This window comes from Candoia aspera, chromosome 3, assembly GCF_035149785.1.
Source record: "Candoia aspera isolate rCanAsp1 chromosome 3, rCanAsp1.hap2, whole genome shotgun sequence".
Classification (NCBI taxonomy): domain Eukaryota; kingdom Metazoa; phylum Chordata; class Lepidosauria; order Squamata; family Boidae; genus Candoia; species Candoia aspera.
The window spans coordinates 198630547-198702635 of NC_086155.1; positions in this window are offsets into that span (position 1 = coordinate 198630547).

Sequence of the window (72089 nt, forward strand, 5' to 3'; positions counted from 1 at the left end):
ACCTAGACAGCGTTCATTGGGAGGTAGATTTACCAGTTTCCATGTTTTATTTTCTTTCAAGGATGCTAACTCCTGTTGCATGGCAGAATGCCAATTTTGTGCAATCTCAGGTGGTAAAGCATTCACTTGTTCTAAAGACTCAGGTTCTGTGAATATGTGAAAAGCCTTTACTGTTTCAGCCTGAAAACGTGATGGAGGATCACCTTTATTACTTCTCTGAGATCTGCGAGGTAATACAGGGCTTAAATTTTGACTCCTATCACTTTCCTGAGAAGCATCTGTCTCATCAGACAGATCTTCAGTTTGCTTTTCTGGTTTAATGTCCTCATCAGGCAAAAGATCACCATCAGCAAGTCCTTGCTGTTCTCTTGTGATGGTCAGATCAACTGGAGAGCTAGAATTTAATCTCCCCCAGTTTTGTTCAGCAAAAGAAGCACTTTTGCTAATTATTAATTTCTCTCCCATTATGAACCTGTAGCTCCTTTGGCTTTGTTCATAGCCAACAAAGATGGCTTTCTTTGTTGTGGGGCCTCCTTTCCTTCTCTGTTGTTTTGGTATATGAACCCATGCAGCACTACCAAACACTTTAAAATCATTTACCTTTGGCTTCACACCATAAAACAAATGGAATGGAGTGTCCTGAATCACAGAGTTATACAATGTTTTGTACATAAACATTGTAGTAGTTATTGCTTCTCCCCAATACTTAAAAGATAAATGTGGATCTTTAAGCATGCATTCCATTGCATTTTTCAAGGTTCTGCCCTTCTTTCAGCAACACCATTTTGCTGAGGAGTGTAAGGGTTAGAAAGAATTTGTTCTATCCCTTTTTCCACTAGGAACCTTCTGAATTTGTGAGAAAGGTATTCTCCTCCTCTATCACATTGGAGTGCAGATACAGGCCTAGGGAATTTTCTATTTCCCCATGTTCCAAAACCTTTAAATTTCTCAAATGCCTCATCTTTGTTTTAAGATGTAGATAAATGTGTATCTTGAGAAATCATCAATTATGGTCATTGCATACCTTGCTTGTCCAAGACTTGGAGCAAAAGGACCAATAATGTCAGAGTGTACAATTTCCAAAGGTCTAGTTGTAACTCTGTCACTGTGCTTACTCACAGGAGCTTTTAGTGTTTTGCATTCTTTGCAAACTACACAATCTAAGTATTTGTCACAGGGTTTTATCTTTAGGTCAGCACACAGCTGTGGCATTTGTGCTATATACTTGAAATTAGCATGACCAAATCTCCTGTGCATCAGGTGTACACATTGGTCATGATATGGCGTGTTGCCAACTGCAGCCTTGCAGCTTGGCTTCCTTGCATTTTGCACAATGTACAAGGAGTCTTTTAACATACCAGTAGCACACAATTTTCCATGTTTACATATCTCACAACCATTTTTCTTAAATGTTATGACATACCCTGTTGCAGCCAATTGTGCCACAGATAAAAGGTTTGATTGTAAATTTGGCACATACAACACACCTTTTACAGTTTCTCCTAAGCAGGATAAATACAAGTTACCTTGTCCCATAATTTGGGTCACAGACCCATCAGCCAAAGATACACTTTGTCTTTCAGTTTTAGACAGTGACACAAAAGAGCTTTTACAATTACATAAATGACAATTGGCCCCAGAATCTAATACCCATACATCAGAATTACCCTTCTCAGCAACCTGTGCAATTTGGGTTGTTTGAAGAGCCTTCTTCTGTGTTGCCCTTGTGTTCTTCTTCTCTGTCTTTCTACTCTTGGGTCTCAAGGCACAGTCCTTCTGCAAATGTCCAGCTGAACCACAAGTGAAGCATCGCTGGCTGGCTAGTGCTGTGGCCTCAGCTTCTTTTCCCTTCTTTTCCCTTGTTTTCTGGTACTGCAGCTTTCCAGAAGAGATGGGGAGGGGGAATCTTTCCTCTCTCTTCTCCCATTCAGCGAGTAAGCGCTGTATAACATACGATGGGGTGAGGTCTGCTTCAGGCATAGCCTCCAGGGTACAAATCAGCGTGTCCCATGTTTCATTCAGTGAGGACAGGAGGATATAGGATTTTGTGAGAGGTGTAAATTCCATTCCTCTCTCCTGCAACTCAACAAACAGCTGCTGAATATAATGCAGGTGCTCAGGAAGGCTATCTCCTTCTGCAAGGTAGGCTCTGTACAGCTTTTTTGTCAGGGTAACTTTACTCCCTGCTGTTGCCTTTACATATAAGTCTCTCAAAGTGTCCCAAAGTTGCTTTGCAGACTGCATACCTCGCACGTGGACTAGCTGATTGTCCTCAACTCCCAGGATAATGGTGGCTCTACCCCGCTCATCCTGTCTCAGCCATTCAGCACTGGGATTTTGGGGGGTTTGCTCACCAATTGGCAGCCAAAGATTCTCTCTGCGAAGATACATCTCCATCTTCAGGGCCCAATTCAAATAGTTGGTCTCTGATAGGCGCTCCAGAGGCATTGCTGAGGGCTGGGAGGTAGCCATGGCTTCTTCCTTCTTTTGCAAGTCACCTCAGCTGGCTTCTTTGTCCTGTAGACCAGCAGTTGCTGGAAAATCTCCAGGTGGCTCCAAAGAAAATCTTCACAGGTCTTTGCTACCTGCCTTTAAATTGTGCATGAGGTGTGGAGCTGATCTCTCTATTCTCTCTGGGGTTTTACTGGGCTGCTTACTGGGCCCATAACCTGTTGGCAGATTGCTAGGAAAGCCTTTGACCCAGGAGAGATCAGAAAAGTCACATACCAGGCATTTCTATAAAAATAATTTTATTTACAGAAAGCAAACATATTTCCAGGCTCTCAGTGAGAGCTGCTTAACTCTCTACATGCCTACACAGAAGGGAAACTGAAACTAAAACAAGCCCAGGGAAGTTCTTCTCCCCAGGTGCAAAAATTAACATCCAAAAAGAAGACAATTAAATTCAACCTCTTCACCGGGCCAAAATGATTATTTACCATAGTAACCTTAATCTGTAGTAGAAAACATATTAACAGATGTATCACTTGGGGGGAGAGAGTGTCCATTAAATCTGAATGTCCATTAAATCCAAATTTACATATTTTGAGTCAATTTGCAACATTTGTGTCACTACATAATTGACATCAATGGTGTCATTTGCTCTAGAACCTTGATTTAATGGGCAAACTCTCTATTTAATGGACAACTCCTGATTTAACAGACATTACTTCATTAAACGGGGACGGTATCCAAATGTAAAATACGTTTGTTATAATTGAAGTCCCTTAAACTTGGGTCTGATAAACTGCACATTTACTGTATATAAATTGCAAATTGGGAAAAATAAGAACTCATTCTTCCTCTGAAAATATATTTTATTTCTTCACGTCTAGGTCCATCACAACCTTTCTTTCTAGGTTCTCCCCCCTGCCCACCCCCAATCTATCACTTTAGCAGCTCTGCAAAAAATCTACTGGAATTAATTTAGTGGCATAACATTTACCAGGCATACGTACTCTCAAGAATAGCTCGAAATCCTCCACGAAGCTCAAAACCTTCAGTCTAACCCTCACCAGATACATCTGCCAACTACAAGAATAAATGATTAGCACACAATCTGTATTTCCCAGAGCACATTGTCTTTACGAAGTCTGGGCAAATTATTTAATTCACTAAGTAGGAATTCATATCTGAATATAAACCTGTTGTTGTCCGTTAATCCTGAAATTCCTTCTTTTTAAATCAAGAATGGTATATTCCACCATTCAAATGAGAGATATGAAAGTCCCTGAGGCAATTTCCACATAAAATGCTACACAACATGCTACATTGAGGAAATAAAAAGAGTAGATAAGGGAAGCAGAAAGGTAATTCAGAGCTTAAAAAAATGTATTGCTAGAGGTGAGAGGAATTGGAGTTCAACCAGAGGTTCTGAATGGTAAGTGTTCCATAGCAGCCTGGAAGATCAGAAGGTGAGCAAGGGACCAGGAGTCATGGGGAAAAGCCAGCAAACATGATCAAACAACAGGGCAAGCCAGGAAACAGAGCAGAAAAGAAGCCATAAGTCAAGCCCAAAGAGGTTGTACCCAAGACCAGAATGATCTTTTTTTGCTCAAACAAGGCTCATTGGAAGAAGATGTCTTGTATATTTCTTCCAGTTCAGTTCAGCTCACTGGTGCTCTTCTGGGGTGAATAAAATCAATTCAGGTTGAGGACATTCCATAGGCAGGATGCTGTTTGTATTTGGGTCATTGACTACATGGGACAACCATCCACAAATTTCAACAGCTCCTAACAATCAAGTACCACCCCTGAGGCTTTTTCCTTCGCTGTCCTCTGTTTCACCTTCACAGGAATCCAGAGAAGGACATCTTACAATGGACAAGACAACTACAACAATCCCTAGAGGAGGCTGTACTCAGAAATTTCAGCTATGCAGAATTTGGTTACTTGGGTTATATCAGTATGGATGCTTCTGTACTAGTTGTCAGGAAAAACAGACAGCACTTTCAGAAAAAGAAATAAATAACATACATTCTCCATCAGCTATACTAGTGGCCAGTATGTTCCTATGCTAGTTTTGACTTTGAATACCTTAAATCCGCCTTTCTCAACCTTTTGACCCTGGAGGAACCCTTGAAATATTTTTCAGGCCTCGGGGAAGCCCTGCACATTCAGGCTCAAAGAGAGGCCAGAAGTCACAAAATTATTATATTTGTTTCATGGGTAGGCCTGTATGTATGCATTAACAGTGTTCTTAAACTAAAAATAAAGAACAAAACTTACTTACCTGAATTTGAATTTTTGTTTTAAATAAATCGGGATCTATTTAACCAGGGAACCCCTAGTGACCTCTCATGGAACCCTAGGGCTCCATGGAACCCTGGTTGAGAAACCCTATCTTAAATGGTTGGAGCATTTGAAGGACATCCTAAGTCAGCCTTTCTCAACCTTTATACTCTGGAGGAACCCTTGAAATAATTTCCAGCTCTCAGGGAACCCCAGCATAAAAATGGCAAAACAATACAAAAAGGTCACAGTACAATTCACTTCTAACCTACACCATCCACATTTTACAACATTTGCAACAACAGCAGAATGGCAGCCTGGCAGCTGAGTCGTGGTGTGTAAAAATTCCCACCACTATATGCACTAGCGTTGTTTGGTGTGCAAATTTCAAAAAATGATTAATCAATCACAATGTCTTGTGGAACCCCTAGTGACCTCTCATGTTCCTAGTTGAGAAAGCCTTGCCTGAGCCCTTCTAGAGCCACCTTTCATCTTTGCCTAGGCATCTACTACTAGAGATAATGTGGCCCTGGTGGTAGACTCTGCCATATGGAATTCCCACCAAAAGAATTGCAGCTGGCTCCATCTGCTTTACTAAGATCTATTATTCCTTTCAAACTATTCAATTTCTTTGACTTTTAACTGTAAGGTTGTTGGTTTTATCACATGTGCTGCACTTACGGCTTAAATTTTTGATTAGGCTTAAATTTGCTTAACATTAGTTTATGATTTATGCAGTCATCATATTGATATTGACTATATGTTTTATATTGTGAGCTGACTTGGGAGACTGCAGTCTTGAACGGAGACAACGAAATGCATTATAATTAATAAAACGGTCTTGCTGAACACTCAAAAGCAATTCTTTCAGTACTGTACTTCCAGGCCTATAATGTATTTTAGGACTGTGCAGTGCTTTGGATTTGGTTTGGAGGAGATGGTTCTGGATACTAAGGTGCGTGAACAAAGCACCTGTCTGTGACTCATTAAAGCAGCTGTGTCTTCAGGCTGCTTCTGAATCAAATCCAAAGCATTGCACAACCCTATCAGAAAGGAAGATGGTTAGAGTTTTTCTCCCAAATAATTTACTTTGAAAATTGGAGGTGCAAAGAGCCATTCTACTGGGTTTGGGTTTTTTTTCTTTTTTCTTTAGTTGGGAGAAGTAGGTGAAAGGATTTTTTTTTTGCACCTCATTCTCAACCTTTTTAAGTCAGCAGAAGTGAAGCTCATCACAGATGACCTTGAAATGGCTTCTGAGTGTTTGGAGACCCACAACAGCAGCATCAGAGTGGTTTGGATTGACTGAGAACATAGTAATAAAAGCAAATGGTAATAAAAGGATTTTTTGTCCCCTGACTAATCTTTATTTTGATAGGAGGGATTGTATTAGATTTAGGGTCATTTTTCTTTTGGGTAAATATTGGTGTATGATGCTTCAGAGATCTTTTCACACTCTTGCAAGATATTCAAGTATTCAATGTCAGTTCCGCCAGGAAGAAAGGGAAATCTCTTGAAATCTCTTCCTATCATTTCCCCAACACTTTGCCAACTCAGCAATCACTTCTTATAATGGACATGGTGTGTGCATGCCTTCAAGTCAGTGTTGACTCCTAGCAACTGCCTGGACTAGTGCCTGCAGTTTGCTTGGGAAGATTTTTGGAAGTGGCTTGCCTCACCTTCTTCCTAGGGTTGAGAAAGAATGAATGGCCCAAGATCACCCAGCTGGCTTCATGCCTAAGGTGGGACTAGAATTCATGGTCTCCTGGTGTTGTGCTCATCTCCAAACCATTTTTGATTGGCTCCAGTTTCCAGAAGTCCTTTAGTGGAATGTCCCCTTGGGTGTATCTCCTTCAATATCAGTCATCTCTGGGGGACCAACGAGAGTAGTGGGGATGACAGTAGGGAGGTTCTGATTCAGTGGGGAGCAAATGCTCCTGTTGCCACAATTAAAAATAGTCCAAACTCCTTTCCTATCTCCTGCAAATCACTCTGGAATCCAGCCATAAATCAGGATTTATCCCCTGCCCAGCCCTGACCTAGTTCATGTCCTCCAACGTTTGCTTCTTTCATTTGGTGCTTCTACTCACAGCTTCATTTCACCTCTTCACCTGCTAAATGTGGCTTCACTGTGGCTGAAAAAAATGGCTGTTGCTTCTTGCCCCTTAGGCTGTATCATTTCTCCTTCTGTGCTGGGAGAATAACATTAACCTGGTTAGAGTAATATCAGATCAGAGGATACACCTGCAGGTCAAAAGAAAGACTGAGAGAAAGAGTTAATTGAAATTGAACTGGAATTCCTCCAGTCCTGCAATGCAATCCTGTACGTGTTTACTTAGAAGTAAGCATTCAACTAAATTTACTTACTTGTTCCTCACTGGATTTTCAAACACAGTTGGGCAAGTGTGGGGGCTGATGATTGCAAGTCCTTGCAGAAGGCCCACTTCCTTGCCAAAGTCCATTCTTCCTCTTAATAGCCCCCTTTGTCCATTAACAACCCAGCTATTTTCTAACTTCCTGTCATCCTGTCATCTGGCCTTTCTTTCCTGATAGGGACAAAATGCGGATATCCACACACTGCTTGGACATTGACAGGATTTATGGCATGATAAAACAGGGTGGATTTACGGTGCACAATGTTGTCTACAATTTGTGTCCCTGGCAAGAACTAGATGCTATTGCCTCTTATTTATTCTCAGAGATGGGGAGGGGCATGGGGAACTGGTGATTGGTGATTGTTTCCTTTTGATCCCTGACATTTGTACATTAAGGTCATTTCCCTGTTTCTTTGCACTGCAGCCCCCCACCCACAAGAAAAAATTAGCCTGTTTTTAGAACACAGTGTTAAGGCACTATCTGGCCAAGAAACCAGAGCAGAGCTGATGTGGAGGTATCCAAACCAAATAGCAGCTTTATTCAGGGTGCATAATTTGATATAAAACCATAGAGTTGAAAGGTGTCACAGGGGTCATCTAAGTCCAATGCCCTGCTTAGTGCAGGATTTCAACTGTCTTCTATGGAACCCTAGGGCCCAACAAGAACTCCATGGGGTTCCATGAGAGACCAAGGACATGGAAAAAAGTTCACTTCAACATAGTCAGGGATGTCCAAGGCAATTTTTCTACCATACAGTAAAAAGTGTGGGATGTGGGGGGCTTGCCAGCTGATATTCAGAAGCCCCATCATGATGCTCATGATGACTCATTGCTTTGTATCTTGATCAGAAGGTCTGGGAATTTTTTTTAGGTTCTGCAGCCTCAGAACATTTGAAAACCCCTGCACTGGAGCATCCCTGAGCGATGATCATCCAGCCTCAGTATGAATGCTTCCTTCAGAGGAGGACTTGCCACATCATGTGGCAGTCTGGTCCCCTGGCTGACAGCTTGTACAGTCAGACATTTCTTCCTGATGTCTAACCTGAGCCTCTTTCTTTGTGGTTTTAAGCCACTGGTCCCAGTCTTGCCTTTTAGGGGGGAAAGTAAGTCCACCTCTTATGTGTGAGGGTTTTGTGTGTGACTGTGTGTGTGTGTCTTCAAGTCAGCATTGTCTGCCTGGATTTAGTAAGATTTTCAGAACTGGTTTGCCCTTGCCTGCTTCCTAGGGCTGAGAAAGAGGGACTGGCCCAAAGTCACCCATCTGGCTTTGTGCCTAAGTGGGGACTAGAACTCACAGTCTCCTGGTTTCTAGCCTGCAGAAAACTGGCTCTCTCTCTTTGAATACCCTGGAGATTTTTGAAGATTGCTAAATTAAAGCTGGGATTACAGGAGGATTCTTTAGAAATCTCATAGGACTGGAAATTCCCTCAAATATCGTTCAGTTTGTGAGCTCGCAATGTTTGCTATGGCTGGGAGCTGTATTTGATACAGGGTGGTGCTGTAATGGTTAAGGCAATGTTGCTGCTTGTTTTTGGCAACTGCACTGCCAGATTTTGGCAGTGAGGTCATCGACTCTTCCAAAAGTTCCAAAAAGGGGTGTCTGAACCCACTTAGAACTTTGGACCTGCAGGTTATGTGGATCCAGTTCAATCCTCTGCAGATATTCTCTGCCACATCTCTTCTAGGTGGCTGTCCATCCTCTGTCTCAGACAACAACGTCAGTTAAGATATACGCTACTCTCTTCCATAGGAGAAAGGAAAATCCATCAATTTCCAAGGGAGTCTATTCTACCATCAAAGACCTTATATTTTGGAAACTTCTCCCTAAGGCTAAGTCAGATCCTTTTTAATGGCTTTGAATTGGCTGGTTCCAGCTTTGCAACTCCTGTACAGAGAACAAATCTTGTGGATCTCTGTGATAGCCCTGTGACCATGTATGATCTCTGTGATAGCCCTGTGACCATGTATGCTCACATATAAGCCCATCCACAGATAACCCAACCCTCACATTTTTAACTAAGATACCATGAAAAATGCACCACCTGCAGTTAAGCCAACCCGTATTTTTCATGGTATTTTGGTTAAAAATTCAAGGGTCTGCTTATCTATGGATGGGCTTTTATGTGAGTATATACTGGAAATATGGGTTCTTTAAAAAAGTATTACCATATATACTTGTGGATAAGCCCATCCTCAAATAATCCGAACCTGATTTTTTGGGTGTATTTTGGCAGCTGAAATTCTTGGCTTATCCACAAGTATATTGGGTATTCATTCATTCATTCATTCATTCATTCAATTTGGATAGCCATCCATCTCACATACATGACTCTGGGTGGCTTGCAGAGTTAAAAAGACGCATACAAAAATAATCAAAATCATAACAAAGGACTATTAAAACCATAAAAATTATTAAAACCACAAAAAACATAACCTGCAGGAGGGCACCATTCATTTTCTGTTAGTAGGCTGTCCACCAATGTCATGGGATCTCAGGCCAGATGGCAAAGCTATGTCTTCAGACTCTTCTGGAAAGCCAATAAGGTTGGGTCCAATCTGACCTCAAGGGGGATGATGTTCCAGAGGGTGGAAAGGGGCAGCAGAAAAGGGTCTTCTCCTGGGTCCTATCAGATGACATTTCTTAGTGGACAGGACCCACAACATGCCCTTCCTGCCAGACCTGATAGGACAGATAGATGCAACTGTGGAGAGACAGTCCCACAAATAACTCACCCCCATGCCACTGAATTCCTTCAGTGTATCACTTTGATGCTTTCATCTGCACCCAAAATCAGCAAGATGGCAAGAGTCCGTGGTAGAATCCATTCATCAGATTAGCAGAAGTTAAGGCTTGAAAAAGTTATTTCCACCATGAAGATGTGATCCTAAAATACTCTCACCCTAGGCTGCTTTCCTTGTACCTACCTTCCTTAGTTTTAGGCCCCAGGCAACATGTTTTATGTTTGCACAGGTTAATCAACAAGTAATTGATTTATTTTCAATGTGGCAGTCATGGGTGAACATGCATTTGCTTTTTTGAAAATGAATCAGTTTTTTTTTTCTTTTGCAAGCTTCCCCCTTCAGTAGTTACAGAAAAATTGAGGGCTTTGATGGATATTTTATAGGCTTTCTCATCACCCTTGATTTCTTAATTTGTTAGCAAAGGGCAGGAAGTTAATAATAGCAAAAATGCATGACATAGCCAGATTGGCTTCCATCCTACCTGTCCAAGTGCTGTGTGGAAATTCCTTTCAGAATACTCAGAAGTATAATTTCTCATAAGCACCTTGTGATCTTCAATTTTAAAGAGAAACTTTAACGCTGATGGGATGAAGCTTGAATTTGAACATGGCTCAGATTCATCTGAAGGAGTTACAAGTGTACTGGGACTGGGGTGTGGGTGTATTGGGGTGGGGGATTTGTCTTTTTGAATAGTCAACCACCCAATTTGATTTTTTAAAAATTACTTTACTGCTACACCATTATCTCTGGAGATAGTTTAGTGGTTGCTTTGCTATTGATTTTTTGTTGCTTTACTGATGATGGTGATGATGATGATAATGATGATGATGATGCCATCTTTTAAAGTTACCAAACAATGTTACATTTGTTGGGGGGAAAAAATTAAAATAGGTTTCAATATCTTACCCTGCTTGATCTTTTAGCTCTTATATCCTAATATAAAAAGCTATTCTTTGTACTAGCTTTCCATCTGATCAAGGCTTGTTTATTCTTGTCTACCATAATCTTCTCCAGCCTTGTTCCTTCTAGATGTGTTGAACTTCAGCCTTCATAATCTCACAACTAGCAATACCAAAGGCTATGTGCCTAGGGAATTATGGAAAATAAAGATCAATCTACTAGGAGGCACCGAGATGGAGAAGTCTTTCCTAATTCTTACTGCTACCATCATTTTAACTGGATGTTCTGTAGCATCTCTCTTTTCCCTCTAACCTGACCATGCTGATGTTTAAAGGGCTGTATCTGTCTATCATAGTTGCTCAAGTGCTCCCAGGATATCTACGCAGCGCCTAATATCTCCATTCCTTGAGACAATCTATCTGTCCTGCCCTGTCCTGTCCTGTCCTATCCTGTCATCATCTCTCCTTCCCTCTCTTGATTTGTTCCAAGCATACGTGAACTGTCTCCTTCTTCATTTTATTTTGTACATCAAAGAGATCATGCAAGTGTTCCATTTAGGACACACCAGCAATCTTGATAGTGAAAGGAGAATGCTGCTGCTTCAAGAATTAAGAAGGCGGAAAACCCTGTTGTGAGGTCCTGAGCACCAACCTCAGAAAGCAGGCCAGAAAAATCACAATGACCTTTCCTGACTTAATTTTGCTGACAAGCACCCAGTGATAGCTGGTGGTGCCTTGCTAATTAGGCCCTGAACAATTTGGAGATGCTTTGTGCTTAGAAAACAACAATTTTCTCTGCGGGTTTATGAGTTGCTTTGGAGATTGGCATGAAAGATGACAAGGAGTCTTTTGGTACCTTAAAGACTAATACATTTATTATGGCAAAAGCTTTTGCAGACTGTGGTCCATAGAAGATGCATGGAAGTGTTATCTTCAGGGAGGAATGTATATACACTCATGTTTGCAAGGAAGAGATGAACCAAGTGATATCAAAGATAAATGAAATGCAGAAATTATAGGCAGTGACAGTCACTGCACATGCCAATCCATTCATCAGTTCTGGGATGTCTGTGTTAAAACTTCACAATTATTTTGTAAATGGTTGCTGTCAAGGAAGTACAATTGGAATGTTTTGTCTTTGTTTAACCCATGGGGTAGAGACCCAAAAGTCTTAATCACCTCTACATCAGCTGTTTTGCAAGGGCTGTGTGCCATTCCTTTGCTCAAAGACAGCCTCAGAAGTTAGTTTCATGGCTCAAGGATTGATCAGTCATCATCTGTTAGCCATGTGCAGAAGAAAAATACCTCTGATCATCAAAAGCTGGAGATTTCCAACAAGATAAGGAGCTCCTCATTACATTTAGTTGTGGAAGCTGAGTGGCATTTGGCTAGCTAGTCTTCTTCAAGATGACTTCAACCCTTGATGATTGCAGCAATATGACCATATAGGGGTTATAAAAACCCTACACACAAAGAAATATAATGTGCAAACCCTATGAGGAGCACATTATAAGTAAATATATGTTTGCTTGTAAAGATCTGTACTCTGTAAACTGCCTAGATTTTCAGTCATGATTGAGGTGGCTCTGTAAGCTGATTAAACAAACAAACAAATAAAACAAAAACAAAACTGAAAATTCGACCATTTTATTTAAGGTAGCAGAAGACCACAAATGGAGGGCCAAAGACAACCTACGCCCCATGCTTTCACCCTTTCACAAATATCTCCTGGTTCCAACAGGCTTAAGAGCTGGGAACCAGAAATCCTTGCAAATCAACACATCCAGATTTAGCTTCTGCCTCTTTTAGGCTCTGCTGTATAATTTACCGTTCTTCTATTCTATGGATGTGAAGGTTTACAATCAGCATGGGATCTATAGAAGGGGAGTCACATGCCTTATGGGAACAGCTACTAATACAAGCAAGTGCTGTTGGTTACATCAGATATCAGTCTCTTCTTGATGACATTAACTCCCAGTCTAATCTTGTAAACTTCTTTTGAGGATAAGGGAAATCCCTATAATAAACAAGTGAATTAGAGCTGGGGCAGACACAAAACATGCATTAAAGTAGATGCCAAATAGACCATGGAATAATTTCAAAATGCATAAGGAGACACCTGGAATTTCCAGCTTAGTTAACTAGCTCTTTTAGTGATCTGGAGCATGTTATTCATGAAGACCAACTTCCAGAAATGTTTATGAACCCAGCAAGAGGCAGTTAGCTCAAGCTCTGACTCACAAATGGGACACCATCATCAGATAACATCATCACTTTTGTCATATATACCTAATAATTCTACAGCGTTAGGGTTGGGATGGGGAAGCAGAATCGCACACCTAGTCCATGCTGTTGACTGCTATGTGTTCAGTTTCCTGTCTGCATAGGGTCTGTATGCACTGCATGCATCTCTGTTGTGTGCAGGATTATTACATGATTGATGATGATCACACTATCAGTGCTGAAATCCAATACACCTGGAAGGACGCTAGGCTGAAAGCCTGGGCTAGATAGGAAGATGCCTTTTCCTAGGTCAAACTGTATGTCTATCTAGCAATTCTACATTTCCTTGTATTGGCCCCCCTGTAGGGCAGAAGAAATGTTAAGCCAACTTTGGCACACCATTAGTTGTAAAGGGAAAGCACTGCTAGCTCCCGCAGGCTATAATTTAATTCCTTCATTTATCGTTCTAGCAGCAAATTGATGTTCTCTAATTGGCTTTCCCACAAATGGTCCCAGGTCCGATTTTGGCCTTTTCTGAGCAACTGAATCATTTGGTATTATCCATCTGTCTTACTAAACTCTGGCATCTTCCTATCTGCCACTGCAAATATTACTCCTACAGTTATTTTCTCCCAGCATTTCATTCCTTCAAGAAAACGTTTTGGATTAGCCTCTGCTGAGTGAATTATTTTGTTTGGAGAACAAAGACTTTATGTTTCCAGCCAATCTATCTGGAGTTCCCTGGCATTACCATCTTTTGATGCCTGCAGATTCTCAATTTGGTCACAGCTTGTGATCTGGATATCAATTAGATTGCCAGCATTACACACAAAGTGGGCTGTAGACATTAATATGACTGAACTGCATGAATTCAGACCAGAACAGAATTCAGCAGCAGATGCCTGTTCCTTGTCAATGAGGTCAGTAGAGTCAGAATTAAACATGCTGATTTGATATCTTAAACTAAGGTATGGAAAATCAGATTGGGTATGTCTCTGCCCAGTTCTTAGATCAATTAAGTCTGCTGAATCTCTAATAATTCAATATCTAACTGGATATAGTGAATACATTTATGTAGAGGAGTCATTCAAAGTAGATACAGTAGTTGGAAATATCCCAGATCTGGGAAGGTCTGTAGCTCAGTGTGTAAGGATGAAGCACCCAGAAGCAATAGCTAATTGCGACTGGGTGCTCCACCCTTACACATCAGTGGGAATGATGGACAGAGGAGAAACAGAGGAGGGGCAAGGGATGAGAAGAGAACAGCTAGCAACGAGCCCACTCACAACTGAGGGCCTGAGAAGCCACCATCACGCAAACTGTCAGTGCAGAAGAAGGTCATCAAGAGCACCAAAAGGAATGGGTGAGACAAGGAAAAGGCGGGATGCTTAAAGAGGGAGGTGGGAGGAAGTAGAACCCAGTCGTGGCTTTAAGGGAGTGAGATACAGGTCTAATAAAGTACTTCGCATATCCATCGTGGCTTGTGCTGTGAGTTCCTGGGAGGATCTTGATCTTAAGATCAAGATCAATTCAATTTTATTAGATCTGTATCTCACTCCCTTAAAGCCACGACTGGGTTCTACTTCCTCCCACCTCCCTCTTTAAGCATCCCGCCTTTTCCTTGTCTCACCCCTTCTTCTCAATGCTCTTGATGACCTTCTTCTGCGCTGACAGTTTGCGTGATGGTGGCTTCTCAGGCCCTCAGTTGTGAGTGGGCTCATTGCTAGCTGTTCTCCTCTCATCCCTTGCCCCTCCTCTGTTTCTCCTCTGTCCTTCATTCCCACTGACGTGTAAGGGTGGAGCACCCAGTCGCAATTAGCTATTGCTTCTGGGTTCTTCATCCTTACACAGTGATGCGGCATCTGCTTTATGTACAGAAGATCCTCAATTCATTTCTCAGCACCTCCAGATGATCCTTGGAAGGTTTTTGGGTTGAAACTATGGGATTCTTGTTTAAAATGATAGAATGTGTTTGAAAACATGGGACAGCTACTTCCAGCCAGTGTAGCCTCAACAATGAGAAATCCATGGCATACAGGAAGTTCTGTATGCAGAAGTATCCAGAACTTGCTGCCACAAATTTGAAGCAGTTGTAACTCCAAGCAAAGCATGTGATCCAGAGATGATACCTGCTATCTCTGTCTATGGCAGTATTGAGCAAACCAGCCAAAGTGGATTAAAAGCACCCCTGGTTATGATATTTTCTATGTCTCCAATGAAAAATCAAATGTAGGAGCACTTCCAAACACTGTAGCTGCCCTTTTAGAGAGGATGCAATACAATCAAGATCAAATGAATACTACCAAACGGATTAGTAGATTTCCTAATCCCAAGTTGCTACAGTACGTGTCCATGGATGTTTATCTTCATCCATTCAAAACATCATGGATCTCTTCAACTCCTTTGGAATTTCTATTAATTCATAATAAATTTTAGGAAAACATGATCAATCCACCCAAATTTGAGAAGTTTCTGCCCACTGGTTTCAAGTTCGTGTTTAAAGAAGGACAAGATGAAGCCTTGAGACATCTCAAAGGCAATGCCTAAGAAATGGAATTAAAGTTCTCCAATCCCACCATTTCCATGTAGGTCTTTTGCCTTCAAGCCAGAAGCTAGAAAGACAACCCCAAAAATCTTATGGCTGTTGGAACTGGAAGCTGCTGAGGGCTTATACTTAGGGGTAATGCAAAGAAAACATATTGGAAGCACATTCTCTTTCATCAAACCAAATGAGAACTGGTAGAAATCTACAACTCAATTATTGGGCACAATTCGGCCATCTGAGAATTCTAATCTCCCCAAAGTTATTGAATCATAAAATTGTTAGCTTTCATGGTGCTACGATGAGGAAAGTTAATGAATTAGATGTAGGAACTATGAATGAGCTAATGTTAACATGAAAATGGTGAAATGAATAATGTGAATGTCTTGTTTTGTGCTTCTTTAGAGCAGAAACTATGTAGAGTGATCTAACAGATGTTCACATGGAGGACTGTTGCATTCAGAGAGGTCTATTTGGTAGCCTGTATGTTGAGATTGTGCTCTTAAAGATGGGACTAGGGCAATAAGAGGAGCTGAGTAAGAGCAGACAGCAGTATTTCTGAGCAGATGACTGCAAGGGAGGAAAAAATGCTTTGTCATTCTGACTAAGCCAATGACTTTCAGAAGAGCTGTCACCAATGGAGACAGATTCCAAAAGAAGATGTGTGTTAATTTGTTCTCTTGTCATAAGAGGCCTGAGGTAAATATGATGAAAGAAAATGAAACCAGCTGGAGCGCATTGCTCAGGGAAAGCAGATGGGTTTAATATAACCATAAAAAAAGGAACACAAAGCAAGTGGCTGACTTCAGCTTCCCATATTGAGCGTGGACCACACGCAGTAAATAGTAAACAAGTAGACATGAGTCAGAGTTGTCCTATCCACTTGTCAGTTGACTCCTAAACAATAAGCAGGATGGGACTTGCCCAGGTTCAAGGCCTGAGGCATATTCCGGAAAAGAACGGCTGTTCAGAAACAGAGCAACAACAGTTTGCTTGTTTCCTTGGAAGTAGCAATCTGCCCTCCAGTATTTGGCTGGTGATATTGGGACAATCCACAGGTTGGCTCTCCAAATATTCAGGGTGTTTGCTGGAGTCCTGGCACTCCAGCAGAAATGCACACTGCAGGGACCAATCTGGAAGGGGGAATGTTCTTCTCTGCAGAGGGTTTTCTCACAGCTTGTATTGACCCTAGGTAAACCTGGATGGGCAACCAGCAGCCAAAGCTTTGTGAGTCCCTCAGCCTTCTGCCCAAAGTCTTCTGCAAAGGCAAAGCAGACTTCTGGCCATAGTGACCTCTTCCAAGGTATGTTGGGGTTCTGGGACGGGAGAGGAAGAGGAAACATCAGTAGGAGAAGGCAAAAGGGGAAAGAAAAAGTAGTTCTCTCCACTTTTGGCTCTGTCCTTCCTTACTCTTTGTTTCAGCTTCATCCACCACATTGTAGCCAAGGGAATGAGACCTTTCTCAGAAAAAATAAGGTAAGAAAGCTTAAGAACATGGTTTCTGGAATTCTTTGCAGCCACTTAATAATAACTCTATTATAATAGGATTGTTTTTTCTCTGCAGACCCCAGCCAGATCCAGCCCATTTTCCAGCTTGATATTTCTGTCACAGGGTTCTCCACCACACATCATCTTGGGTACCATTTTGTTCAGTTTTCAGACAGTTATGGTGCTCATGGCCAGGCTGACAGAGCCCCAATCACCTTCAGATAATTTGTTTCCAACATTCTTTTGGGTTGGAAGGAATAACGAGGTAGACAAAGCATGCAGAACATGGCTCCTGAAATTATTTCCAACTCCTTTACCAGCAGCGGCCATTGGAGGTAACAGAATTGTCTTCTACATAATGAAATAGTATCTTTGTGTGTCTTTCTGCTGTCCCCTCATGTTGATTCTGTATGCATTTGTGTGCATATGTGCAGTGGGAAGCACAAAGCAAGCTGTGGGTCACATGACGAGGAGATAGGGGGCTTAGAACAGAGCAGTCAATAACATTCTGAGCTATTGACCATCATCTTTGCCATCAGTGTGTATTGTTGTTGTGTGTGTGTGTGTGTGTGTGTTTTCCTGGAATGTTTTTCTCTGCAACTCCTGGCCATATCTAGGACATTTTCAACCTTGATCTCTCTTTTGCTGGCTCCTCCCACCAAACCGATGTTTGTGCCATTCTGTTTAATTTCTAGACAGACAAAATACTGACCCCTTGACACAATTTCTTTCCAACATTCCTTTGGATTTCTAGTAATGTTGGTACATTCTAGCTGTGCATATTTCTACCTGTTGAAGGCATTCGGTTTCATTCCCAAAATGAAACAAATGAAGAGTGGGTTTCTATCAGAAAACATGCAACGGAGGACAAAATTGTTAATTCTAATAGAAGAGAATATCTGTAGCTCATAGTCAACCTGTGGAGTCCTTGGTGCTCTCTGAGCTTGGCTGCTTGCTTGCAGACAATTCATTACCCAACTAGGTAGCATCATCAATGCTAGTGAGTGTGAGGTTTGCTCCCTGTTTATATACAGTAGCTTGCCCTGTCAGTGTTGATGGGGGTGTGGTTTTCTCCTTGGTGGTTCCTTGATCGGGGTATTGTTTTCTGCTTGATCGTTTATCTGCTTGATTGTTTGTCTCCTTGGTAGTTCCCTGACTGGGGTATTGTTTTCTGCTTGATTTTTCCTCTGGTGTTAATCCCTGCTTATCTGGGTGTTGGCTGATGGAGAGGATGTGTTCTGGTCTTTCTGTTTACTTCTTAGATTTTTTATTGTCTCTTTTGAATGGTTTGTAAATATGGTTTATTTCTATGTGTCTACTGATGGCTGATTTGTCTGAATGCCAAGCTTCCAGGAATTCCCTAGCATTTTGGGGTTGAGCTTGGTCTAGGATGCTCACAGTTTCCCAGTTGAAACTGTGGCTGAGTCTGTCCCTGTGTTGTGAGATTAAGAAGTTTTCATTGTCTTCTGACTGCTAGTTGGTATTCATGGATGCGCTCTGCTAGTCTTCTGCCTGTCTGTCCTACATAGTGGCTGATACAGTCCTTACACTGAATGTTCTAGATGACTCCAAAATTAGTAATATCCCTTCTATATACCAAGCAGCCAAAGAGTCTATAATCCTAAGCAGAAGGTTCATGAAAAAGAAAAGTACCTAAATTATTTCTCTTGAAGTATTTTTGTCCCACTAAAAGTTGGAGCAGTAACCTAAGAAGTTCTCTACTCAAATTTCAGAGCTGTGAACCCATCTGATGGCAGTAGGCAAGTCATTTTGTTTCCCAGCTCCAGAGGCAAACTTACAGGGCTGTTGTACAAGATAATGCTTATCATGTAGATAGAAATGTGCCATCTAAACCATGATGATGATGATGATGATGACGCCATCCCAGGACTGTCCTCAGGGATGTAAATAAGTCAAGATGGCTGTCCTGTTCAGACTATGCAGCAAGGCAAGGTCTTATAAAACACACTTCATTAAATAACTAATTAAGCCCTTGAATAGGAAGACTCAAATCAAGAAGCCCAACTGGGCACAACAGGCAGCGAACTAGGACTCTCTCACTGGACAGGTAGACTGGATGCAACTGGAACACAGTGTGCTGGAAGCAACAGATCTCGAACTGGAATGGTGTGCTGGAGCCCAATCTGGAACTGGATTGGGTCTGGACATGGCAGCTGGAGCTCGGAAGCAGGACTCGAACTCAGGACAAAGCTAGACTTGGCTGGAAGACCTGGACTAGGCAGAATTCTCAGGACTGGGAACTTGGAGCACGGCTCGGAACAAGGCTGGACTCGGCTGGAAGCCCCGGACTAGGCTGGATTCTCTGGACTAGGAACTTGGAGCAAGGCTGGACATTGGAAGCAAGGGTGGACTTGGCTGGAAGCCCTGGACTAGGCTGGACTCTCTGGACTGAGGGCTTGGAGCTAGACCTGGAGCTTTAAGCAAGGCTGGACTTGGCTGGAGACCTCAGACTGGACTGGCAACCAGATCCTGAGCAAGATAGATGTGAAATTCCTGGACACGATTGAGTGAACAAAGTATCATTGCTCTGGACCAAGAACGGATGGCAATACTGGAGTTTCGGAGTGTAACTATGCTGCTGAGGAGATAATGGCGTTTCAAGGCTGGAAGCAAAGTGGAGGCTGCTGGGCACAGCTGATGCTGATTCCTCAGTTGCAGCGGACTCAGACTCAATCCCTCCTCCAGTGAAGGGGCTGGTTCCTCTTCGGCAACAGACACTGTCTCTGATATCAGAAGGGATTCTTCTTCCAAAGCTGCAGGCTTGGAGGATCAGTTGTCTCCGGCAGCTTACTCTCTTCACGGCTGCCTTTTATTCCGATCTTTGGCGTGCTTGGAGTCTCCTGCAGCCAATCGGGCTGCTTCTCCTGTGTGCGCTTTTCAGCCCATCATTGGCACACCCTGATTGGAGGATTCAAATCCTCCCCCGAATCTTGCCCAATCAGCGCTATGGATTCTTCCTGCGCTGCTGACTTATCCTGGAGTTTCATTTTCCCAGTTTCAGCCTGGTAAGTTTCCAATTCCTCCTCTGACTCCAAAAGAGTTTCAGTTTCTGAGTCAGAGGCAGGCAAGGCAGGCTTGGTCCTGACAATGGCAGTCATGACTGCACAATTGAAGCCCTACTCTTTTTTTTTTTATGAGCAGGAACCAGGCTTCGATTGTGCTTTTGTGTCTGCCATCTTGACTTTTTTGTCCCCCTTACAGACATCTCTGTTATTGTGATGGTTGCCTTATTCCCAAAGAGACACAGACTCAGTCAGGGCTAAGGATTTCCGGTTTATTAGGAATAGAATGCATACACAGAAAAAGACGGGAATGAGCACAGGGCGTGCGAGGTAGCCGGTAAATACCCGCGGTGCAGACCTGGTCCTTCTCCACCCCCCATTGTCCCAAAGTCCTGATCCGGAGTCTCGATGGGCGATCAGGGGGATTAGTGCTGATCACCTCTGTCCTCTTCCTGTGTCTGGCGCAGGTGTGTCCCCCGGGGTGATGCAGAGATGTCAGGGAGATAGGATGATGGCTTCTCGGGTCAGGGCAAAGGTATGGCTCCTTTGTCCTTTATTGGTATTTGTCTTTTAGTGCTTAAAGGATTATCACTAATTCCTTCCTCTTTCCTTCCCTTATCCGGAAAGGCATATTCCCTGTTGTGATGCATGTATGCATCGCAACGGGGGACATGACAGTTATCTCCTTCTCCTTCTCCTCCTCACCATCACCATCTGCTTGCATGCCACCATATCCTCCCATTTACTTACCTACCCAATCCTTTGGTCTAACCCTGCATCCATCACTTTTTGGAGAAAAGAAATGAAGGTCCCAAGCCACTGAGAGAGAAATGTGTCATTGCCCCCACTTACAATATTAGCAGGACAACTTTAAAATAAACTATATCAAAATAGACTATTAGCCCTGCTGATGTAACCCTTACCCAACTGGTAGTGAATTCTTCAGGAAAGAGGCTGTCAAAATAGTGATCTGTCCTCAAATCTTGCACACATACATAGACACATTCACAAGAATACCCATGGCCAGCATCCTAATTTGGACATTTCTCATCTTGTAGTTGTTTGCTATCCATGCATACATTCAAGTTATGGTTAATAATTCAGGAGACCATGCCCTGTTTATTTCTGGAAAGGCGTATGTTCATAAACTTATGCTTATATTTGCATTCCTTTATAGGGCTGGTAAACTACTCGGCTGACAGTTAGTAGTAGACTATTAAGAGCAACCCCAGCAGAGGAGTAGAGCATGGGTTCCTTATCCAAAAGTTATCTCTTGATCAAGTCCCTTCTTATCCATTGACTTGGAGGAATTAAGAACAGGTGAAGGAAGGACCGAAAGCTTACCAATAATATCAAAACACACTAACAAATGCAAAGAGCCCAGCTGCCGCTTTCTTGAACAACAGCTCTGTTTTCACCTAATTTGGCCGGAGTCAAAACACAGGCCTTGCCAAGAGTAGCAGCCTGGCCCAGTTAAAACAGTAACTAAAATGACTCTGTTTGAATTGCAAAGTGGAACAGGGAGAAACAACTGCATCCTGGAATTATCCCTACATCATTTCAGCTTGTCCTCTGTTATGGTGTTTTAACAGCCTACAGTATAACCTCTAGTCAATTTACTGTATGAAATTTGATAACATTTGGGACTGCTGAGGAGAACTCTATAAAGTGCATTCTGTCAGAGCCTCAGAGGCTGGACAGATGGGAAGGCTGTATCTGGAAGGACATAGCTCTTGTTAGGTTAGTGAAGTTGTCCTTGTTGTGGTCTTTGCATTCATCTTTCCTTGGAACACTGATGGTGTGGGGAAGAGTAGAATGACCAATACTCTTCAACATTTAGGGAAAAGGGGGTTAACCAGCCAAAGCATGGAGACGTGGTTTGGTGTAGAGGTGAAGGCATCAGGCTAGAAACTGGAAGACGTGTCTTCTAGTCCCTCCTTAGGCACAAAGCCAGCTGGGTGACCTTGGGCCAGTCCCTCTCTCTCAGCCCTAGGACAGTTTTATGGACAGTTACTAGCAGGAAAAACATGTTGAAAGCTGTCCCAAACGATGCATAGGCACCATACTCGAATAATTTCTCCCTAATTTTCCCCTTTCAAAGGCCATTATAAAACATAATGTAAAATGGTAATCAGTATGATAGAGAACACTATTTTCCTTTGGAATAGGGGGTGCGGGGAGAGGGGAGGAGGGTGGTTGAAACACCAACTATAAGGAAATTCTGACCAATTTCAGAAATCAGCAAAAGTTCAGGGCCCTTCTGTCCAAAATAACAAAACCCTAATTTCTGCCAGTATTTTTAGAACCTTTATACTGACCCAAACATTACAAACTGACACAAATTAGAATTTAGGGGAAGATCATATTTGGCCTAATACTACTTAATTCATATATTTACTTTTAGAAATAAGTTTGGGACGGAGCCATGCTGCGGATGAAGAAAATAGAGGAAATACCTTTAATAACATCCTGCCTTCTCCTAAATGCATGATTGCTAAAACCAGGAAACACTTCTTGTTCTGTGGCATCAAGTTTTATAGAGTCTGTCTACTCATTAAAGAGTCACTTATTGTCTTTTTAAGGACAGAGTTTAATTTTTAAAATAATAGTAAAAAAATTGGCAATGAGATCCATTTTACTGCGTACACAATAGATGTTGTGGGTGTAGTTATCCTGCTGGTTGCCTCCTGCTCCTTGTTCTGTGTTTTAACCCCACTTTGTTTTAAACCTTTTATGCCTGGACTGTAAGAATCTCATAGTTGGGGCAGCATAGAAACCTGAGTGAATAAATAAAGTAATAGTAACTACAGGTAGTCCTCATTTAACAACTATTTGTTTAGTGAAAGTTCAGACTTACCACAGTGCTGGGAAAACCCACTTGTGGCCTGTCCTTGGGCTTAAGACCATCACAGCATACCTGTAGTCATGTAATCGCCATTTTTGACCTTCCCAGCCAGCTTCCAACAAGCAAAATCAATAGGGAACTGTGTGATTCACTTAACCACATGGTTCACTTAATGACCACAGTGATTTGCTTAACAACCACCACAAAAAGGTCATAAAATCGGGTAAGATTCACTTAATGACTGCTTCATTTAGCAACCAAAATTCCAGTCCCAATTGTGGTTGTTAAGTGAGGACTACCTGTATTTACAGGGAAACTCACTGATTGCAGGCCCTAATGTCTCTTAAAATCCTCAAACATTACTATCAGAAATGTCTTCATATTAGACCTGAATCCTAAATCAAAAGGCCTTCCACCTAAATTGAAAAGTCTATGTAAAGGTCAGCTTCTGGCAAAAATAATTTGTTCCTTCCTTATTGGACAATCAACAATGAGGGCAATAGAATAGGTTTACCCACTTCCATCATTCACTTTGGGTTTCTCCCTCTTTGGAAGCCTACGCTTGAACAGTTTATCCCCAGATGTAACTCTCAGCTGGAAAAAAAAAACCCTTTCTGAACTCATTTTCCATAGATCTGGTTTCTTTATCTGAATGTAATGGCTCTATTTTCACACATTTAGACCTTCTTAAGCAATTGCCTACATCGACAAAATCTGCATTAGCATATATCTGGAAGTCTCCCAAGCAACTTGTTCTAAAGGAAAGCATCCTTCTCTGATCTGATACCCTTCAGATGCCTGTGCTGGCTTGGACTCTTAGGGATGTAGCCCAAAAGTTTTTAGTGGGTACCAAGTAGGGGAAGACTGGAGGAAAGGATAAATAACTGTTCAAGTATCATGATTTGGGGCATTCTTACTCAGCGCAACATACAGGGGATTTCACTGTTAAGTCACTGCATAGAATTTGGCACAAATTCCTTTCAAAATTCTCCACCAAAGTTTTGGCCATAGAAATTAGATGGGCAATTTCTCCGAACTTTTCCAGGGAGAAAATAAATGTCCGAATAGGTCCTCAAGGGCAGGATTCTATCTTGGTGGTGACAATAGTATTCCTACTGAAAAAGCCCCCTGGGAGGATTTCCTGCATTAAGAGACCTGATCTGGGAGCTGTGATGTCATTCCATGAAAGAAATAAACTCAGTATAAATGCGAGATATAAAAGGCCAATTTCCATGCAGCTGTGATTAAAATATCCTATATAGATGCATGTTGCTCATGAACTTCCACCTGCAAATATTATCTACAGTTCCAGCCGGCCCATTTTGAAAAAGACCGGCATGGAAAAACACACTACACTAAGAAGAAGAAGAAAATGACAGAATGTTGGGCACTGCCTTAAGGAGAAAGAGCAACACATTGTGGGAGCTGAGGTTTAGGAAGTATATAAAATTAGGGTAGAACTAGCACTATTGCGTTCCCCATAACTACATATGGCTGTGGAAGCTGGACGATGAAAAGTCGGATAGAAGGAAAATTGATTCTTTTGAACCATGGTGTTGGAGGAGGCTCTTGCACATCCCTTGGACTGCAAAGATAACAAATAAAGAAGCGTTGAAGTGCATAAAACTGGTCATGTCACTAGAAGGAAAAATAACAAAACTTAGACTTCGTTACTTCGGTCATGTCATGAGATCAACATCGTTGGAGAAAGACGTTATGCTTGGAATGGTCAGTGGCAAAAGACGAGGATGCCAAAGAACGTGCTGGTTGGGTGTAATCAAAGCAGACACAGGCCAAAATATAAAGCAACTGAAAGAAGCTGTACAAGATTGGAAATCATGGAGAGAGCTGGCTTATGGAATCGCCAAGGGTTGGATATGACCAAACAGATAATTCGATTTGATTTGAGATCTAATGGGCTGATGCTAGATGGTGGATGAATGTTAGGAGAAGCATCTTTAACTACTGTTCAGTTACATGGAGAAATGGATTTTCCTGTACTGGACATTTTCATGAAGGGAATGTATCTGTTGGGTATGCTCTAGTTGCACATTTCCTGAATCAAAGAAAAGAGTTGGGATACATGGCCTGCAAGACCCCCTTCAACTACATGATCCTATGACTATACAGGGTGAGAAGAAAATTATGCGTTTTCTCCTCCCTCTACCATGATATTAGAACTTGTGATCCCTACAAGTTCTGCTGATTGACAGAAAGCTCAAGGCCAAAAAGAGAAAGGAGCTGGACATCAAAAGATGACCGAGCTGCTGGGAATAGCAAGATACCTTATATTGAGTCAGGTCTTAAGTAAACTTGGGCATCACCTATACCAAGGGCATGCAATCTGACACTCTCCGGATATTTTGGAATATAACTTTCACTCTCCCTTTTCACTAACCATGTTAATGGTAGCTTGTCCAACTCATGTTGCAGAGCTAGCAGTGACTGATAAGGAAAGAGATCTTGGAGTAATGGTGAAGAGTTCAGTGAAGGTGTCAACACAGTATGCATCCACTGTTAGAAAATGCCAACAGTATGTTAGAAATAGTAAGAAACAGTATTGAAAATAGAGATGCCCTTATATAAATCGAGGGTGAGACTGCATCTGGAATATTGTATGCAATTCTGATCACTACACCTCAAAAAGTACACAGAGGAGCTAGAAAAGGTTCAGAGGAGGGCAACCAGCATGATGGGACCATTTCCCTATAAGGAAAGATTGTAAAATGTGGGGCCTTTTGGTCTAGAACGGAGGTAAATGAGAGAGGACGTGATGGAGGTATACAAAATTTTGCATGGTGTGGATAAAGTGGACAAGGAGGAGCTATTTTTCCCTTCCCAAAATACTAGAAGCAGAAGTCACCCAATGAAACTGAATCCTGGGAGAATCAGGGCAGACAAAGGAAGTATTTTTTTATACGACACGAAATTCAACTTTGGAATGTGCTACCATGAGATGTGATGCCTGCTACCCTTTTGACTGGCTTCAAAAGTAACTTGGGCCCTTGGTCTAATCAAGCAGGAATGGTTCTTATATTCTTAAATTGGCAGTTCCTGCTCAATTGAATTGTTATGTAGATATATTCAAGGCAGTATGGAAGAACTGATGATTTAACACTGCTGTAGATAAATAGGTGTCAACCTTTCTATCAGCGCAAAGGTTGATTTGTAATATATGCTGAAGACAGCTGGCATTGTATAGGCAACATTTCTCAGATCATAGATGTCACACTGATTGAGAAGCCTGGTAAGATGTTATACATCACTGGGTTATAAGAATGTGCATTAAACAGATAAAAAAAAAAAATAACAATGAAGCACCACAATTTCCACATGTCAGAAAACTGTGTGTTGTTATTCTCCTATATACAATTCCAAAGAAAAGAAGGGCAAATTTGTGCTGAAACAAAACACAATGGATGGAACTTCTACTGTGGCTCAAAAGCACGCTATTTTGCACACACTTGATATGTGTTCATGTTTATTGTCAAAATATCTTTACTGTGCTCTTTTTAAAAAATGAGTGAATAAACAATAAAAATAAAAATCTCCAACACTCAAAACAAAACACTGAGAAGATTGTTTCTATCTTTGCATAGAGCACAATTCAGATTAAAGGCATTCCAGACCGGTCCAGTACATAAAACGTTTCAAATCCAGTTTAGAAATCTGTCAGGCAAGATGTGATCTGTTTAGTGTATCAACTATTGTCAAGCCTGGGAATAACACACACAGAATGTTAACGAGTGTATAAAAGCTGAATATCGATGGGGGATCTTGACTATGTGCTTTAGGCACATGCACGGACACACCCACACTCACATACTCTACAAGTGATTTGGAGAAAGAGAAAAGAGAACAAACTTTGGGAAGAAATCAAAGTAAAGGAATGTTTTGATGGACTAAGAGCAGGAAGTATCCTATTCAGACTTTTAATTACTCACTAGTCCCTTTACAAGCATGAATGAGTTTTATGAAAAATACAGAGAAAAAAAATAAAGATCTGTTGGTGTTAAACAGCTGTTGCATCAAGTACCTGAAAAGTGTGCATAAGGAAACATGTCTGTCGTGGTAACTTTCTCATCCCCAATTTCCCTTGAAATGAAACTCAATCCATAGCGGAGGCAGTTTCTTTTCGGATATAACCTTCAAGCAATTACATGGGAATCCCAAGAGTTTAGACAGAAATAGCAAAATTTCATATATACCTCTACCCCAACAAAATAAATATATAGGGGAGGGAATCATCAAGTAGAGTGAAATGGGTGAGGTATGTAGGCAAGCTGAAGGGGACAAGATAGGAAGATTGCAATAGAAAGCTTAGATGGAACCTGGATGGGAGAAAGCTTAGTTGATTCTGGATTCCTCTAAAACAATGTTTCTCAACCTTGGCAACTTGAAGATGTGTAGACTTCAGCAAAGGATCGTTACCTTGTCGTGGTGCTGGAGCTTGAGCACCTCAGTGATGCCATGATCTAAACCGTGAAGGGCCACCCAAGACGGGAAGGTCATGACAGAGAGGTCAGACTAAATGCGATCCCTGGGGAAGGTAATGGCAACCCAACCCAGTATTCTTGCCGTGAAAACTAAATGGATCAGTACAACCAGAGATATGTCGGTATACCATCGGAAGATGAGACCCCCAGGTTGGAAGATGGTCAAAATGCTACTGGGGAGGAACAGAGGATGAGTTCAACTATCCCCAGACGTGATGACGCAGCTAGCTCAAAGCCGAAAGGACGGCTGGCGGCCGACGGTGCTGGTGGTGAACGGCGAATCCGATGTTCTAAGGATCAACACACCATTGGAACCTGGAACGTAAGATCTATGAGCCAGGGCAAATTGGATGTGGTTATTGGTGAGATGTCAAGATTAAAGATAGACATTTTGGGCGTCAGCGAACTGAAATGGACTGGAATGGGCCACTTCACATCAAATGACCATCAGATCTACTACTGTGGACAAGAGGACCACAGAAGAAATGGAGTAGCCTTCATAATTAATAGTAAAGTGGCTAAAGCAGTGCTTGGATACAATCCAAAAAATGATAGAATGATCACAATTTGAATTCAGGGCAAGCCATCTAACATCACAGTGATCCAAATGTACGCCCCAACCACAGATGCTGAAGAAGCTGAAGTAGAGCACTTCTATGAGGATCTGCAGCACCTACTGGACAACACGCCTAAAAGAGATGTTATTTTCATCACGGGAGACTGGAATGCTAAGGTGGGCAGTCAAATGACACCTGGAATTACAGGTAAGCATGGCCTGGCAGTACAAAATGAAGCAGGACATAGCCTGATAGAATTTTGCCAAGAATACTCACTCTGCATAACAAACACTCTCTTCCAACAGCCTAAGAGACGGCTTTATACATGGACTTCACCAGATGGACAACACCGAAATCAGACTGACTACATCCTTTACAGCCAACGGTGGCGGACATCTATACAGTCGGTAAAAACAAGACCTGGAGCTGACTGTAGTTCAGATCACGAACTTCTTCTTGCACAATTTAGGATCAGACTAAAGAGATTAGGGAAGACCCACAGATCAGCTAGATATCAGCTCACTAATATTCCTAAGGAATATGCAGTGGAGGTGAAGAATAGATTTAAGGGACTGGACTTAGTAGATAGGGTCCCAGAGGAATTATGGACAGAAGTCTGCAACATTGTTCAAGAGGCGGCAACAAAATACATCCCAAAGAAAGAGAAAACCAAGAAGGCAAAATGGCTGTCTGCTGAGACACTAGAAGTAGCCCAAGAAAGAAGGAAAGCAAAAGGCAACAGTGATAGGGGGAGATATGCCCAATTAAATGCAAAATTCCAGAGGTTAGCCAGAAGAGATAGGGAATTATTTTTAAACAAGCAATGCGTGGAAGTGGAAGAAGACAATAGAATAGGAAGGACAAGAGACCTCTTCCAGAAAATTAGAAACATTGGAGGTAAATTCCAGGCCAAAATGGGTATAATCAAAAACAAAGATGGCAAGGACCTGACAGAAGAAGAAGAGATCAAGAAAAGGTGGCAAGAATATACAGAAGACCTGTATAGGAAGGATAACAATATCGGGGATAGCTTTGACGGTGTGGTCAGTGAGCTAGAGCCAGACATCCTGAAGAGTGAGGTTGAATGGGCCTTAAGAAGCATTGCTAATAACAAGGCAGCAGGAGACGATGGCATCCCAGCTGAACTGTTCAAAATCTTGCAAGATGATGCTGTCAAGGTAATGCATGCTATATGCCAGCAAATTTGGAAAACACAAGAATGGCCATCAGACTGGAAAAAATCAACTTAAATCCCCATACCAAAAAAGGGAAACACAAAAGAATGTTCAAACTATCGAACAGTGGCACTCATTTCACATGCCAGTAAGGTAATGCTCAAGACCCTGCAAGGCAGACTTCAGCAATTCATGGAGCGAGAATTGCCAGATGTACAAGCTGGGTTTAGAAAAGGCAGAGGAACTAGGGACCACATTGCCAATATCCGCTGGATAATGGAAAAAGCCAGGGAGTTTCAGAAGAACATCTATTTCTGTTTTATTGACTATTCTAAAGCCTTTGACTGTGTGGACCATAACAAATTGTGGCAAGTTCTTAGTGGTATGGGGATACCAAGTCATCTTGGATGCCTCCTGAGGAATCTGTATAACGACCAAGTAGCAACAGTAAGAACAGACCACGGAACAACGGACTGGTTTAAGATTGGGAAAGGAGTACGGCAGGGCTGTATACTCTCACCCTACCTATTCAACTTGTATGCAGAACACATCATGCGACAAGCTGGCCTTGAGGAATCCAAGGCTGGAGTTAAAATCTCTGGAAGAAACATTAACAATCTCAGATATGCAGATGATACCACTTTGATGGCTGAAAGTGAAGAGGAACTGAGGAGCCTTATGATGAAGGTGAAAGAAGAAAGTGCAAAAGCTGGCTTGCAGCTAAACCTCAAAAAAACCAAGATTATGGCAACCAGCTTGATTGATAACAGGCAAATCAAGGGAGAAAATGTAGAGTCAGTGAAATAGGAATAAGAGACAAAAAAAGGTGCGAAGATTACTGTAGATGCTGACTGCAGTCAGGAAATCAGAAGACGCTTAATCCTTGGGAGAAGAGCAATGACCAATCTCGATAAAATAGTTAAGAGCAGAGACATCACACTGACAGCAAAGGTCCGCATAGTTAAAGCAATGGTGTTCCCCGTAGTAACATATGGCTGCGAGAGCTGGACCATAAGGAAGGCTGAGAGAAGGAAGATCGATGCTTTTGAACTGTGGTGTTGGAGGAAAATTCTGGGAGTGCCTTGGACTGCAAGAAGATCAAACCAGTCCGTACTCCAGGAAATAAAGCCAGACTGCTCACTTGAGGGAACGATATTAAAGGCCAAACTGAAATACTTTGGCCACATAATGAGAAGACAGGACACCCTGGAGAAGATGCTGATGCTAGGGAGAGTGGAGGGCAAAAGGAAGAGGGGCCGACCAAGGGCAAGATGGATGGATGATATTCTAGAGGTGACAGACTCGTCCCTGGGGGAGCTGGGGTTGTTGACGACTGACAGGAAGCTCTGGTGTGGGCTGGTCCATGAAGTCACGAAGAGTCGGAAGTGACTAAACGAATAAACAACAACAACAGACTTCAACTCCCAGATTTCTCCAGTGAGCAAGGCTGGCTGGGGAATTCTGGGAGTTGAAGTCCACACATCTTCAAGCTGCCAAGGTTGAGAAACACTGCTCTAAAACCTTGGGCCACTTCTCAGAAGCAGGACCCCTGTCATTTCCTTCGTTGCTTTTTGATATTTCTATTTAGTTCCATTTTTTTTCTTTTTTTGTCTCTTATTCCTATTTCCTCCTTTCATTTATCCTATTTTCTTCCCAGTTGCTTCATCCCCTTTTTCCTTCTTTACACTCACTTAGATTATCCCTTCCCTTCCCTTCCCTCCCCTTGCCTTCCCTTCTTCCATGTCCCCACCTCTGATGTCACCATTAGGTCCAAGAATAATCATTCTATTCTATTCATGTTTGTGTGTGAGAGTTAGGTCACTTGAGTTGAGTTTCTGGTGACTATATGGAAACATCCATTATTCATATGTGGGAGGAATAATACTTTGGGGGGTGGGAATGAGGGGCCAACAGTACAGAAGAGGTATGCCATAGCTTTTTCCAGGAAACTTCCAATCTCTTCTGTGCATCCACTCATATGTCTAGAGGTCCAAGTCCCTCCTAAACATTGTGAGCTGGGTCAGGAGAGACAGCTGGTGGAAGCAATTGGGCGTCAAGGTCACTGAATTGATGGACGTACCCAGGATAAACACTCCTTTTCTCTCCCTTATGTTATTCAAGGGACACCTAGTTCTGGAGATGTTTTCTAGATGTTGCAGGTGACAGCCAAGATGAAACACATCTACTCAGGGAACTCTTTTAGGATCCAACCCTAATACGCTCGAGCACATGAACGTGGTGTGAAAGGTGAAAGGTCCCCTGTGCAAGCACTGAGTCATGTCTGACCCTTTGGGGGGACACTGCTTTCACAACGTTTTGTTGGCAGACTATAGTGGGGTGGTTTGCCATTGCCTTCCCCAGTCGTCACCTTCCCCAGCAAACTGGGTACTCATTTTACCGACCTCCGGAGGATGGAAGGCTGAGTTGACCTGAGCTCAGAGTGGTAGGCAGCAGTATTGCAACTGAAACTCTGCCCACGACCCAAGAGATAAACATGGTACACCCTTCAATATATCTAAAATCAAAATACTCGAAAAGTCTAGATCTACTTAACAAGTAAGATCACCACCCAAAGACCTGCAAACACACTGATTAAATGGGCTTGACAGTTCTGCTAAGTCCCTTCAGCTATCTTTGTTCTCCTTTCCACCTCGGGATTGACAAACTGATAGTAAAGAATTTAAAAATGTGGCTGAACTTACTGGCATAGAACTAGGCTGTGCACATACTTCTTCCAATCTATTGCAGATTCTATCTCTATTACATCCCTCCTTCCAAAATACTAAATTTTATCAAATAAATAAATCAAATAAATCTGAAATTATCAGGCAATAACCAAATGGGTTTAGGTGACCTTGAACATTCTCCTAAATACAAGGTCGTGGAACCAATCCATCTGGTTTCCAAACTAGTTTTTCTCCTTATCAGTAGTGCTTTAAATAGAAGCCAAAATGGTACATCATCCTGCCCCATCTCTCCCATAAAATAAATAAATAAATAAAATGCAAATCCTGACATTTTGGAGAGCACACATTCTTCCTGTTCTACTAAAGATAACAGACCAGCCACAATCAGAGTGTTTCTGTTTATTATATGGCAGAATCTGGTTTTGTTGAGCCTATAGTAAACAAATTACTTCATCAACATGGGTTTGTTTGTTGTTGTAGTGAATCCAGTTTTATTAGAGCTCAGTTACATATCGCAAATGTTGCTGAACTTTGGAAATCTACAGTTCTCTTTTTAAAAATCCATTCAGTCATGTCCAATTCTCAGAGACTGCCTGGGCAAGTCCCTGCAGTTTTCTTGGCAAGGTTTCTCAGAAGTGGCCTGCCATTGCCTCCTTCCTAGGGCTGAGAGAGAGCAACTGGCCCAAGGTCCCCCGGCTGGCTTCGTGTCTAAGGTGGGACTAGAACTCTCCTACTACGCCTGATTGGCTCTTGGGCTGAGAGAGAGGAACCGGCCCAAGTCCCCCAGCTGGCTTCGTGTCCAAGGTGGGACTAGAACTCACGGTCTCCCGGTTTCTAGCCTGACCCCTTCACTACTACACGAAACTGGCTCTCAGTACAGTTAATTTTTTATGTACTTGATGATATTTGTGGACAACTAGCTGTAATGTTTAAACCCAGAGCAGTGGAACTTGTTTTTTCAAAAATAAAAATGTACTGTATCCCTCCATCCCATCCCGAGATAAGCTCATTTCGATAATCTCCTAAAGCAAATTTCACCTCGGGGAATAAATATATTCAGGTTATCATTGTATACATCCATACCCTGGTTAATCTAACCATAGTTTAGGTTAATATACTTTTCTGGGTTTGTGCAGCATATTGAACCCTAATGAAAACAAAGGCTACTTTGTGACTCAGCATATTGTACAAGTACAATCTCAGGGACTTTTAGTATATTACCATATTTTTAATTGCCTTTTCAATCTGTAAAATGCAACTAAGAAAATGGTAATTGGAGTTAAGGTATGTTTTGTTGAGTGATCATATATTGAATAAACCACAATTGGCTGAACTGTTGAGAATTGTCGAAAAGGAATTTAATGGCAGGCACCCAGGAGTCAGAAGGCTACACCAAGTCAAAACCAAGCTAAATATCTTGAAAAAACAACAACAGATAACCTGCATGAAGTACTGTACTTAGGAAAAGGTATAACAAGCACAATGCATCCTAGTGTGGGGGGTTTCCTGCATTAAACATGGTTAAACAGGCATGCTTTTTCAACCCTGCTCTTTATTTGAGCTCTGGACACAAATAATTTGCATTCATTATTTATTGCTCTAGATTATTGATTAGATATATAGTCAGAATCATTTGCTAGTGACGGTATAGATTCTCAAAGCGCATAAGAGAGCTACACATCCTGGAAATGGGGTCTGGGCAATGTAAGACTAATATTGTGAAGAACATTGTAGTTGTACAAGCGAAACCCAGTTACCATATTTGTCTGTAAAGAAGGCATGTTTAATCCAAGTCTGGGAATTGATGAAGTGTACAAGGGAGAGATTCTTACTCAACAGGCCTATTAAGAAGACCATTTTTGGTTGAACCAACTTCATCTATTGATTGACAGCTTTTTGGCAGTTTCAATGGCTGTGAATGTACAAGATGCTAAATTTGGCTAAGTTGAACCTTTGGTAGCATTTTGAGAATTGAGTGTTGTACAAACTCAGCCTGTTTGTTTAATATCAAGTAAATGCAGAAAATGAGTTAATTCAGAAACCAAGTTAAGCATGATGTGCAAATGCTGTTAAGTGCACGTAAATGCATGCGTGTGAGAGAGTGTGTGTGTGAATGACTGTATTCCTGAAAGAAGCATTTTTCATTCTACTATAGTTTAAATTTTGATAACCAATCCTTTTATTAGGGGAAATACACACTTTGCCATTTCTTTGTGACCCTGTTCCCACAACACACCTCTATGCATTAATAATGGTGGGGGTGGGAGAAATGGTACGCTGTGAAACACCAAAAATGAGTTTAATAAACCAAAGGGTTAAATTTAGCATGATACAGAGTCAGTCATGTACAAGATTAAACAGAGTCCATTGCAGTTGGGCAGCTAATCAATCAATAATAATAAACAAACAAATTCTAGGTTCTTAGGAAGAACCAGATGCAAATGAAGGCCAACACCAGCTAAAGAGCTGGCATCTATGATTTCACGCTGTTGTGTGTATAATAATAAATGAGGATGTTACACCTAGACAGTGAACCCATTTTGCCTAACTAGTCCTCCAGGAAAAAGAGTTGGAGAGAAAGAGCAGCTGAAAAATCAGGTCTTTCCATTACAGATCATTGCCAGGTGTGGGAGCTTAGAATACATCTCCCAGACATTGATTGCACAAGACAAGCCATATCTCCTGGGCCTCCCATTGCCAGTGGGAAGTTGCTAATGCTATCATGAAGCCTTGTCATCCCTGTCCTGGTACAATGGCTCATGAGATACTAGACACTTCTTGGAGAAAGTGGGTAATAAATCTCAAGCAGTGATTTTTTTATTTAATTAGTGTGAATATGTGTTGCCAGAATGACTTGTAAATTCTAAATGATTATCAGCTGACAGAGCTAAGCATTTTGCCAGGACAATCCCTCCCTTGTGTTCCCAATACCTCCCTTGCAAATCCAGCCCTTTATAACCTCAGTGACTAAACTATTTGCTAATTCTGGTTTAATTGCACTGTACTCACAAGAAAGTCATTAGGAAGCTACCTCTCATTCCTAATGGAGCAAAAATTTTAAAAAATGGAAAGAAAGCCACAGAAATCATGCCACTAGAAAGGATATTTCCCTTACTACTTGTAAAGTGCACATTTGCCAGCAAGGCTATTTGATTCTGGAGCAGACAAAGCAGTGAGTGTCTAACTGTCCCAACTCAATGGGCTAACTTCTCCAGGAGGAAGAAAGGAACTCTCCATTACATCTGTTCAGCGAATTAGACAAGACCCTTACCCTTTCTGCACATGGGTCCATTGCAGAAATTGTCTGTGTATTTTAGCCTTTCTTGGTGTCCTCCCAATGTTATCCTGCTAACTGGGACTGATGGGAATTATAGTCAAACAAATTCAGAGGATACTAGGTCATGGAAAGGTGGTCTATTATCAGAACACTTGACTAAAAGGAGTGTTATGGTCCCAAATCAGTGCCATCACCACAGCTCATTTCACTACAACAGTGGAACTGTCTATCTATGGAAGTTGTGCGTTCTCCATCTCTAGAGGCTTTTAAGAAGAGGCTGGACAGCCACATCTCATGGATGGTTTAATTGGTTTTGCAGATGATCCTTGTGGTCCCTTCCAACTCTAAAATTCCATGATTCCTCTGTTGTCTCCTTTTTGGCCCAGTCCACACAACTGGACAACTTGTTGCATGCCTGGCAGATGCAGATGGCCATATAGTGACAGCAGATCCATAAGTCAAGGGATCAACAGTGGGTTTGCTAGAAGTATCCATGGATATCAACCTCGTTCATAACAGTCAGAGTTTCTTATGTAACATAACTGAGAAATAAAGATAATCTTTATTTGAATCTACAATGTTCAGAAATCTGGAAAATAGCATTTGTGGAAAAATTGAAACAACAGCGAAAAGATTCCAGTTGCACTCTATTCACTTCTTTAATTAGAAAGTATTTTTACTGAAATTTGGTTTCCATTTTTGGCTCTATTAACAAAGTATTTCATAACCTTCAGCTAAACAAATGTCTTTCAGACTAGAATTATTGAATGTGGAAGTTTAATTTATGTATTTTTGTCTCAGATTGTGTGTGTGTGTTCCAGTTGTTTTGTTTCTTGTTTTTTTCTTTTTATTACATATTTTTCATTTTCAGTGTTATGATAATGTTCTGCTTGTTTCAATAAAAAGGCAATTATACACGCACGTACACACACACTCTTATTGAAAGTGTTCGGATTTCAAAAAGATCTGAAGAGTTCAACCAGGAAACCTTTTGCACATGTCTCATCAACATCTGTATATTTGCAACTTTACTACATTGAGGCAACTTTATTTCTCCCATTAGGAAGCAAGCAGTGCCAATCTCTTCCTTGTCCCTAAGCCTCAATCTCCAACATGTGTCCTTGGGGATCTGCAGTAGTATCAAAAACTTCCTGCCATAGGGCTATTTCCAGTTGGAAACCTAATGATCAAAGGATGTCCCATATCTCTCCTAAATGGAAGTGGGGTATATATTTATTTGGGCATTTCTGATCTTGAGATCTCAGGTTAGGAGAGAGCTTTTCTACAAGGGGTTAAAGTCCCAGGGGAAGTGATACACAGAGCCACAAGCAGGGATTCTGTAGACATCAAACCCAGAACAATTTGCTTTTCCTCAGTGCCAACCCCTTATGAATCAGCACCAAACAGGCCACAGCAGTTCTCCTGCCTCCGACCTTCAGTTTGTCCTCCTTGCTACCTGGCAACACCTTTGTCAAAAGCTCATGGCAGCAAAACCAGCCTCAGCGACGTCAACCCAGGTGTTAAAAGATTAAAACCTCTGTAGGCATCTGAATGCCCTTTGGCTACCAGAGCCTGGGAAACATGCTGTTCTTTTGGATACCAATTTCAAGTCTGCACAGCTTCAGGTCATTACATAATATGAACTTATGGGAACAAAACGTGAATTGGAAAGGGGGTGAGAGAGGGGAGGGGGAAGGAAAGATTGGGATGTTCCCACAAAGGATTACAGGGGGGAATAATCTGTCTTCCATCCTGCTGAATGTAAATATCAGCTTTGATTCTGAAGAGTACTCAGGGATTCTGAATTGTTTTTGGAAGGAGTCCAAGCTGTTTTGGGTTCTTCTTTTTAAATAGGTTTAAATATCTTCATAACTCTTGGTTATAGAAGTCAACAAGCTCAATCCTACAATGTCTACTCAGAAGACCTCCTGCAGGTGACAAATATAAAATACGGTGACATCAGTGCATGATGTAAACATGGTAAACATGGTAAAGAAAGAGATTTCTTATTCCTAGGAAAACTCTCCTTTTAGCTGTAACACTTTCTTAGAAATAGTGGTCAGATCCAGCATTAAAAAGCACCATCTTTGGACATGGGTTGACATCCTCAGTCCAGCAAGGATCCATTGTCAAGCTGTCGAGTTCCTGAGCCAGTTGTTACTATTATTGATACTCGATTGATCTCTGAGCAATCAAGCTGTGTGACAGAAGAGACAAGTTTTTGCCCCCTAATATTATCTATTTTGGTAGCTGTGGACAAAGAATAAGCTGGGAAAAAGTCAGCAAATACAAATGGACATTAGGGCAATTACAAGGAAGATGATGGAGATAAAGGTGGTCCCCTGCTGGAATGCATAAAATTAGCTTTCTGAAAGGCCTGCCAAAAACTATGTTTTGTACAGGCAGATTACAGACTTGTGCACTGCAGGTAGGCATTGAAGTCCTTAACTGGATCTACTGAGGGCAAATTGGATGCAAGCAAGCAGACCCAAAATTACTACACTGCACTTCAGCACTGCTTGCAAGTTGTACTACTACCCAGTGAAGTAGCTTAACAAGGCTTCTAACCTGTTTCCTGACTACCTGTAGGGGGAAAAAAGCTCTAGTTGACTCCATTTCTCTCTCTCTCTTTCTCTGTCCCATTCAGCCACCTTGCCATGGACATGAGTGGTGGCTTTTTGTTTCGGTTGTGAATTTTCTTCAGAAATTAAAAGAAAAGACCTATTGATCCTACCTGACTTTTCAAGTCATACCCTGATGACAATTGAGAATTCTTTCTCCTGCTTCTTTATTAGGATGGATGGCCTCCAACTCTGAAGAACCAGGGCATAGAGCTCTGCAAAGGGTGTTGTGGCTTTCCTTTGGTGCTATCTGTTTGCTGGTCCCTCCTGGCTTTATTCTCACCAAAGGTATATGCACTTCTGATTAATATGCTGCCACACCCTTGGAGTGAAGCTGCTTACCCAGTTGCTGGAGGCAATAGAGAAGCTAAGCTTTCTCCCCCCGCCTCCTTTCAAAGTAAGCATTTCCCGTAAGGCTAGGGTTGCCAATTCACACTGGAAACAAGCCAAATCTGTTACCTGCATCAAATGATTTGCTTGTTAAAAGTTAGAGCAGTGAAAAAGACAAAGGAATTTCAACAGCAGAGAATATCTGTAGCTCAGGGTTGAACTGTGGACTCCTTGGTACTCTCTGAGCTTCATTCAGTGATGATGTTACCTAGTTGGGTAGTGTCTACAAGCAAACAACTAAGCTCAGAGAACACCAAGGACACAAAGGAATTCGCATTTTTGCTGAGATACCCAAGATCTTTTCCTCTTCCACCACTTACCAGCTAGCTAATCCTTAGGAAGCACTCAAATCTGGCCTCCCCCTTCTTGTTGAGATCTTTCTTTATGGATACAAAAGTGTATAGTTTCCCTCTGAAGTAAGCTGCCTCCTTTACAAGGAGAAAGTTGGCCATGACTCAGGACCACGTAATGTGGAAAGGAACAAGAATGCTGGAGACAGTTAAAATATAATCTCAAAGATAATTAGATGTGCCATAACAAGAATACCAAGCAGAATGGATCCCAAATTATTTGCAGTTTCACAATCAAATTCCGTTTTTTCAGTAGAATCCATTTTTATGTTAATAGAATATTGTTGGCACATCCATCATAGCAAAGAATATACCATCTTTTAAAGCCCTTCTTTCAAATATAAATTAAGAAAAAATGTAGTGGTGTCACATATTTCTGGGTGACCTCTTCTAGGCTTGCCAGCTTCGAAAATTACCCTAAATTCATTATTTGCCACTGGCTTCCCTGTTTCCTAACCAAAGTCTGGAAAAGGAAGATCTAAAAAGAATATATTTTATTGGAAGTTACGTTCAGACAAAGTAACATTACGAAGACAGTGAGAGAGAGAGAATTAACATACAAAAAAAGTAGATTTAAGTAGCCTGCCTGAGATAAATTTATGAAAGTGGAAACATGATAATTTGCATTTTCAAAAAACGGCACTTTATCTTAACAGCTATCTAAGCATTAGGAGCAGAAGCATGCAAATATAAGTGATTATGGATATTTTTCTAGACTTTTTTAAAATAAAGTCTTTAAAAGAACTTGCTAAACTGTTACAGAACCCTAGGTAAAGGTAAAGGTAAAGGTTTCCCTTGACGTAAAGTCCAGTCGAGTCCGACTCTAGGGGGCGGTGCTCATCTCCGTTTCTAAGCCTTGGAGCCGGCGTTGTCATAGACACTTCCGGGTCATGTGGCCAGCATGACGACTCGGAACGCCGTTACCTTCCCGCCGAAGCGGTACCAATTGATCTACTCACATTTGCATGTTTTCGAACTGCTTGGTGAGCAGGAGCTGGGACGAGCAACGGGAGCTCACCCCGCCGCGCGGTTTCGAACCGCCGACCTTCCGATCGGCAGCTCAGCGGTTTAACCCGCAGCGCCACCGCGTCCCTACAGAACCCTACTGACACAGAAAGTAAGTTGATTTTTACCAAGCCACTCAATTTTGGGGCATCTGATGCTCCTGTTGGTCACTCTCTTTTCCCTTTCCCACCCACAATTGCATTTACTGGCTTTATAACTGGTAGTCAACATTAGGAATGAATGAGATAAAGCCTTACATGCATGATAATCTCTTGTTTGATTGAGAATTCTGAGCATGTAAGCAGTTGTTTAGTTATGCCATATATGGGACGTTGAATACTGTAGGGCTGTGCAGAAATTACTTGATTCGTTTTGAAGACCTTTAAAGGAATGAAGAACTGACCTTGGGGAAGGAAGGAGCCAAGCTCTTAGGGAGGGAAAGCGTAAACCATAAAGAGGGGACTTACAGAAAAGCAGGAAAGAGAAATTCAGAATAAGCCCACCTTGGTTTTGTTAAGTATAAAATGGAATAAAGAGAAGCTTGGACAGGCTTTCATGATTATGTTCTTGTAACTCGCTACAATAAAGGACATTCCTAGAATGTCTGCCATGCCTATTTCTTGACCTGGCCTACCCCAAAGGGCTGACCTAACCAGCTCCAGACCTCCAATAGTAGCTTGTTGGGCCCTAGAGCAATCCAGGGGCAATCCAAGCTGACTCTGTTGTAAGAACCAATGCCCAACTCAGAAAGGTGTAGCTTCATCATGACTGCTCTGAGGACTAGAAACAAACAGAAGGGAAGTCAAGACTGTGGCAATAATATGGCCAAAAAGAAAAGAGACATTGACAGTGCTTAATAGATTAAATAAGGATCCATGCAAACAAACCCATCAATAGAGCCCAAATGGAAGGGGAAACACTGTTGATGAAGGCAAAGAACAAGAAGATGAGACACTGATATATTAACAGTGACAATATTAAAAAGTATAATCTGATAAAGGTGAAATAATGAATGGTGGGGGAGATAAATGCATGAGGGTAGATGAGACAATGCTGTTGAAAAATGATTGGAAAAATGTGTTGGGAAGGAAAAGGAAGGAATGGGGAAGGAGAGGAAATGAAGGAGCCAAGCACTAAGCAGTGATGTCAAGTGATAAAAATGAATGATCCAAGTGATTTGATAGGCATGAAGAGGAAGGGCTGAACCAAGATGCTGTAATTGGGGTGACTGGTGGTGGTCTAGTTCTGAGTCATTCGGCTTTGAAGTCAGACCTGTCGGCAATTAAATCCAATGCTTTTCCCCTCTCCTCCCCTCCCCTCCCAAATTTATACAAATCAGTAAAAGATATGCTTCTCTTTTTGGTGGGGCACCATTTCATCCCCAGGAGTTCTGGAACAACAGATTAGATCTTTAGAGGGCTTTGACTGTATCAGTCCAGCTTGCACCTGTTTGCTCTGCCTTGTTCTGAATTACCCCAATCAACTCAGAATTTGACTTTCAGTAGATCTGATGCTCAACCCTAGCTTCTAGGAGTATGGCATGTTGGTGTTGCTGGGGGGCGGGGAGAGGTCCAGCCCACAGCCCCTACTCAGTCCTCTCCCCTGTCTTGTTTAACATCTATATGAGCTATCACCAGTACGCTGATGATATCCAGCTTTACATCTCCACCCCAGGCTGTCTGAGTGATGCCATGGATGTCCTATCCCAGTGCCTGGGAGCCCACAGGCTTTGGCTCAACCTAAGCAAGACTGAGTGGCTTTGGGTGTTGGGACCTTCTGGTGCCAGGGATCTTCCATCTTTGCACTGCCTCAGACAGACCTGGCACACAATCTGGGGGTCCTTCTGGACTCATGGCTCCTGTCCAAAGAGTAAGTGACAACTGTGGCTATAAGGGCCTCTGCACACTTTCAGGTTGTGTGCCAGTTGCACCCTTTCCTGGACCGGGAGGCCCTGGTCGCTATCACTCATGTCCTTGTGACCTCCCATCTGGACTACTGCAATGCACTGTACATGGGGCTGCCCTTGGAGAGCATTCAGAACCTTCCACTGGTGCAGAATGCAGCGGCATGAATAGTAAATGGTGCCAGTTATTCAGCACATGTAACAGCACTACTTTGTGAGCTGCATTGGCTGCCAGTGTGCTTCCTGGTAATTCAAGGTGCTGGTTGTCACCGGGTTACTTGAGGGACTGTCTTTCCCTGGTTGCTTCTACCCAGTGGGTAGGATCCGGTCTGCTAGGATGGGCATGCTCTGGGTCCCATCAGCCAAGGAATACTGATAGCCAAGGAATACTGATAGGAAGGGCCAGGGAGGTGTGCCTTTTCTGCTATAGCACCCACCCTATGGAACATTCTTCCTCCAGAGATTAGGATGGCCCTGACCCTCCTGGCCTTTCATAAGGCCCTAAAGACCTAGTTCTGTGCCTGGATTGGGGCCCCAAGCATGTGAGGATGCAGCCAGAGAAGGCAGAGGTTGGCAAGAGGCCAGTCTGCTGCCTTCTTATTGGTCAGCTGGAGGGAGGGGGTTGGACACTCTCACTGGCCAGTGCATCAGCTCTGCAGAACATCTCCGTGGCAGCCGTGGAGGCAATTTGTGGCTCTTGCAAAAGTGGACCTGAGAGTTTGCAAAGCAGAAACAGGGGCAGCGTTGTGGTGCCTCTTATCACCATTCAGAATGATTAACCTACTTCTGCATTACACCTTAATTAATTTATTTCCCCCTAGAGTTTTACAGGCAAGGTAAATTATTCATTTTAGCAGATACTGTTCAATGTAATCTACATTTAATTGCTTGGAAATATTGTTACTCATCTGAGGAAAATTCAAGCTGAAATTGAAGGAGAAAAAAATCTGAAAGACTTCATTTGGCTAAAGGTGGAGGCAGTAGTTTAGAGAAGCAGGATATACTGTCTTCCCCGATGCACTTACAAGCCTTAACTATGAATTGTATTTCACATCTGAATGCATGACTTCGGCATTAAGTTGCCCCCTTATTTTCAGATTTTGAAAGAGCTGCTCCTATCCATTTCACTTTTAAAAAAATCTTGCATTTCCATGTGTCTAAATATTTTCTGGTCAAATTAGCAGTGGTTTTGATGCCTGTCAATGGAAATTACCCAATAAGGCAATTGACAGTAATGAATTCTTCATGTGGTACATGAAGTGGCTACAATTGGCTAATAAATAATGCAGCACTTTAATGTAAGGTAACTTTTGGTTTTGTTCATTGTCTTAACTAACCTCCTTTGCTTTCTCTCTCCTGTATCATCCATCAGAAAAAACACACCCCTTTCAGTGCCAATAAGTAAAAACCCAGAATAAATTTCTCCACACTATAATGAATGGAAAGGTAAAGAAGATTCCAAATGGGGTATTATGTTTCTATCTTCATGTTTATTCACTATTTTAAAAAATGTGTATCAGGATGATATTTTGACTTTCTATGAAAGCCCGTTGATGGTTAGTTGAGTTCTCCAACATGGTGCTCATGGCCCTAAGATGGTCCTTGGCGTTGATGGGCCTCAGTGTTTGCACTTATTGAAACAAACATTTTAATTTTTACTTTAAAAAACAAAGCACCCACCTCCAGCATAATGTATATGTCTGTCATGCATCTGGGCTTCCAAATGACTCCATGGGCAAAAAATAAAAATAGCAGGCAGTGGCTTCTCAGTGCTTTGCCTGGAAGGGTGCATAATGTTCCATCATCATCATCGTCATCAGCAGCAGCAGCAGCAGCAGCATCAATCAGCAGTAGCAGGGAGCATCATGGGAATCAGGGAGCCAGGAAACATCCTGGTAAATCCATATTTTGTGATGGATCATGTCAGGAGTCTTATCTAGCTTGTTTGGTCTGGTTGTGAGAACCGGTTGTTAAATGATTGTAGGTTTTTTTCCTGCTCTTCCTCATGAGTGGGATCCCATTGGTCCTGTGTTGAACCTCTCCACCCGTTCTTGGCAGTCTGAGCGCTGGACCTCCTGCACCTCTTCCAAAAGAGGACCTTTAATGATAGCAGGCCAGCATGCTCTGGAGCTTGGAGTGACAGCACTTTTATTAGGCTGCTCTCAGTCCCCTGCTAGTTAAGTGTGGGTAGCAACTGCATCTGCAGGGAGTGGGTCAGGGGCTTCTGGGGGTTGCACTTCCCCACTCAGAACCAGTGTGTAATTTGGGCGATCTCCTGAACTAGCAGCTCCTGCTCCAGGAGTAGGTGGCTGTGGCCAGAAGGGCCTTTGCATAACTTCAATTGTGTCTATTCCTGGACTGCAAGGTTCTGCTCACAGTCACTAATGCCTCCTGGTTGGATCACTGCAATATGTTGCTCTTGAAGTCCATCCAGAATCTGCAACTTGATCTGGAATTCAGTGGCCTGGGAAGTTATGGGTGTATTATGACATGCCCATGTAACGCCACAAATTTACAAGCTGCCCTGGGTCCCAGTAGGATTCTGGGTGCAATTCCAGATGCTGGATATGTACTGTATCTGTATATGGCACAGGAGTAAATGATTAAATATAGGATCACCTGTCTCTAGTTGTATCGTCCTGTCCGACACTTTTCCAGGCTGGGTATGCTTGAGGTTTCCTCTTTGCATCAATATCAGTTTGGTCCAGTGGTTAAGGCACCAGGCTAGAAAGCAGGAGGCTGTGGGTTCTAGTCCTGCCTTAGGCATGAAAGCCGGCTAGGTGACCTTGGGCCAGTCCCTCTCTCTCAGCCCAAGTCACCTCACAGGGTTGTTGTTGGGGGGAAAATAGGAGGAGGAAGGAGTATTAGGTATGTTCGCCGCCTTGAGTTACTTATAAAAATAATAAAGGCAGGATAAAAATTAAATATATAAATATATAAATACATAAATACCAGCTGGTCAGACCTAGGAAATGTGCTTTTTCTCCTTTTTCTTGACAAAGTACAGTATGGGGTTGTTTTCCTTTTCTTTTTTTTTATAACTCTTCTCAAAATACACTTTTTGCCTAAGGTAGACACCAACATTTGCCTTCAAATTTTACTTTGGGATGGTTCCAGTGATGGATGAATGATGGTTGCTGTTACAAGTGATGGTATTCTGGTATTCCTAGTCAGGTGGCCTGTTTTCTAGAAGAAAGTTTTAGGAAAGTGAAATTTCTGTAAGGTAGCTGCTGTTTTCCACAGTTAACTTCTGGAAATAAGGGTTTCATATAAGTGGGCTTCCAAATCACACAAGATCAGGGAGGGGTGAATAATAGAATATAGTTCATTTTTGTGTATACCTTCCACTTAAACACTTATCCAACATTTCCTTTTCAAGTGCAGACAACAGCGTACCGGAAGATTTAACATTTTGGAAAGGCTCTTCCATTTTCATTGGCAGACCTGGTTGGTGAAAACTCAGGCCAAATTTTCCTGAAGGGTAAGTCAAATCAATTTCTGGATTGAGCTTCAGGGCATAGGGAATGTTGCAATATTATGGAAATACCGGGTGGATACTCTATTTGTATCTTATATAAAACCATGTAACTCCAAAGACCCATGGAAATCTGGCTAAAGATCTGGCAGTCACTGTCACAAAAAGAATCCTGACCTTCAGATAAAGAACAGTAAGAAAAAGTGAATGTTTAATTATTGCATTATCTCTGCCAATCGCCAGATGCTTTTTCCCCAAGTTAATCTTTTTTCCTCTCCCCACGGTCTTTGGCATAACCTGTGTATTGATATTCATACACCGAGTCTCTCTTGAAATGTCTAGACTTCATGTCAATACAGTTTCTAGATGAAGGGTATTAATAATTCACTTAAAATTATTTAATTTTATTTTAATAAAAAATGCCAGGCATGACAAGGCCAATACACCCTTTTATTAAATTGATACATGTGTAAGCAAGGGCTGATGAAATCATTTAGGCCGTCCATGGTTTTTAAAAAGAAGTTATTAAATTGGCAGACCGAATGCAACAACGATAATCACCTTGTTAGCGGTAAGTCTGTGAAACGGAATTACTCATCTTTCATGATTAGACAGACTAACTTGTCTGGTGAGACCTGCATGATCTGCAAATCACTAAAGGCAAAGGCAACCACCAGGCATATATTATATTATATTATCCTTCATACATACTGTACATACATACATACAACTTTATCCCATCCTTGCTTCCTGAGTGAATCAATATGATTTGGAGTTTGGCATTAAATTACCCCAAACTCCTTATCCTGGGGGATTTTAGTCTCCATGCTAAGGTTGCCTAATCAAGAATGGATCAGGGTTTCATGTTCTCCATGATGACCATGGAGCTGTCCCGATTAGTATTTGCCCCTACATATGCAGCAGGGTATTCTCTTCTGGTGGAATGGATGATCTGAAGATGTGACTCCACCGTCATAGACAGACCATTCATGAATTAGTTTTAGATATACAGCTGGTATAAACCTCTGCAACAGTAGGGGACCAGTTGAAATAGTCCAACCCAAGCCCCTGAAGATGTCATGAGTACTGATGGTGAGCAGGAGGGGGCCCCTATCCAGGGGGGAAAATGCATGTGTAGTACTGAGGAGTTGAGCAGCCATTCAAAGAGACACAGATCAGACCTGCCCTAACTTTCAGGGTTTATCTGTCTGGGTTTTTCCCACGCTTCTTCAGTTTGTTAGGATTTTCTGTCTAATGTAGCAGTAATAAAACACTAGAGACCTATTCCTTGTCTCAGCGTGGTTCCTGGCTGTTAGGACAGAAGAATCTGGTTGGTTTTCTGAATGCACTTTGGGAAATTCCCACATGTGATACTGTTAATGCCCTGTCTGATCTGTGGATTATGGAGATGGCCCAGGTAGTTAACACAGCTGCCCCTGAACACCCTGCTCAGCTGTATACCTCTGCCTTGTCACTCTTTCAGAACAGAGACTTTCCAGAAAATTCATTTGACTTGCCAGCCTTGGAAGAGAGCACTAAACAAAGTTGGTATGTTAATGCTATCTCCAGGTTGGAGACAGGACTTTCCTTGAAAAGTTTCCTTTATGTCCTTCCTCCATATGTTTTCAGCTCCTTCCTTACCATCACTACTGTTTGTACATTTTAATTTCTCTCTCTATATCCATCTCTTTCTCAGATCAGTCCTCTCTGAGCATGGCCATCAAGGATAGTACAAAACAAGTGCAATGAGATGCTCAATCTTATTTAGCCTATCATTTTAATGTCAAGAAAAGGCAAGTCTCAAATCAAGGTCACTTAATTGACCAGAAACTACACTGCCCTATTCATACTGGAGGGTACAGGGGTCTTGGTGGGTGACATTATTTATTTAAGGATATATGGACTCGGTGCTAACAGAAAAAGATTATATTTTGCAGGACCTTGGATTGTTCTTTTCACTTCCTTAAAAAATGTTTAATGGGGCTGCAAAATAGTGTTGTAGACATTGCTGCCTATATTCGGAGAATAAAGTCAACAACAACAACAAAGTCATACATTTCTATTTCCATTTCCCAGGGTCTGAGAATTCCATCACACTTGTTGTCAAGCCTGAGCTCAGAAAAAAAACAACACTGCATATAGTCCCAATGCCAATTATTTAACCACAGTATCCTTCTGGGCCAGTTGCAGGGCTTAGGAGTGGGTGGCACTGTGCTCCAGTGGTTCACCTCCTTGCTCAGAGATCAGTTCCAGATGGTGTTGACAAGGGGGAGAGATCATGTCTGTGGCTCCTCAGGTGTGGGGTGCCTCAGGGCTCGATGCTGTCCCCTCTCCTGCTTAGAATCTACATAAAACCACTGGGTCAGGTCATCCATCAGTTTGGGTGTGCTCTACAGTTTGGGTGTGCTCTACCAGCTCTAATCTCAACCCCAAGTGGCACAGGTGAAGGTGTCAATGTATTGACCCATTGTCTGGATGCTGTTCAGGTCTGGATGGGGCAGAACAGACTTCAGCTCAGTCCTAACAAGACTGAGTGGCTGTGGCTGTTTGATCTCCTGGGTTGGGGATGTTACCATCCTTGGTCTTGGATGGGGCTGTACTTCCCCAGTCAAGACTGGTGCACAACTTGGGGGCCCTTCTGGACTTGCAGCTACTGCTTGAAGAGCAGGCGGCAGGTGTGTTCAGGAGGGCCTTTGCACAGGTTCATCTTGTGTGCCGGTTGCACCCTTTCCTTGATTGGGAGACTCTTCACTCATGCCTGGTCACCTCACAATTGGATTATTGCAATGCAGTCTACATGGGGCTGCCCTTGAAGACCACCCAGAAGCTATGGCTTGTTCAAAATGCAGCAGTGCAAGCAGTCATGGGTGCTTCTCAGTGTGCCAATGTGTCACCACTGCTATGCTAGCTGCATTGGCTGCCAGTCGGCTTCCAAGTGCAATTCAAGCTGCTGGTTATTACCAAGAAAGCCCTATATGGCAGAAGGCCTGCATACATAAGGGACCACTGGTCTCCAACAGTACATTCCAGCGGAGTGGGTACACTCCAGGTCCCCTACATTAAACATTGTCATCTTGTGGGACCTAGGAAGCATGCCTTCTATGTTGTGGCCCCCACCCTCTGGAACAACATCCCCCCAAAGTTCTAGATGGTGCACTCTCTCTTGCAGTTCTGGAAAGTTTTGAAAAGCTGGCTTTGGTCCCAGGCCTGGTGTTGATGTTTATTATTTGTCTAAGGCCCCTGGTTTGTTGATTCTGTTGTTTATTAGATCATTTTAGTCTGGCCTGTCTGTTTGATTTAATATTTTTAGCTGTTTCTGTTTTTTCTAGTCTTGTATGCCACCCAGAGTCTACTGAGTTGGGCAGCCAATAAATTTAAATAAATAATAATAATAATTCAGCATTTTTACTTGGAAGTAAGTTCATTGCCCACAAGAGAATTCATTTCTGGTAAGATATGAGGACTGCACTGTTAATCTTCTATTCCTTCCAAATGATATGGAAACCCTTTAAACCTTTCATCTCCTTTGGAAGAATCTGTCTTTGGGCTGTTCCCAAGGGGTGTGTTTGCTTGTCTGTGTGTCAAATCCAAAAAGAGAGAGTTTTATTTTTCTCTTGTAGTTCAGGCTTAAAAACAGAGTTTTATGGGATAGTACATTGTGAAAAGAGTTTTAACGAGCTTAGCACTGCACCCCACCAAAAAAAAAAAGAACTGTTCAGAGAAACAATCTGTACATGAGCAGATGTTACAGATGTTCAAATGCTGCTCACTGTAAAGGCAGCCTGCAAGGAGTAGCAAAAGAGAGAACTATTTTTTTTAAGGTGGTAGCCCCCTTTTAATTTCCAAATATATAAAATAATATATTAAAAGCCAAATAACTTGGAACAGGGTTTTCTGGGTAAAAAAATATCACTAGCTCCAAAAAAACATAGGCAAGATATTTGATTGATTGATTGATTGATTGATTGCCATCAAGTTGTTTTCGACTCCTAGTGACCACATAGATAGATTTTAAAGAGCTTCAAGAGCAGAGAGATGGTTCTTGCTAACTGGGTGCAATTTTAAAAACATATAAAAACTGCCTAGTCTGAAACATAACACAATAGGAGCTGTAGGGCATTCCATACCAAGCCATTTCCACTCTCCAACATTGTTTAGAGAAATTGGAAATTCACCTTCGTGTGGTTCATTTCTACAGCTCTCAGAACCCTGAGAACATGTTGTGAACATCATGAGCCAATATTGCTCATCAGATGAGCCATAAGAGAATGCAAAAAAAGTAAATACAGCATCCAAGTGGAGCTGAGCTCTCTGGGCTAACATAGATCTGAGTGAGTCCCCACAAAAGGGGTGGGGGAATAAATGGTTAGCACCTCTCCATCAATACCAAGTTTTTAGCTCCCATGGTGCTGATTTGTACGACCGTCTGCAAAAAATATTTGAGCAGTGGATATTGAAGGAAAGCCTTTGGACCGCAGAGCTGCCTTTTCTCCCTCATTTGGAAACCTGTAGCAAACTGTGAAAGGGCAGCAAATCATTTTTACAACCGGACACTTCTCCTAGTAGCTCTAACCATGTTTTTATGCTGCTGTAGCAGCTGGAGTGATGGAGAGGGGAGATAAATCCAAAACAATGCCTACAGAGAGGCACCAGGAACAGGATGCTGAAGCTCAGAGCAACAGCAGCAAAATGAAGCAAGAATTCCTGGCATTGGGAAGAGCTATGGAGAAGCTGCAGTGTTTGTGGGGACAGGCCAGCTTTGCTCCAGTTTCAGATCAACAAGGACAGAACTGTGAGGGGGGAAGATTTTGTTTTGAATATGGAGGGTGTCATGGGAATGCTAGGGGTTGAAGCTGATCTTGAGTTGGATTTTTGGTGGACAAGGGTAAAAAAAAAAAGGATCTGCTTGGTGGTTAGACTTCAGACTTCACAACTTCTGCCAGGAGAAGTCATACCAGCTTCTTCTCTATTGTCTTTTTGCTTCTAAATAAAGACATTATTATTCAGACAGGCATTTGGCGTTTAATTCTTTCCCCCCCCCCTTAATCCTTCTAATGAGTATTGACTGATTGCATGTTTTTTTGTGCCTTTTTTATTGATGTTTTCAAAATTAGATTCAAATTATGCTCAATAATAACCCTATTTTGTATTTATTCTTGTTATTTTTAGCTGCCTTAAGCACAGATTTTTGGCAGAAAGCTTTGTTATAACAATGTCACTCTACATTTTACAATTCTTACATTGTTCTAGAGGGAAAAAATTGCCAAATACTGTGCATGTGAGGAAAGTGTGTTACAAAAATTGTTCTTAAAAGATGATGACATGAACAAATCTTTATTTACTCATTATTAAAGTTATACACTGCCCATCTCACTATAAATTCTCCTCCTCCTCCTTATCCTCCTTGCAGCTGAGTAAATAAACTGATCTGGGAATTAAGGTGAAAAGAATTGTTTGTCTGAGAAATCTAGCAAAAGCAGAGTTGATAGAATCATCTTACCCATTTGTGCACCTTTCTTGCTAAGCAGTGGGTTTTGCCCCAGATTTACAATGTTTGGTGCTTCTTAAAATATTTAATGAAACTTTGTATGCTGGCATTCATTTTCTTATTTGTTGTCAAGGTTCCTTTTTACGCATATATGACATTATTTTACTAGACACTGATGGCAGTTTGACAAAGACAGTCTGCTTCATTCTTTTGTACCTCTTTTCCAGATGCATACATTTATATTTCTAAAAATAGCTATCGGGCTTCAGCAAGAAAAACCACTCACTTTGGAATGTACAGGCAGGCCAGGTTTTTGTTTTCTGCCTCAGTATATATCAGAAGCAGTTTTGTTTTTTGACATTTTCAAGTAGAAGTTTCTGTACCAGAATTCCAAAATATTAAAGTTCACCTTTCTGAGAAGGACAAGAATGAAGAAAGGGGAGATGTTGGCACCAGTCTAAAATGTCTGTATATTTTGCTTGTTTGTCTCCTCATTTGTTTTGCTTGCTTGTTCATTTTGTCCTTTTTCTATAAAAGAAACAGATATGAATTCTGAAGGCTTTGTTTGGTTTTTTTGAACAGCACACCCAGATATACAGATGTTGTGCTGAATGAAAAGAACATTGAGTGGATCACACTTGGGATTTGGGTGATAAAAACATTATTAGGTTTTCTGTGTTGAATGCAGCATCAGTGGTATACAAAGCCTTTTTTAAGGCATGATACAGCAATTTTTCTACGTGAGTAAGAAACTTGCCAGAAGGTGTTTATAGCTTAAATTGCAGTCTGTAACCCTCTTGAGCAGCCTTCTATAATCTCTTCTGCCAGTAAAGGAAGCCATGAATTGGTTTCAGGAAGCAGAACATTTTACTATTCTTCCTGTCACTTGAGCTAGAAGATGAAGCTTTAACTTATTTATTTGCCAGATTTATAAGGCTGCCCAATCAACAGTGTGATTCTGTCTGGTATACAACAGAAAAACAAACCAGAAAAAAAAACCTCAGATAACACAAAACAAACTCATTATATAAATATAAAATACAAAATTTAAAAAATGGTGACCACACACAGTAATTAAAAGTACCAAAAGAGGGCTCTGCTCAACTGGTAGTCCTTGCTTAACAACCACAATTGGGACCAGAACTTTGGTTGCTAAGTGAAGCAATCATTAAGCAAATCAGACCCAATTTTATGACCTTTTTGCAGTGGTTGTTAAGTGAATCACCATGGGCATTAAGTGAACCACTGATTCCCCATTGATTTTGCGTGCTGGAAGCTGGCCGGGAAGGTAAAAAATGGCAATCACGTGACCATGGGATGCTGCGACAGTCATAAATGTGAAACGGCTGCTAAGTGCCCAAATTGTGATTACATGAATTCAAGGGATGCTGAGATGGATGTAAGTGTGGGGACTGGTTGTAAGCTGTTTTTTTCAGTACCATTAAAAGTCTGAACCATCACTAAACAAATGGTTGTTAAGCAAGGACTACCTGTATTCAGAACAATTATTTGGTGATGTCAGTCAGCTTCGGATAGAATTGCAGGAATTTTACAACAACATGTTCATATGGGTTTCTCCTTCCCAATTCACCCTACATTTTTTTTAAAAAAAGATTTAAATAAACATAAATGGGGTCTTGTTTTTGCTCAGGAAAAGAGAAGACCAGCGAAATGTTGTTGTTGTTTATTCATTCAGTCGCTTCCGACTCTTCGTGACTTCATGGACCAGCCCACGCCAGAGCTCCCTGTCGGTCGTCAACACCCCCAGCTCCCCCAGGGACGACTCCGTCACCTCTAGAATATCATCCATCCACCTTGCCCTTGGTCGGCCCCTCTTCCTTTTGCCCTCCACTCTCCCTAGCATCAGCATCTTCTCCAGGGTGTCCTGTCTTCTCATTATGTGGCCAAAGTATTTCGGTTTTGCCTTGAATATCATTCCCTCAAGTGAGCAGTCTGGCTTTATTTCCTGGAGGATGGACTGGTTTGATCTTCTGGCAGTCCAAGGCACTCTCAGAATTTTCCTCCAACACCACAGTTCCAAAGCATCGATCTTCCTTCTCTCAGCCTTCCTTATGGTCCAGCTCTCGCAGCCATATGTTACTACGGGGAACACCATTGCTTTAACAATGCGGACCTTTGTTGTCAGTGTGATGTCTCTGCTCTTAACTATTTTATCGAGATTTGTCATTGCTCTTCTCCCAAGGATTAAGCGTCTTCTGATTTCCTCACTGCAGTCAGCATCTGCAGTAATCTTCGCACCTAGAAATACAAAGTCTTTCACTGACTCTACATTTTCTCCCTCTATTTGCCAGTTATCAATCAAGCTGGTTGCCACAATCTTGGTTTTTTTGAGGTTTAGCTGCAAGCCAGCTTTTGCACTTTCTTCTTTCACCTTCATCATAAGGCTCCTCAGTTCCTCTTCACTTTCAGCCATCTAAGTGGTATCATCTGCATATCTGAGATTGTTAATGTTTCTTCCAGCAATTTTAACTCCAGCCTTGGATTCCTCAAGCCCAGCTTGTCGCATGATGTGTTCTGCATACAAGTTGAATAGGTAGGGTGAGAGTATACAGCCCTGCTGTACTCCTTTCCCAATCTTAAACCAGTCCGTTGTTCCGTGGTCTGTTCTTACTGTTGCTACTTGGTCGTTATACAAATTCTTCAGGAGGCATACAAGATGACTTGGTATCCCCATACCACTAAGAACTTGCCACAATTTGTTATGGTCCACACAGTCAAAGGCTTTAGAATAGTCAATAAAACAGAAATAGATGTTTTTCTGAAACTCCCTGGCTTTTTCCATTATTCAGCGGATATTGGCAATTTGGTCCCGAGTTCCTGTGCCTTTTCTAAACCCAGCTTGTACATCTGGCAATTCTCGCTCCATGAATTGCTGAAGTCTATCTTGCAGGACCTTGAGCATTACCTTACTGGCATGTGAAATGAGTGCCACTGTTTGATAGTTTGAACATTCTTTAGTGTTTCCCTTTTTTGGTATGGGGATGTAAGTTGATTTTTTCCAATCTGATGGACATTCCTGTGTTTTCCAAATTTGCTGGCATATAGCATGCATTACCTTGACAGCATCATCTTGCAAGATTTTGAACAGTTCAGCTGGGATGCCGTCGTCTCCTGCTGCCTTGTTATTAGCAATGCTTCTTAAGGCCCATTCAACCTCACTCTTCAGGATGTCTGGCTCTAGCTCACTGACCACACCGTCAAAGCTATCCCCGATATTGTTATCCTTCCTATACAGGTCTTCCGTATATTCTTGCCACCTTTTCTTGATCTCTTCTTCTTCTGTTAGGTCCTTGCCATCTTTGTTTTTGATCATACCCATTTTGGCCTGGAATTTACCTCCAATGTTTCTAATTTTCTGGAAGAGGTCTCTTGTCCTTCCTAATCTATTGTCTTCTTCCACTTCCGCACATTGCTTGTTTGACCAGCAAAATGACAGGGGCAAAACTCCATCCTGAGTTAAGATCTCTATTGTAGGACAATAGGCATTTTTTATTTTGCATGAATTCAGAGGAAGAAAATTATTATGTGAAATGATTTTCAATGCAGGCATTTTCCAGAAAATTACAGACATATTACCAGTTTCAATTTTTCATGATGGTACACTTGGCATTAAGTAGGAGATATTGCCAGAGAAAAGAACAGAGTTTGCATTTTGTTCTTTGGTTGTTTTCTGGACTGGTTCTGGTAGAGTTGAACCAAATTTTTACCAACAAAATCAATTTGGTTCCCTCATTCACCCACCCAGGGATACCAAGAATTCTGAGAAAAGTATCCTAACTGAACTTTATAGTAACACTTTTCAGTATTCAACTTGGGGAGATAATGTTACATATCATAATGTTACATATCATATACATAATCAAAATGTTACATATCATAAACATACTATAAAATCTGCTGACACGGGTTTCTGGATGTCTTCAAAATGGTAGTGAGTTCGATCAGATGTTATATTGACCTTTGGCCGAGGAGTCTGACAGATGGACACTAAATCTGGGTTAAAAAACACAATTCCTATGTTCACATCATATGCTGTGCCTGAACCATTAAACACTATTATGTCCTAAAGGGATGGCTTGGTTCTCACAGAACACTGAACCACAAACTAACCAATCTAATTTTAGCCTTGTCTAAGATCCCAGAAGAAGGCAGTGGCAAACTTCTTCAGAGTTGTTGCCAAGAAAAGGATATATCTGGTTCAAGTCAACTTAGTTGTATTGCATGATTCTAGCCTCTAAGTGGAAGAGACAGGAAGAATTCTGGGCTCTGACCAAGCAAAACACTTTCAGGACCTTGGAGAGCACAATGCAGGAAGCTCTAGGCTGGGTTAAGTCTTTTACATAAGAGCTGTTGTTTCAGCATCTGTTGGTCATTAACTAAGGTTGAACAAGGTTGGCAGGGTGAAGAGATCCTGTTGGCATCACCCGTCTTTTAATTAATTAATTAATTTTATTTATTTTCTATCCCGCCTTTATTATTTTTATAAATAACTCAAGGCGGCAAACATACCCAATACTCCTTCCTCCTCCTATTTTCCCCACAACAACAACCCTGTGAGGTGGGTTGGGCTGAGAGAGAGGGACTGGCCCAAGGTCACCCAGCTGGCTTTCATGCCTAAGGTGGGACTAGAAGTCTCAGTCTTCTCTTTTCTAGCCTGGTGCCTTAACCACTAGACCAAACTGGCTAGTTGAATCTAAGCTATTTCTGAAGCTTCAGGTTCCTGTGGGGCTGAGACGATGCAGAGATTGTAGGAGCATCATCTTCTAAACTTGCGATACCAACATGGGAAGGCTGCATCTGCTTCTTCAGGACTTTCCTGAGCTCCTGTTTGAATATGGGAATACCTGAAGAGAGGGTTTCACATGTAACCAAGCAAGTAGTGTTAGTATGAAGTTGGTGGAGCTTCTGCAGGGCTCAGTTGAACTAAAACAAGATTCAATTTGAACATCGCTTTCTGACCTGACTTCAGATAATAAAAGCACTATACAATAATTGCTGGCACAGCACTAAGTTGTCTGAAACTAGTTTAAGTTGTCTTAAAATAAAATGATTTGGTTTAAGTTAAAATGATTTAGTTGAAAATGAAAATTTAAGTTGCCTTAAATTAAAATGATGCAACCAATTGGTCCTTGTGATCTCAAGAGAGACTGTGTTCTTCCCTCTGATATGGAACATGGAGAGAAACTTTACTCATCTCATTCCAAAGTATAAGAAAGAAATTATTCTACCCATGTGAATTTCGTGAAGTTGTCTTTTCCTTTAAAGGAAATTTCTAAGGTAGATTTTCTGCCATGAAATTGAGTGAATCTGAAAGAAAAAATGCAAGACAGTTCTGTTCTTTTAGATTATTTCTAGGGATATTCAGGTTTCTTGGGGATAAAAAAAAAAAAAAACTCGGGCAGGTACAAAGAGCAAAGTTCATCGTTTGGCAAACATTCCCCTGTGTTGGAAGGCTTTAATCACTTCATCACACAAAATACCCAGTGGTGTCTCATGTCATGTTCCCGTTCCGATGTTTATGGTTCCTCGTAACGTTTCACATGTCATGTCTGCAGTTGCGTGCCTGCCTGGCCACGCTGGTAAATTTCCTTTGTGCTGACTTGTGATCTTCTGGAATGTATGTTTGGGGTATCTCTGCTGTTCAAGGTTACTTTCTCAGGCCGATGCTAACGGTTGCTAGCATCTGGGGGGGGTGGGTGCTATGCTAGCCTGAGGGGAGGGTTCGCAACGGGAGCAAGGCTTTTTAAGTTTGCGTTTGGCGCGCTTTTGCTCATTCTCAGCTTTCTTCGTACTTTGCATACTATTCATTCAATAAATTAGTTTTCTCTAGTAATTACTGGTGAGGCTCCTTTTATTGGAATAGGCAATTGTTACATCTCCTCATTCTCCCATCTAGGATGGTGCATCTGTCTGCTCAAAGTCCTCCTCTTTCATCATGCTAGTGGGGTTGCTTTCTCCCTGTAGATTGCTATGTATTTATTAGGTACAGAGGCAAGGGCTGACTTTTCCAAAACTGACTTGAACAATGTTTTGTGTTTTGCTCACTGCCACTGAGCTTTTCCTAAACTTCCTTTTCCTGGAATATTCACATGCAGCCTCCAGTGTTCTGTGATCCCCTGCACAATGTTTCCAGTTTGTTTGTTTGCTAACATATTTCTATGCCGCCCCAGTCAGAACAACTTTGAGTAGCTCACATAGAAAACAAATACAATATAAAACAAGCCCTATTTTAAAAAATAAAAATAAAAACACAACAACCCTGCAAGAATAGAAAGAAAATAAAAAGATGGCCACATCAGATCAAATCAGGGGAAGGCTCTTCAAAGCAGCTCCATCTTTAAAAGCTTTTGAAAGACCACCAAAAAGGGAGCCAGCCTGATTTCCAAAGGGAGGCTGTTCCACAGTGCTGACACTGCAACAGAAAAAGCAGTACAGCCCTCCTCAGCCCCCTGAATCTCTCAAAATTGTGGGATTTGCATCAGTTTCTCCCTCCTAAATCTAACTGGTTGGCTCAAAGCTGGCTGGAGAAGGTGGTCCTGAAGTTATCCAGGTGCCAAGCCATGAAGGGCCTTATTGGTCAAAACCAGCAACTTCAATCGACCTGGCAACCAATCCAGGGTCTGCCAAGCCAGTCCTATATACTCCCAACACTGGGAGCCTAAAAGTATGCAGGCTGTTGAATTTTGAACCGTTTTCCAAATATTCTTTAAGGGCAGTCCTAAGTAGAGTGCATTACACTAGTCTAGATTGGTGTTGATTGGGTGTGATAAGAGAAACATATCTGGCAAATTTCCTTCCCCTTCCCCTTCCCCTTCCCCTTCCCCTTCCCCTTCCCCTTCCCCTTCCCCTTCCCTCCTTCCTAAACTTAGAAGGCAGCAAAAGGAGCCCAGAAAAGAGAGAACAGAGAGGCCAGATAATATCTTCACTGCTGACATGTATTAAGAACCCTACTGGAGTTCTAAAAAGAAAATGCTTTTAAATAAACCTTTTATTTTACTTACAGCTGTGTAGTACCTGAATCACTGTATGAGACATTTTTCCTGACCCCATTCTGCAAAAGGAGTCTTCTATACCTCCCTGTATTTTTTGGGAGTCAGTGAGAGAGGAACAATAATCTGATATTTATGGCAGGCAATTAGTTATGAGTTAATTAAACAAGGGGAACATCTGCTTCAATGGAATATTTTCATTCATCTACATCTAATTGAAGGCACAGCTAATTGTTTTTAAGTCACTTCATTCATTCAGTGAGAAATATCTATTTTGCTCAGAAACCACCAGCACCACCTTCCAGTTAAGCATTTTAATTACAAGACTCTCCAAAGGAGGGAGTAGGTCCCTCCCTAAAAACGCCCAGCAATCCAAGGAACCTGTAGTGGCTGTTTTCTTTTCAGCCAAGTTGAAAAATCAGTATCCAGCCCTTTGGTGCAAGAGGTCTCCTTGGGCAATCATTTGCATGTCAAGTGGAGCCAATTGGAGGCTGAAATACTGTTCCAAGCCTTCATTCAAAGAGACAGCTGTAAATATGTATTTCCAATTGACTCTCAGTGAGATATCTCTGGATTATTCTTGAGTGCATATTCATGCTAATCTTCTCTGTATCATTCCAATTTTAGTATACTGTATCTGCTGTTGAAGCAAGCACTTGAGTGCATATTCATGAAGTCTGACAACAGCATTTACCCCTCCATTATGATAAAATTTAAGAGCTTTTCTGCAATGCTGGAAACAGATCTTATTATCACCCATGAAGAAGATAAAATGATGCTATAGGGGCTGAAACCTTTATTATATTGATTGATGCCAAAACTACACATAAGGTTGCAGGCAATTACAGGAAGCAAGTTTGCATATATCTTTCCTTAGGTTATTTATTTATTTATTTATTTGTTTGTTTGTTTGTTTGTTTGTTTATTTATTTATTTATTTATTTATTTATTTATTTGATTTCTGGAAGATTCAAGAGAGAAAAACCTTCACAGCTGCTTAGCTGTGAACCACCATGGTGTTCAGACAAATGCTTCTTTGTGTGGTTAATAGAGATAAATATGTGGGAGACACATTTTAAAACAGATATATAGATAACAAACTAAATATGGGGATGCAAAATGCAAGGTTTTTTTTTTTTTGGGTCTTTTCTCAAATTCTCCATACCAGTTATTCTCTTGTTATATAATTTAGGCTGTGCTAGTTGAAGATGACAACATTTATAATGCAACTGATGTGGGGGACTGCCAACTGGAGATAGCAGAGCTACAGCTTCTCTCCCATGGGTCCTTAATTTTGGAGTATTCCTACAGAAATTTAAAAAAAACAAAAAAAAAACGTATTTTGAAGAATCCACTGGGTTCCAGTGATTGGGCTTCTGATCCACTGTAATCTGGCAGCAGATGGTTTCTCTAATCTGCAATAAATTCTACTTCGGGAAGAATTTGTGGCATCCCTAATTACAGTGCCAGGGTAATTAGAAGAACCAGTTTCTTGAATCAAAGGAACAGTCAGATGATGGTATCAGCTCTGCCTTCTTTTAATTCTAACTGAGAGGTTTTATTTGTGTTTTTTTTCCCCCTTTTGATTTTCTGCTATAGTTGTTTGTTTTATATTATGGAGTTATTAACTAGAGTATTAGCTCTTATGAGTATCATGAGTATCATAAAAGACAAAGAATCACAAAATCGTCAAATGGGAAGGTACCTCAGAGGCCATCTATGCCAACCTCCTGTTCAGTATAAGATATGGTAAAGGTTTCAGCTTCAGCAAAGGATCGTTACCTTGTCGTGGTGCTGGAGCTTGAGCACCTCAATGATGCCATGAGCTAAACCGTGAAGGGCCACCCAAGACAGGAAGGTCATGACAGAGAGGTCAGACTAAATGCGATCCCTGGGGAAGGTAATGGCAACCCACCCCAGTATTCTTGCCGTGAAAACTAAATGGATAAGTACAACCAGAGATATGTCAGTATACCATCGGAAGATGAGACCCCCAGGTCGGAAGATGGTCAAAATGCTACTGGGGAGGAACAGAGGATGAGTTCAACTATCCCCAGACGTGATGACGCAGCTAGCTCAAAGCCAAAAGGACGGCTAGCGGCCGACGGTGCTGGTGGTGAGCGGCGAATCCAATGTTCTAAGGATCAACACACCATTGGAACCTGGAACGTAAGATCTATGAGCCAGGGCAAATTGGATGTGGTTCTTGGTGAGATGTCAAGATTAAAGATAGACATTCTGGGCGTCAGTGAACTGAAATGGATGGGAATGGGCCACTTCACATCAAATGACCATCAGATCTACTACTGTGGACAAGAGGACCACAGAAGAAATGGAGTAGCCTTCATAATTAATAGTAAAGTGGCTAAAGCAGTGCTTGGATACAATCCAAAAAATAATAGAATGATCGCAATTTGAATTCAGGGCAAGCCATCTAACATCACAGTGATCCAAATATACGCCCCAACCACAGATGCTGAAGAAGCTGAAGTAGAGCACTTCTATGAGGATCTGCAGCACCTACTGGACAACATGCCTAAAAGAGATGTTATTTTCATCACGGGAGACTGGAATGCTAAGGTGGGCAGTCAAATGACACCTGGAATTACAGGTAAGCATGGCCTGGGAGAACAAAATGAAGCAGGACATAGGCTGATAGAATTTTGCCAAGAATACTCACTCTGCAGAACAAACACTCTCTTCCAACAACCTAAGAGACGGCTTTATACATGGACTTCACCAGATGGACAACACCGAAATCAGATTGACTACATCCTTTGCAGCCAAAGGTGGCGGACACCTATACAGTCGGTAAAAACAAGACCTGGAGCTAACTGTAGTTCAGATCACAAACTTCTTATTGCACAATTTAGGATCAGACTAAAGAGATTAGGGAAGACCCACAGATCAGCTACATATGAGCTCACTAATATTCCTAAGGAATATGCAGTAGAGGTGAAGAATAGATTTAAGGGACTGGATTTAGTAGATAGGGTCCTGGAAGAACTATGGACAGAAGTTGGCAATATTGTTCAGGAGGCGGCAACAAAATACATCCCAAAGAAAGAGAAAACCAAGAAGGCAAAATGGCTGTCTGTTGAGACACTAGAAGTAGCCCAAGAAAGAAGGAAAGCAAAAGGCAACAGTGATAGGGGGAGATATGCCCAATTAAATGCAAAATTCCAGAGGTTAGCCAGAAGAGATAAGGAATTATTTTTAAACAAGCAATGTGCGGAAGTGGAAGAAGACAATAGAATAGGAAGGACAAGAGACCTCTTCCAGAAAATTAGAACCATTGGAGGTAAATTCCAGGCCAAAATGGGTATGATCAAAAACAAAGATGGCAAGGACCTGACAGAAGAAGAAGAGATCAAGAAAAGGTGGCAAGAATATACAGAAGACCTGTATAGGAAGGATAACAATATCGGGGATAGCTTTGACGGTGTGGTCAGTGAGCTAGAGCCAGACATCCTGAAGAGTAAGGTTGAATGGGCCTTAAGAAGCATTGCTAATAACAAGGCAGCAGGAGATGATGGCATCCCAGCTGAACTGTTCAAAATCTTGCAAGATGATGCTGTCAAGGTAATGCATGCTATATGCCAGCAAATTTGGAAAACACAAGAATGGCCATCAGACTGGAAAAAATCAACTTAAATCCCCATACCAAAAAAGGGAAACACGAAAGAATGTTCAAGCTATCGAACAGTGGCACTCATTTCACATGCCAGTAAGGTAATACTCAAGGTCCTGCAAGGTAGACTTCAGCAATTCATGGAGCAAGAATTGCCAGATGTACAAGCTGGGTTTAGAAAAGGCAGAGGAACTCGGGACCAAATTGCCAATATCCGCTGGATAATGGAAAAAGCCAGGGAGTTTCAGAAAAACATCTATTTCTGTTTTATTGACTATTCTAAAGCCTTTGACTGTGTGGACCATAACAAATTGTGGCAAGTTCTTAGTGGTATGGGGATACCAAGTCATCTTGTATGCCTCCTGAAGAATCTGTATAACGACCAAGTAGCAACAGTAAGAACAGACCACGGAACAACGGACTGGTTTAAGATTGGGAAAGGAGTACAGCAGGGCTGTATACTCTCACCCTACCTATACAACTTGTATGCAGAACACATCATGCGACAAGCTGGGCTTGAGGAATCCAAGGCTGGAGTTAAAATTGCTGGAAGAAACATTAACAATCTCAGATATGCAGATGATACCACTTTGATGGCTGAAAGTGAAGAGGAACTGAGGAGCCTTATGATGAAGGTGAAAGAAGAAAGTGCAAAAGCTGGCTTGCAGCTAAACCTCAAAAAAACCAAGATTATGGCAACCAGCTTGATTGATAACTGGCAAATAGAGGGAGAAAATGTAGAGTCAGTGAAAGACTTTGTATTTCTAGGTGCAAAGATTACTGCAGATGCTGACTGCAGTCAGGAAATCAGAAGACGCTTAATCCTTGGGAGAAGAGCAATGACAAATCTCGATAAAATAGTTAAGAGCAGAGACATCACACTGACAACAAAGGTCTGCATAGTTAAAGCAATGGTGTTCCCCGTAGTAACATATGGCTGCGAGAGCTGGACCATAAGGAAGGCTGAGAGAAGGAAGATTGATGCTTTTGAACTGTGGTGTTGGAGGAAAATTCTGGGAGTGCCTTGGACTGCAAGAAGATCAAACCAGTCCATCCTACAGGAAATAAAGCCAGACTGCTCACTTGAGGGAATGATATTAAAGGCAAAACTGAAGTACTTTGGCCACATAATGAGAAGACAGGACACCCTGGAGAAGATGCTGATGCTAGGGAGAGTGGAGGGCAAAAGAAAGAGGGGCCAACCAAGGGCAAGGTGGATGGATGATATTCCAGAGGTGACAGACTCATCCCTGGGGGAGCTGGGGTTGTTGATGACCGATAGGAAGCTCTGGCATGGGCTGGTCCATGAAGTCACGAAGAGTCGGAAGCGACTAAATGAATAAACAACAGCAAAGATTTCAGACAGCTGATATTCAGACTTTGCTTGAAATGAAGAAGAGCTACACTGCATGAGAAGATCTAGTCCATTGATTGAAAGTTCTTATCATCAGGAAAATTTCTCCTCATTTCTATCCTGAATCTACTGTCTTCTAGTTTAAACCCAGTGGTCCTGGTTCTGAATGGGACAACAGAGAACAAGTCCACTCCCTAATCTGTTGATATTATACACATGCACACACTTACTACTCTGGTTAAAAACTCCATCTACAAGAAAAAAATAAATTAACTCAAATAAATTTCTTAAGACATGGCCCAGAATCTCTAGAGAATTCTCTGGGATCCCACTTATAAAACACACTGAGCTTTAACTGAAGCTCTTCAACCTGCAACTGACATTCAACTTTTAGCTTTTAATTAGAAATGCAAATCACCTCACAAAGCGAAGTTGCATTCATGGGTATGAATGTGAACTTCTATTTAAAAAAAAAAAAGACTGAAGTATATCCCCTCTGCCAGATGATTTGCCTTATTCTCTTAGATTATTATTTGCAAACAATGCCAAATACCCATCAACTTTCCAAATTTTGAACTGAATTTATGGGCAAAGAACCTGAATAGACAATTCTCCAAGGAAAGTGATCATTTTTCACCATGACTCAAGGGCAGGATTCCCTCATGAAATTGTCTCCTAGGATGTCATGGAAATATGAGAAGCCAAGGAGGGTAGAAATCACTGAAGAAAATGATTGTACAGTGAAAGGCACACTCATCCCTAGCTACCTGGAGTTATTCTGGTGATTGAGGTGGCCTCAACTTTATGAATAAATAAATTCTTTGATCTCCTGGTAATTAAACAAGGGCAAGAACCTGGTGCTTTACCCATTAAAGTATCTTCAACATTCTTTTCTCCTTGGAAAGATTTCTAAAGCTGATTCTCTTTTGTGAAGTTGTGAATGAGAACTGGTAAAACAACACAAAGGAATTTCTCCAGCTGGTTCTAGTTAAAACTTGATGGTTTTATTAAGTTCTTAGAATGACAGCTCTTCTATTGGTTATCCAGATGAGGTCATCACTTTTGTTCTGGAAAAATCCCCTATTACACTCCCATGGCAAAAAGGTGATCTGAGAGAGATGGGGCACTCATGTAGCCCTGTTCCCAATTCCCAGTTTATCTCCCCAAAATCAGCTCTGTTTTTTTGTGAGATAGTTTAGTTGTCTTCTGCAGCTTAAGCCATTCGGTTTAAGGAATTGTAGACAGTTGCTATAGGCATCCCCAGTATGCTCCGCAGTACTTTTTTGCCTTCCAATCTGACACAGTGCAGAATGCTAAATCACTACATCATGGGTGAATTTATAACACTTTTTCCAACAGCAACCACCAGATGCTTGTCCCCATGGAAGAGGTTATGAAGCCCTCATCCTAACTCTCTTCTCTATCCAAAATATTCACTATATATTGCCTTAAATTGAACATGGGAATTATTTTTAACTCTTCCAGGTAACAGGTGTTGATAGACTGATCCTGAGATTGCCTGAAATATTGATCATCAGTCACCACATCGTGTGGAAGCAAATCCCATGCACTTCCAGAACCAAGATGTCGTGCCAAGTACAAGAGGAGAGTATGTGCAGATTTGAGACAATAGGGGGAGATGACATTGGAACATTTGTAAGCAGCCAGCGAAAACCAGAGACAAAGACTCCAAGTAACTCATCTCTTGGCAGTCAATATCTTGCAGAATCCATATGCATGCAGACAGGAAGGTCAAGGAGATGCTCCTCTAAGGAGGAAACCTGTAGGGTTTCATCCATCAAAAACCTATTAATAATAGAACAGATTATTCACCGATAATGCAAATATAATTACAGTCACCCCGTAGCCCTAGTACAGTAAGAACATATATTGGATATACAAAATAAATGACACAATCCTTTTGACACAGTATCTGGGTCACTTCAGTTAAGAGTTTCAGGACGGCTACAACGAACTGGGATTCTTTATGTATACTGAAGGGAAAAACACTTTGGCTTAAATCTATGTAGTTCAAACCAATTGGAATAGGACGCTATGAACATAATGATGTTCAGTGTAAATCTCATGTTAATAAATACTAGACGTATGGTTGGAATTTATGCCTAGTAGCTGTAATGTGAATCCTTTAAATGGAGATGCTTGAACTGTCATTGGAGACTGTGGATATACGAGCTACGGGCCTTTCATAATTCCATCAACCGAATCTAGAGTCTGTTTAATTATTTATTATTTAAAATACTTATATCCAACCTTCCATAATGGCACTATTATTATTATTATTATTATTATTATTATTATTATTATTATTTCATTTCTTTTTACATCCTCATCTTATTTTCCTTCTTTTTCAAAGCAAATCAAGTATTTTGAACTGCGGGGGAATTTATCTCAAGGGTGGGAATGTTGTGAGCAGGTTCCTCCTGCATTCTGGAGTTCAGTGAATGTCAAGTCTTCTTTAGCTCCCCTGCTGTATTATATTATTATTTGTGCTTTGGACACTTCAGTTAGTTTCTAACTTTAATGGGGTAAATAGGGCATGTAAAGCCACTCAGAGTTTGACTGGAATTGCATACAAGCCCTGAAAATACATACATACATACATACATATAGTTTCTATCCAATTGTTTCCCAGACAATGCCCCTATTTTGCCAAAAAACAGCAGGCTCCCTCCCATTCCTTCAAAAGTTATCCAGCTCCACCACTTGGCAGAATCCCTGGGTCTACTTATAAAAGCACTCCTAGCTCCTCCGGATCAACAATGGGCAGCTCTATCTCCTCTATCCTACGATACTCAGTTTTAACAATAAAGGCAAGTGAATCATGATTCCTGGAGAATTTTTGCAAGAGTTAATCTGAAGTATAAGGTACCTACCTATGTTCCTTCAGGCCCATCTGTGCTAAACTTGTATGCTGATGCAAGAATGAAGGTAGGTAGGTAGATAGGTAGGTAGGGATAGATGGACGGATGATAGAGAGAGAAATAGATAGATAGATAGATAGATAGATAGATAGATAGATAGATAGATAGATAGATAGATAGATAGATAGATAGATAAAAACCGGTTCACTGTTTTAAAAATTTTCTTGGCCATTGTGGAAGCTGTGGTCCCAGCACTTCTGGAAGGGCCACATTGGAGAATACTGGATTGTGCTATATGCTGGAGTCCTAGATCACTGGTGAATAGCCTGCAGATCTCAGTCCTGGTCTTGAAGTTCTTTAGTTCCATGTGAGCCAACAATTCAGAGTTCCAGAATAATTATACATAAAGTTCATGAACATATGCGTTTTTGCAGTCTTTTCTGTAGTGTGATTAAGGTCTTGTCCTCCTGAGAAGTGTGAAGAACATGGGACTTCTCTGAGGTGGTCCCAATGTTCTGGAGTGTGGTGCCCATAAAGGTGTTGTGGGCCTTTCCTCCTTTGGCATTCTGAACATTATGGTTTTTCAGTGCTCATTCAGGCTCTGATCTGGTGTTATTGCTGATGGGGACTGGGCAACATCTGATGATAACTGGACAAGCAATTAAGGTTTTATTTTAATATTATTTTAATCTTTAATTGGGTGGAATTTGCAGTCTAGGGAAGATTTTGATTTTATGTTTGATTTTTTTAAAACTCTGTAATTCATCCATCCCCAACTCAAGAGGGTGGTTTAAAAATTGTGTGAAAAAATCTAACTTTAGACCTAGATCTAGATGCACACATACTGCAATACAATTTCTGTAAAGTGTGAAATCCCAGCAATAATACCAGCTACACAATTTTTTTTCTTTTCCACTACTACATGCTTCCCAATTTATCCCTGGCAAGATATCCTGTAATAGGAAAAAAAAAAATATCTTTCTGCTATATCCATGTACCCCCATATAACAGGGAGGAAGTCCCTCGGTCCAGGAATATATATAGGATATGGTTAAAAAGAGTCAAGATAGCGATGGCTAAAATGCAATCAAACCCCAGCCTGAGTTTTATATGTGCTGGGCAGAGATTTGATCACACTGTCATGTCTGCCATCTTGACTTTTTTTACCATATACCTGGTACACATTCTTTTGGAAAGCTGAAAGACTGTTGCCTCCATCTCAGCTATATTCTATTCACTTTTAACATTGGGGGACCCATGCTAACAACAGCCTCCTTTCTGGAACCAAATAAAAAATATGTGCAAAGTGCTTTGAATACCCAGACAGTGCCACACACAAGATAGAGTGCTTTTAAATAAACTACACTATCACTAGCAAACCAGCAAACACAATCCCAGAAGGGGAAAAACATTAACTCTGAATGGCTGAAAAGGGGAATCAACATTTATATGAGACGCACAGGATATAATTAAGATTGTGAGACTGTCCTCTTTTACAAGATGTTTGTGTTCTCCACTAAATTCTGTTGGTAGGCTTGCTTCATTACCAGCACAATATAAATATTCAAGCAGTGAGTGTATTCTTAATGAATTAGTCTGATTGCTTTAATTACATTTACAATCTGTTACTTTTTGTATAATTTTTTAAAATAAAAAAAACACTAATTACTGCTTGATGCATGACACTTCTCAGCAATACTTAACAAAAGTGACAAATCTTACCCAAAAAGTATCACCCAAGCACTGACTGAATGAAATTAAAATTGGAAAAGGTGTATTCTAATGCCATTCAGTGAAAGGGTTCTGCCTTGATTTCAATTACGCATTGACTCCATCCTTTCTCCACAGTCGATCACTAGATATTAACTGCAATAGAGTTGCAGAATGTATGCAAATGTTGATTCACTGGGAAAATTAAACATTGAATTTGAGGCCCTTTATCCTTAAGCCTGAAATCTGGCAGAGTTTATCTTTGGAAACCGTAATTAGGTACCCAAATGTCATACCAATAGAACAAAGCACATAGAAGTTGCATGAAAAAGAAGACTGGTTGGGTCCCTCATAAAAATCTATCAAAGAACTATTTTTTTTTAAAAAACCCTGCTATATTTTTTCTAATTTCCCATGGTTCAATGGGAGCTAGATGAGCATGGCAGTAGAGATTTCCCCCCACAATCTATTAGGAAATTACAGTACTGATGTTTAGTAAGAAGATATCTAGATATTGACAATAAGATGGAAAATACTGACATTCTGGACCACAGGAGATTGGCTTAGGTTTCCAATGAAATCACCAATAAATGAACATAAAGGTGGGTTACAGAATCTAATAAACTCGTAGCAATCCAGTAATAAAATTAACGTAATTCTAAATCGTAAGTAACAGAGTAAACAGGAAACCCTGCCTTTCATATACCAAGAGCAGATATGGACCCCCACTTATATCAGAGTGGACTGAATTCGTATTCGTCTGTTTCCATGGATGAATTTCCCTGCTGGAGTGGCTATTTGGAATGTGTAATTTTTGATCAAAGAGGAGAAACTCCTCAACATTAGGCAACATTTGCCAAAGAACTACACATACCGTTGTGTAGATACATCAATGGAGAGTTTAAGAATCTGAGTGCTAGACAAAGACATCCACCTCATATTTTTCTACCAGTTCACATACAGTTTGATGAAAAAGAATTTGCTCTTATTTTTTATTTATTATTTTTCAAACAAAAAGAGAGTTTGGGTGAAGTTCTCCTGGGTGTACTTATTCCAATCTGGTTATAAAGTGACTGTGTGTACATGTGAAAGTTCTGTTTTGCATTGTACAATCTTCTCTCCAGCAATACACAATCTCCCAGACTTTCCAGCCTTCTGTTAGAGCCCAGGAGAAGACCTCACTAAACCCCGGGGATTTAACTCTTCCTGGGGCTCCTTTCCTGAATAAAAACTGTGAGCACTCAGAGAAGCTTCAGACTGGTGAAAAGACACCGGATAGAAAATAACAACATCAGGAAGTCCCTTGGTCACCTCCAACAGCACACTCAATTCCAAACCACCTCCAAGAGAAGCTGGAAAGTAAGGTAATTTCAGCATGGCATTCAGCATGGTTTTCAAAGTCCATCTACAGCCATTTTGAAGATAATGCAGGACAGGTCACACATTACATTTTGTGGGTGGGATTGGCTTTCTTAGCCAATACATGTGACATTTACATAAATAGGGACTCTTGGTTATTCTAGCAATGTGAGACAGCTTCACCAAGGACATGGCCAAAAAAAAAAAGTCTCTAGTAACTCAGCTACAAATCAGGGACTAGTAGAGGAAGGTTCTCAGACAGGGCTTAGATAGGTAAGTTGCTTTTATTGCAGACCTAAGGGTCCCTAATTATGAAGAAGATCTCTGTTGCAGATCTAGCTCTCCCAGGCTACTATATATATCAGCCCCAGGGTCTCTTGCACTTTGCTTTGCATGGGAATAGACTTCTGCTTCTTGTTTCTTGGCCTTGAATGTGGAGGCACCTTCACCATTGTTGTTTGTTGTTGCTGCTTTTATAATGGTCAAATCTGGCCTCAACTCTTTGGCTTTGGTAGTATCCACAGCACCTTCCCACAAGCACCTCCTGTTAAGGAATAGCAATTTCCCCTTCAAACAGAGACAGAGAGATTCTCAATTATTGTCCTTGTGGCCTTTTGGTCAAGCTGATTTTGCAAGCTTTTGAAGCATTCACAACTTGTAGAATTTATTTACTGGGGAAGATAATGGGCTGAATTTGCAGATGATAAACTAGGTCAAACTAGTTTCAGCTCTCTAAAAATGGTTGTCTGCCATTGGTCTCCATCATGTTCATCTTCTTCGAAGGCTGCACATGAAACCTGTATTGCAGTATCACAGAGCAAACTCCACCCTTTTTATACAATGTTGCACAAACCCACAGAACTTGCATTGCAACATCACTGTGTTTTTGTCACATTGCTGAAAAAAAAATCTCTGGAATCCCTGGATAACTCTGCTCTTAGGGATCATGTCTCTGTGTTCACACATGGAGATCTTTATAGGTAAGAGGGAGCAGATGGTGCTAATTAAGTTCATGACTGAACTATGAGTTGCACTGAGGTCACTCAGAGGTGAAAGGTTAAAATGAACATGAATTGATGCTGCTTCTCTACAAATAGCATGTCTCTGCTCATCCCCTCCAAGGCATCTACAGACATCACAGTATCAAGTTTCAAGACATTAGACCTCATTTGTAGAAGGCAACCACTGTTTAGAAAGAGGAAAAAATATTTTAGGTACAGCTGTAATTTTTCAAAGATTATGACTCCCCGCCCCCATCCGGACTGACCCAGCCATGTTCTCACCAAGGCAATTAAAAGGTTATGCAAACTAAATATGAAAATCCCTGACTATCGTTAATTATGTACTTGTTTGCAAGGACTTTTCTATTTATTTCCCTTTCCTTTATCTCTCCACTATTCATCATTGGGTGATCTGTCCCAAATTCCACATCTTCTAAGTTAGACAAACAGTAGAATCTAATGTAGAAAAAGAGATGCACTTTTAGGGTGAAAACTATAGTTTACCTGGGATGTTCTTAGCCTTTATATGCACACATGTATATATGGCTGCATAGTAAATCAGAGAGGATACATCTGCTTTGAATGTCTCAGCCAAGCAGATGCAGAAATCAAGAGTGTTTAGTCTCTAGTTGCCTGCAAATGCTCCAAATTCACTACAGCTCTGCTGACTTTTGAACCAGTTGGAACATCTTCAATAAGAGATTACATCATGGAGGGTCTGGAAATCCTGCCTAGTCCCAGAGATGAGAAGGAAATAAGCAATTCTTCTGTGAGATCTGTGGCCAGACTTAGTATATTCAATGTCATGTCTAAGAGCCAGCAAGAGGCACAGTGTCCCGGGAAGCTAAATTTCACAAATCTCATTGAAATGAACGGAGGTACAATGAAATTCCACTCCAGGATCATTGTGGACCTACCATTAGGAAAACAACAGTGGGACATGTGATAGCAAAAAATAGTAATGTATCTCCTAACTATGTCATATCTCTGATAGAACAGTACCAAAAACAGTGCTGGGATTAATGCTTTAATCATTCTCTTTCAATTTGACAGAAAAGACGTTGCTTCATTTTTTCCCCCTCCAAAATCAAAGACCATTTTGGTGACTTTTTTTCCAGAATAAAGGTAATTATATGTATCCTAATTACAAACTGCCTAAAGGTTTCTTTGGTTTCTTGTCTTGTATTTTGGGATCTGTAGCTTCTGTAACTTTCCACACTTAAATTATAGGAAATTTCTCCTTGGTGTAGTGGTGAAGACACCAGGCTAGAAACCGGGAGACGTGAATTCTAGTCCCACCTTAGGCATGAAGCCAGCTGGGTGACCTTGGGCCAGTCACTTTCTCTCAGCCCTAGGAAGGAGGCAAGGGCAAACCACTTCTGAAATCTTGCAAAGGAAACTGCAGGAACTTGTCCAGTCAGTCACCAGGAGCCAAGACTGACTCAAAGGAACCAAAACCAATGAAACAAATAAATCTCCATGCTGGTAGGATAACCCTGCCTCTGCAAAGTAACTGATTTTGAAGTCATTGCACTGGATACAAAGCACTGAGTTTTATTAGGCACTGCCTTGCCAAAATTACTTCTGCCCATCAGGTCTAAATATCTTGAGAGGTCTGCTGAGAGTCCCCCCTCCATTGGAAGTTGGGAGAATTAAGGAGAAAAATAAGAATGCTATGCTTCACTTTTGTATTAACCACTCCTTCAACAGAAAAGTGCCAAAAATTTAGAACTTCATCCTTTTTATATTGCTTGATCTGTGAATATATTAGTAATAACAGGAAATAGGACTGCTTTTGCAGATTTGTACAGAAGACTGAACCCAACTTTTCCCACTTTCTGTATTTTCTGTGTGCCTTTAAGAGAGTGATCCAACTGACACTTAGATGGTCCACTTGTTCTGGACTGCGGCAGGATGGTCTGGAAAATAATTTGTGTGGCTCTTTTTTTTTTTTTAGATTTCGTATAATCTGCCAGAAAAACGACAGGACAAGTTAAAGAATTGTAAATACAGACATGACTGCTATCTTTGAAAGGAGCTGGGCCAAACTATTTCAAGTGAAAGACACAAAGTTGTAAGATAATACTTTGATTTTTTACCAATATCTTTCTCCCTCCCTCCCTCCCTTCCTTCTTTCCTTCCCAGGGTGTCTTCAGGGAGGGAATCAAAGAAGTTAAAAAAAAAAAGTCAGGATGGTGGTTCTAACCATGAAATTGAACCCTCATCCTTTTAATCCATATCACATGTTAAAAAGGAGGGTGGGGGCGCAGGACCTGCATGGTTGTGGCTACCATCTTGTCTTTTTTACCCCCCTGGGGACACCTTGGCTTCCTTCATTTCTGCAACATTTCATGGTAACGCCATTACAAGAAATACATCGGTCTCTTGTAAAAGCTGTGGCAAAGGACTCTTCAGTACCACCCAGCGATAGTTCTATGTCCAGATGGAACTGGGTCTGAGAACATAGGTTTTTCACAGGATGCTTTTTCCCCTTATATGAGCTTTTCTTTTTTCCAGCTACAAGAAGAAATACTAGCCACATTCCTGAAACAAATGATCCCACCAAGAATTACAGAGATATTTTGGCCACTGCAGAAATGGGCTATTCAACATAGTCTTCCTCAACCTGGTGCCCTCCAAATGTGGAGCATGATGGAAGTGGTTTGCTATTGCCTCTGTCAGGTTCTATCCAGAACTCAAAATCTAGAAGGCAGATGCTTAAGAACACAATTCACTGAAAAGTTAGTTTATTCAAAAAGCCATAATAGAACAGAAAACTAGCAACTGCCTATTGTCATATATTTATCTGTCTAGAGCAGTGTTTCTCAACCTTGGCAACTTGAAGATGTGTGG